This window comes from Manihot esculenta, chromosome 6 (assembly GCF_001659605.2).
Source record: "Manihot esculenta cultivar AM560-2 chromosome 6, M.esculenta_v8, whole genome shotgun sequence".
NCBI classification, from domain to species: Eukaryota; Viridiplantae; Streptophyta; class Magnoliopsida; order Malpighiales; family Euphorbiaceae; genus Manihot; species Manihot esculenta.
In genome coordinates, this window is record NC_035166.2 from 25,240,062 (window position 1) to 25,302,127 (window position 62,066).

The 62,066-nt window shown below is 35.0% G+C and overlaps 8 protein-coding genes and 1 pseudogene across 14 annotated transcripts; 7 read left to right on the forward strand and 2 right to left on the reverse strand.

Annotated features, from left to right (window-relative positions):
• The first annotated feature begins 4,649 nt into the window (after nucleotides 1-4,649).
• Nucleotides 4,650-6,094, forward strand: LOC110616755 (HVA22-like protein e). The gene is made up of 5 exons (XM_021759235.2): nucleotides 4,650-4,892; nucleotides 4,999-5,025; nucleotides 5,138-5,260; nucleotides 5,370-5,583; nucleotides 5,829-6,094. The coding sequence occupies exons 1-5, from the start codon at nucleotides 4,846-4,848 to the stop codon at nucleotides 5,847-5,849; spliced, it is 432 nt and encodes a 143-aa protein (XP_021614927.1). The 5' UTR covers nucleotides 4,650-4,845; the 3' UTR covers nucleotides 5,850-6,094.
• Nucleotides 6,095-7,927: 1,833 nt separating this feature from the next.
• Nucleotides 7,928-10,446, forward strand: LOC110617032 (11-beta-hydroxysteroid dehydrogenase A). The gene is made up of 6 exons (XM_021759618.2): nucleotides 7,928-8,450; nucleotides 8,560-8,752; nucleotides 8,853-8,938; nucleotides 9,043-9,174; nucleotides 9,275-9,439; nucleotides 9,538-10,446. Exons 1-6 carry the CDS (start codon nucleotides 8,139-8,141, stop codon nucleotides 9,826-9,828), a joined length of 1,179 nt encoding a protein of 392 aa, XP_021615310.1. The 5' UTR covers nucleotides 7,928-8,138; the 3' UTR covers nucleotides 9,829-10,446.
• Nucleotides 10,447-13,985: 3,539 nt separating this feature from the next.
• LOC110617033 (11-beta-hydroxysteroid dehydrogenase-like 4A) lies at nucleotides 13,986-15,531 on the forward strand. 2 transcript variants are annotated; one of them, XM_021759619.2, is made up of 6 exons: nucleotides 13,987-14,238; nucleotides 14,341-14,533; nucleotides 14,624-14,709; nucleotides 14,770-14,901; nucleotides 14,978-15,103; nucleotides 15,179-15,531. In XM_021759619.2, the coding sequence occupies exons 1-6, from the start codon at nucleotides 14,056-14,058 to the stop codon at nucleotides 15,413-15,415; spliced, it is 957 nt and encodes a 318-aa protein (XP_021615311.1). In that variant the 5' UTR covers nucleotides 13,987-14,055; the 3' UTR covers nucleotides 15,416-15,531. The 2 variants fall into 2 exon arrangements, with proteins under 2 accessions (XP_043813449.1, XP_021615311.1); XM_043957514.1 differs by lacking the exon at nucleotides 14,770-14,901 and having other exon boundaries at nucleotides 13,986-14,238.
• A 5,428-nt stretch (nucleotides 15,532-20,959) lies between these two features.
• LOC110617034 (11-beta-hydroxysteroid dehydrogenase-like 4A) lies at nucleotides 20,960-22,763 on the forward strand. Its single transcript, XM_021759620.2, has 6 exons — nucleotides 20,960-21,194; nucleotides 21,295-21,487; nucleotides 21,604-21,695; nucleotides 21,965-22,096; nucleotides 22,173-22,298; nucleotides 22,374-22,763. Exons 1-6 carry the CDS (start codon nucleotides 21,012-21,014, stop codon nucleotides 22,593-22,595), a joined length of 948 nt encoding a protein of 315 aa, XP_021615312.1. The 5' UTR covers nucleotides 20,960-21,011; the 3' UTR covers nucleotides 22,596-22,763.
• A 440-nt stretch (nucleotides 22,764-23,203) lies between these two features.
• On the forward strand, nucleotides 23,204-24,448 carry LOC110617035 (annotated as a pseudogene).
• Nucleotides 24,449-25,563: 1,115 nt separating this feature from the next.
• Nucleotides 25,564-27,314, forward strand: LOC110617039 (11-beta-hydroxysteroid dehydrogenase A). Its single transcript, XM_043957795.1, has 6 exons — nucleotides 25,564-25,766; nucleotides 25,903-26,095; nucleotides 26,327-26,412; nucleotides 26,574-26,705; nucleotides 26,811-26,954; nucleotides 27,057-27,314. Exons 1-6 carry the CDS (start codon nucleotides 25,584-25,586, stop codon nucleotides 27,312-27,314), a joined length of 996 nt encoding a protein of 331 aa, XP_043813730.1. The 5' UTR covers nucleotides 25,564-25,583.
• Nucleotides 27,315-27,420: 106 nt separating this feature from the next.
• Nucleotides 27,421-32,785, reverse strand: LOC110617028 (recQ-mediated genome instability protein 1). Its single transcript, XM_021759609.2, has 8 exons — nucleotides 32,101-32,785; nucleotides 31,700-31,870; nucleotides 31,098-31,243; nucleotides 29,815-30,092; nucleotides 28,862-29,196; nucleotides 28,574-28,684; nucleotides 28,360-28,488; nucleotides 27,421-28,235 (listed from the first exon to the last, which is right to left on the reverse strand). Exons 1-8 carry the CDS (start codon nucleotides 32,620-32,622, stop codon nucleotides 28,071-28,073), a joined length of 1,857 nt encoding a protein of 618 aa, XP_021615301.1. The 5' UTR covers nucleotides 32,623-32,785; the 3' UTR covers nucleotides 27,421-28,070.
• Nucleotides 32,786-39,169: 6,384 nt separating this feature from the next.
• LOC110617031 (ACT domain-containing protein ACR6) lies at nucleotides 39,170-43,821 on the forward strand. 3 transcript variants are annotated; one of them, XM_043957513.1, is made up of 7 exons: nucleotides 39,170-39,380; nucleotides 39,535-41,036; nucleotides 41,530-41,575; nucleotides 41,696-41,810; nucleotides 41,892-41,959; nucleotides 42,151-42,747; nucleotides 42,891-43,821. In XM_043957513.1, exons 2-7 carry the CDS (start codon nucleotides 40,984-40,986, stop codon nucleotides 43,407-43,409), a joined length of 1,398 nt encoding a protein of 465 aa, XP_043813448.1. In that variant the 5' UTR covers nucleotides 39,170-39,380; nucleotides 39,535-40,983; the 3' UTR covers nucleotides 43,410-43,821. The 3 variants fall into 3 exon arrangements, with proteins under 3 accessions (XP_043813448.1, XP_021615308.1, XP_021615309.1); XM_021759617.2 differs by lacking the exon at nucleotides 39,170-39,380 and having other exon boundaries at nucleotides 39,403-41,036; nucleotides 42,891-42,995; nucleotides 43,068-43,821; XM_021759616.2 differs by lacking the exon at nucleotides 39,170-39,380 and having other exon boundaries at nucleotides 39,401-41,036.
• Nucleotides 43,822-43,961: 140 nt separating this feature from the next.
• Nucleotides 43,962-48,383, reverse strand: LOC110617030 (SWI/SNF complex subunit SWI3A). 4 transcript variants are annotated; one of them, XM_021759614.2, is made up of 7 exons: nucleotides 48,203-48,381; nucleotides 47,588-48,120; nucleotides 46,427-46,921; nucleotides 45,037-45,206; nucleotides 44,897-44,946; nucleotides 44,473-44,651; nucleotides 43,962-44,364 (listed from the first exon to the last, which is right to left on the reverse strand). In XM_021759614.2, exons 1-7 carry the CDS (start codon nucleotides 48,288-48,290, stop codon nucleotides 44,164-44,166), a joined length of 1,716 nt encoding a protein of 571 aa, XP_021615306.1. In that variant the 5' UTR covers nucleotides 48,291-48,381; the 3' UTR covers nucleotides 43,962-44,163. The 4 variants fall into 4 exon arrangements, with proteins under 4 accessions (XP_021615306.1, XP_021615307.1, XP_043813447.1 ...); XM_021759615.2 differs by having other exon boundaries at nucleotides 44,473-44,636; nucleotides 48,203-48,380; XM_043957512.1 differs by lacking the exons at nucleotides 43,962-44,364; nucleotides 44,897-44,946 and having other exon boundaries at nucleotides 44,473-44,636; nucleotides 48,203-48,383.
• Nucleotides 48,384-62,066: the final 13,683 nt, after the last annotated feature.

Here is a 62,066-nt window from a genome sequence, read left to right on the forward strand (position 1 = left end):
ATCTGCTTTTTCTCCATTCGCATAAAATGATAAAATAATGAGTGGGTGCCATAAAAATAAGGTCAATAGTTTTAGGAGGAAATATATTAAAAAAATATTATTAGAGTTTGCATTTCAAAATTCATCAATATGGTTCAAAATTAAAACCAAATCAAATCAATTGAAAAATTAAATTAAACAATTAATTAGGCTGAGTTGCTTGCTACAACAAATATTAAACTTAGGGATATGGAATGGGATTTAATGTTTTTATATTATTAATTTTATTTAATATAATATTAATTGTAGTTATCTCGAAATTCTATGAACTGGACGGAAAGAGTCTATTTAACGACACTTATTGATGTTACTTTTGAAATATATGGCATCTTTTTGTGACAGTTTGGAATTTGGATGGTGTAAATCATATGAATAATGCAAATGGGATGACGGTGAAATTGATAAATAAAAATGACAAAATGAAAATGAGATAGAGAGTGATAGCCTCCACAGATTTTTACAATATAATCTTTGTATTAATAATTATTTTCTATAGCATTGATCCAACATAGCAAATGGAAGTATATATAATGAGAATGAAGAATAACTTGTGAATCCTGACAACACTAAATTAAATTGCTAGTGTAAGTGGGTTTGGGTGGAATGATTGGAGAGAGATTTTTTTTTTTTTTTTACCACCATGAGAAGTAGCTAACCATGAGGATTATATTAGCACATGCCCATGTCCTGTGTTTTTGTTTATTGAAAGCAGCATGTCGAGAGTTGTGCATACAATGTTTAATACACAACTTAATCATGGGTTCAGATACATTAGAAATAGACCACTAACACTGCATATTAACACCCTTTTTCAAAAGCTATTGTGAGCGGCTCTGCCTCAGATTCGACGCCATCACATGCCAATTCCATCATTCCAGCTAGAGATTTTTTGTTTCTGTTGTTGGGGTTCAAGTATCCCAACATATATTTTATTATATAACTCTGGAGTCTCATCTCAAGTGTATCAACTAAGTTGAAGACGCAGGCTCCAATAGAGCTATGAGTTCCACCCGTTAAACCTTTGATTTGTGTATATTTTAAGAAAAATATAAAATTAATAGAAATTGTAGTCGTGTCAAAATTTGGCAAGTGAAATTGATTGATCAGCGGAAATAGATTGGAGAAGTTGGTAAGGGAAATGATGAATGGAGATAAAAAGCATGAATTGGAAGGCTGGTGGTTGCGGTGGATTCATCAGAATGTGGTGATTGTCCCTTCCCAAACCCATTTGCTCACAATGACGTGCCATATTTGTAAAGTTATTTTTGATATATTGTGATGTAATTATTTTTTTTATTGAGATTTAATTTTAAAAATTATTATATTATATTGGATATATATTAAATATAATATAAATTTATTGAAAATGGATACAAATTAAACTAATTAATATCTGTCAGTTTTTAGAAAGACGGTACTCTCCTTTTCTAATACAATCGTATACTTGTTACTGCAAATGTGATTATAAAATACGAGAGGAGTCTCGAAATCGCTGATATCTGTCCACAACCAACACTTCCTTTGTGCTATCTTTTTCATATGACAATAAATAAGTTCACAAGTGGTCCAGAAACAGAGAAGTCACTTTGTAATATTACAATATTAAGAAAAAGGTTTATGTTAGCCTTTGTATATATTTTTCATTAAGCTCTAAATAACTTTAATTTCATTTTTTTTATCAAATAAACCTTATATATATATTTTTTTTTATGGAGGGTGGAGGTAGAAATGGAGATGTGGAGGATTCTATACTAAATTCGGCTGACAAGAGCTCACAGACGAAGCGTTGTTATGAATATCATCTTTTTTTTTTTTATAATTTTCTATGAAAAAAATTATCACCTTGTCGTTTAGATTAGTCTTAGAGAATGGTGATGGCTGATGAGTCTTCATCATACCACTTTCAGAATACGAATACGCCGCAAATATGCTTCCTTCTTTTCTATGCTCTCTCCAGATTTCATCTTCGCTTGCGTGTCAAACTCATGCTGATATACATACACGTACACATACCTATATCTAGTGTCTTCCACACTTCACTCATACGTCACGAATACTTTAAGTCCTGCACCATCACGCAACAAATCCAGAAGATTTTCTCCCTTCATGTGGCCTGGCCATGTTCCCGTGTAGAAAAAACTGCCACTTCAGCTCACCGGTGACGTCGACTGAATATTCAGTGGTACGCTTAGTTGGCGTGTGACGTGGTTTTTGTCTGTAAGAGAACATGACGATGATTGATGGATAGAAGGGCCCCATGTGATGGGCTCCTTCATATTTATAGTTGTGCAGTGAAGGTCCTTGCCTTTATCTTTTACTATTTTCATGCTTTCTCGGGTGCTTGTCTAGTTTGGGTCAAATACTCTTTCTCTGGGCTTCTGAGATAATTTGGTAAAATCAGTTATTTTAATCTTAATAAAGGAACGAATGAAAAAATGTATTAAGAAAAATAAAATAAATAGAAAAGGAAAAAAAATAAAGAGGATAGGAGGGCACAGCTACGGGGAAGTAACATTATCAGATTTATGGGAAAATGGTCAGCGTGACTGTGACTGAGACCGTGACGGCCACTAAAAGTGAGGCCGTGGTCCTCACGTGCTCCCACTATTTCGTATTTTGTCTTGTCTGTGAACCCAACATCAAGAGGCTCACTAATTAATATAGTATAAAGAATATATTCTTTTAGAATATAGTATGTGAAATTAATTTATTAACCAAACATTTTGTTTATTTAGTACGAAACGGTGTTGGACTAAATTAATAACCATCCAATCCATTTCAAAATGTAAATAAATTGTAACTTCCCATTGTAAAACATTTGAAAAACATAGTTTCATAATCAATGTGCTAATTTTTAAAAATATAACCAAGACTTAAAAGCAACTTTTAATATTTTCTTAGTGACAAAAGTTCTATTTTTTTCTTCAAATTAAAAATAATAATTTTTGTAGTAAGATTATTCGTACCTTTTGGAACTAATATAGAATAAATAATCTCTCGCACAATACAACACGACAATAGAAGGGCGTTCCTTGTTTTGGAGTTGACATCAAAGCTTTTGCTGTTAATTTGGACCTCAACTAAGTACTGGGCTGCCAATACGCTCAATACAAAATACTGGGCTTCGCGACTGCATCACTAGGCTTAAGGCTCACTCCAAATATGTTTTTTTTTTTCTTTTTCTTTTTCTGCAGGCTGTCCTTTGCTGCCATGAATTGTTGCAATCGATCCGTTTAATTAATAACTTTGAAGCCCGCCGGCAAAATTGAAGCCCAACCCAATTGTATGTCTACCCGATATAGTGTGGCAGTTCCGCGACTCAAGGGTGCTGAAAGGTCTCAAGATCCCAATGAACAGCTTTCCTGGGCGGGAAATGAGATGGATTCAGTATTGAGAGAAGGTGGAGATTCTGTTCCAGCTAAACTTCCCATTGTTTGGTCAGGATTTGTCATGGTGCAATAGGCGCAGCGTGACATTCTAGCAGCATATAGTCTAGCTACTTCACAAAGGGGAAAAACTAGAAAGGAAAAAATCAATAGAGGATGAAAGATTAGCCGCTCAACCGTCGATTGATGGTTCGGAGAGAATTGGAGAGGCCTTGCCCTTGGCTGGGGTATATATTTTGAGCATAATCACACTCATCAAGAACAATTTTTTAAATTAAAGATAAAACTTCATTAATGAGCAAGGGAGCATAAGAGGTGTAGAAGTCCAAAGATAAAAAGAATTATAAGTCTAAAATTCAATTGTTAAAAAAAAAGCCTACAAACTTAAATCCATGAACTTAACATAGAAAATCCTACCAACTAAATAATAAAATTCAGCCTATATCTCTCTTTCCAACAGAGTTTTTGAAGGTGTCATTTAAATCAGTTCCTTGCGAGCAAAAATCCTGCAAAACTGATCACAAAAAGCTTATAGAAAACATTGAAATACATGCAATGATCACTCAATTAGCTAAAAAATTCCTTCATTCATGCTCAAATCTACCGAGGCCAAAAGTAAAAGAAAGACTCCTTAAAAGAAGAAAAGACAAAATAAAATTCTCCATCTACACACAATATTGAGAGAGAAATTAGCCTCTATCATTGAAGTTAAATTTCTTATGTCAGATCAAAGTGTAATTGAGAATGCAACTGTTATGGTCTCCTGCCTACGCTCCTTTGTAGTTAGTGTTGGAAATTATGATGAGGCTTATTCAAAATTATAATAAAATGTAGTTATAATTTTTATAATATATTATTTTTTTATTAATTGGATTACATATGCACCTGAATCTATAAAAAAATTTTCCGCCTCACAGGTACTTCTTGATCCACACGCCCAGATCCAATAGAAAAGCCGAACGTTGTCTTTATAACACATGGACCATCCACTGGATGGCACGTATCACCGACCTTCACATGAAACGTGAACACGTGGCTTCTGCTTGGGGAAAGGAACAAACCTCATTAATTTTCTATTATTACTATCTTCAAACGGTGATTAAAGCAAGAATTATTAAGGCAGTCACCCTCCACCTTCATTATATCCATTCATCACGACCCATTTGGACGGTGCTAAATCTACTCCGACACGTCTAAGGCAGAATCCGATACTGGCTCCACCTTTGCCACGTTTCATCAGGCGTCCAATATAAGTATCCCCCGCCCTTCACAATCAATCATCTTCTGAATTCCTCTCCACTCATCCTTAATACCTCCAAAGTCCGAACCATTTTCCCATCTCTTTTGTCAGTTCTTGACCTGTTTTGTGTCCGTTTCATTTACAAGTTACAACCCACAGAGAAGCAGGAAGAGTGAAAATATGAGTCGTTTGTGGACGTTGCTTACTCATGTTCATGCAGTTTCTGGGTAATCAATTCGTGGCACAAGATGGTTTTTCCTTTTCTAATTAATTAGATGTTGCTGTTCCTGGTTTTGTCTAATTATTTCTCTATTCGTTTAATCATATGTACAGGCCAGTGTTGATGTTGCTATACCCCCTGTAAGGATTTCTCAATCCCTGTTTAACCTTGCCTGGCTGTGTTGTTTAGTTATGTATACGCACAAATGATCGAACAGTTTGTGTAATATTTTGTGGTTGTATTGTTGAACAGATATGCATCTGTGATGGCCATAGAGAGCCCCTCCAAATTGGATGATGAACAGTGGCTTGCTTATTGGATCATCTACTCTTTTCTTACTCTCACAGAGATGATCCTCCAATCCATCCTAGAATGGTAGTTAACAAGAATAGACAGCTAATTTGATCAAGTGGGGTTTTTTTCTTTTGGAAAAGGAAAAAAAAAACTCTATTGATTGATTGTGCTTTTGTGGTTGAACTTGTAGGATACCTATCTGGTACACATTGAAGTTAGCGTTGGTGGCATGGCTAGTTCTACCGCAGTTCAGAGGGGCAGCTTTTATATACGAGAGATTTGTGAGGGAAAATATAAAGAAATATACAGGAGCAAGAGATCATCAGCATCATTCCCATCAAAGTTCCCCCAACGGCAGTGGCAAGGCCAAAAAGAAATTTGTTCAATTCATAACCCCAAAGAAAGTAAGTTGACAAATCTATACTAGATTCTTATCGTTATTCTCAAGCATGCCTGCTTAAATTAATAATTAAGCTCATGCCTTATAGAAGACGCAATCAAACACCACCACAACCACTCCTTTTGAGGTTTAATCTTCAACTTTATGAAAAGAATAAAGAAATCGCTCATGCCAACAACTTTTTAAAGAAGGAAATTAAACCCTTTTGATTTTTAGATAATGAATTTTTTTGTTGTTGTGTGTGGACAGGGAGAGCAGGAGCCTTACTGATGAGGAAGAAGTGATGAAGAAGGGTTTTTTGGTGGTGTGGATTTAGATTCAATTAGCACAGTTGTGAAGTTATGCTTTGTTCTTTACTTTAAATTGCTGATTGTAAATCTGTCAATGGTGATGTCATAGCGGTAGTAGGAAGGATGGCAGATGTTTTACCTAACCTTACTTGACTGTAACGCGTTCATATCATTTTCTTCTGTAACCGTCTTTTTCAAGTCAATACAAGCGCAGTTTCCACTCCTTATTTTAGCAGTAGGCAATGACAATGCTTCGACCAAAGCTACGTGCGACTGCAAAAGTAATAATTTTATATACAGAAAACGTAAAAGAGTTTGCCTCTTAAACCAATTAATAAAACTAATATCATCAATTAAATAATCAAATTCAGATTGAGGATATCTATAAGAGGCCAAGGTAGAAGAGAATTTAAAATCCAAGAGCTAAGAACCAATCTCATCGGGGTCATTTTTGTATTTGGCGAGAATTGTTATACGGTGGTGACAGTACCATGAATTTAATTTTTTCATATAGACTTGATTTTTTTTTGTAAAAATAGTTGATTAAACGATCTTTCCGAGTTAATTAGAGAAATTATTTCTATTTAAGAGAATCTTATTCAAAATAAAATAAAAATCTCAGTCAAAGATAAGAAGCATACTATTGTTATTGGGACCGTTATAAACTATTGAGATTTTTCCGCGAAGAATGAAAAAAAAAAAAAAAAAGTCTGTGAGTGTCACTTTATACATCTTAGCTGAGCCACTCTAATTTGTATTTTACTCTTCTGCTTCTTGTCTGAAAATGTTTTTGTCTAAAAACGGTATCTTTGTTTGGTATAAATTTTTTTAGGAAAAAAAAATTATTTATTTCAAATTAAATTAAATGTAATAGAATTCAAACTCTTTTATATTAGATAAATTATAAAATTTAAATTAATTTAATTTATTCATCATTCTTATTATTTTTAAACAACACATAAATATTTACTCTTATAAATAACAATCATTTTTATCACATTCATTAAAAAATTATTATTAATATTTTAAAAATATTATCTGCATTTTACATAATTTCTTTATCAATGAAAATATAAAATTATTTTTTATATTAATAATTACTATTAAATAAAAATAATTTTTATAAAAAGTAATTATTAATTAAAAATAAAAAAATTTTAATAGTTAATTAAATAATTTTAATATAAATAAAATTATTTCTTACAAAATTCTAATAATTTTAGCAAGATTTACTTTTAATTCAAAATCAATTCTTACAAGAATTTAATAATTGAATTTTTATATTATTAATTTTATTAAATATAAAAATTTATAAAAAAAATTTAACATTCCAAATCAGGATATAAGAAGAGTTAAACGGGAGAAATATTTTCCGTCATACATGATAAAGTCTTAGGCTGAAAAACATAAAACTCTACCAATCAAGCCCAATAATTTAAAAGCCCATCCCCTTCTAAGAGCCTTAGCCCAGCTAACAGGACGGGAACAACCACCAAAAATGGCATACAACTTTCCACGGACGGCTGAAGAAGAAAACGCCCGTCTTTATAGCCACCCGAACGGCGGAAACCCAACCAGCTAAAATACAATTAGAAATAGTAAAAATAGTAACTGAGTTAAGGATATTTTCGGATATCTAATACTCAATTCTAATATAACGAATTTAAATAATTATAATTAAATTTAAATTTTAAAAAAATAATTTTATGAAGAATTTAAATAAATTATTTATTAATTGAATTTATTTATATAAATAATTAATTTAATATAAAAATATATATTTTATAATAATATTTATAAAATTTTATATATTTTTATTTAAAAATAAAAATTTAAATATTTTTTAAAATATTATTTTTTAAATAAAAATTATTAATAAAAAATATTTTTTATATAAATTGTTAATTAAAATATATAAAAATAAACAGATTTAAATTTTATTTAAATAATAATAATTGAATTTAAAAATAAATTTAAATAATTTATATTAATTTTTAATTAAACTTAAAATAAATTTATTAATACGAATCTATTTATCTAAGTCTGCAATAAAAAAAATTAAAAAGAAGAAATATTTTTATCATTATTTCATAAAAAAAGCAATATTTTACTTTGGATGGTTGTGCATTCTCTCTGATGCAATATCTTATTTTCACTTTGGATAAAAACAAAAAAAATGGGAAGCGGCAAAACAAAAGCAAAAGCCAGGATAGATCATACATGTCTAGCGTCATCCCTGACTCACTAAACTAGGTGTCGTGTCTGAGCCATGCACTGGTGCCACACTACCACTTTCCCTCCTTCTCTGGTTCAGCCACTTATAACTTATTCTCATCGGTTAATCGCCTACCTACAAATAATTTGGTGCTTTCATGTTGCACTCCTTGTTGATCTTATCATGGATCTCATCCACAAGTTCCTGAATTTAGTTGCCCCTCCGTTTACCTTCTTTTCCTTATGTTTTGTCTTGCCTCCTTTGCTTCTTTACAGGTCTTTCCTCTGGGTTTTTAACTCTATTTTCAGCGAGGATGTTGTGGGCAAGGTCATTCTGATAACTGGTGCAGCTTCTGGCATAGGCGAGGTAATTTAATTACCTAGCTATCTCAAAATAATTGATGAAGGTTAAATATTTTTCATAAGATTACTCAATTCAGCAGCTTCCATTTCTTAATATATTTTGTGTTTTGCAGCATTTGGCTTACCAGTATGCTAAGAAAGGAGCCCGCTTAGCACTTGTAGCCCGCAGAGAGCAACTTCTCGAAGAAGTTGCAAATAGAGCAGGAGAGTTGGGCTCTCCCCATGTTCTCATGATTATCGCCGACGTTCAGAAGGTCGATGATTGTAGCCGACTTGTCGAAGAAACTATTGGTCATTTTGGGAGGTGTAAGTGGATTAATTTTTGCAGCTTATCTGAATTTCTAGTGATAATAATTGATATGCGGAGAGTTTCTTCGGAATTGTAAGAGACTATATGGTTATGCAGTGGATCACCTTGTCAATTGTGCTGGTATCATGTCCATGTCCATGCTAGAAGAAATAAATGATATCTCCAGTTTTAGGACCGTTATGGTAAGCTTCCATTTATGAATCTTTGGTTACTTTGTATTCCCATTTTAAGTGGTAGATGAAACCATCAGCAATGGTATAGGCTAAATAATTTGCGTATGCTGCAGGATACCAACTTCTGGGGTTCAGCCTATACGACTCGATTTGCGATTCCCTACCTACGAGACTCTGGAGGCAAAATTATAGTTCTTTCCTCCTCTGCTTCATGGTTGCCAGCGCCAAGATTGAGCATCTACAATGTATATGATAGTATGATACTATTTTTTGCGACGCATATTATTCCCTGAATCTTAATTTGGTGTACTGGTAAATTTCGCCTACTTGATGATGAACATTCAGGCAAGCAAAGCGGCACTGTTAATATTTTTCGAGACATTGAGGGTTGAATTGGGCTCAGACGTCCATGTACTAATTGTGACACCTGGATTCATAGAGTCTGAAATGATTCAAGGCAAAGTCCTGACTTCTGAAGGCAGAATGGACGTGGATCAAGACATGAGAGATGTAAGCTCATTCCCATCTGTTATATCAGCCAGCCAAAGATAACTGAAGCTAATCTGTCCTTACTAATTTGTATAAATATGGTAAATTTTGTTGAATAGATTCTAGTGAGTGCCACCCCAATTAGAACAGTAAGTGGATGTGCCAAAGCTATAGTAAACAGTGCTTGCCGAGGAGACAAATATCTAACAGATCCAGCTTGGTTCAGGATGACCTGGTTATGGAAGGTTTTTTGCCCTGATGTGCTTGAATGGTGCTATCGACTTCTTCAGCTGACTAGGCCAGGGGAACCGGCAGCGGGAGCGCCTAGCAAGAAAGTTCTTGATATGACGGGTGGTAAGAAAGTTCTCTACCCTGAAACCGTCCAAACACCAGAACTCAAGAAAGAATGAGATCAAAGGCAACCCTATGCATGTGTACTGAAGCTCCAGGTTCTAGCTCAAACATGTGTTTTGTATATTATAGTACATAATGTTGTGTGTGACGTGGCTACCGAGAATATCATTTTGAGGATGTAAAGAACCCAAGTAGCTGTGAAATTCGTAGATGGGTTTTGTGAATTAAGAATATAGTTTTGAGAGTTGGAAGCACAAGGGAGATGACCCTGGACAATTTACATTTCGTGATTCCAATAAAGAAAAATTGCCTATCACAAAACTGAGAATAGAACTCGGGCTTGACCCATCACCAAAACACAAGACGAAGCCCAAATTCCTCTTCAATCCATCAAAATGTCCAAGAGGCAATGGGCTCATTCAGAATAAAAATAGTAAAGATGGACTTCACAAATCTGATTCTGATAATAACAAATTGAATAGAGCATTATCAACGCTCGTCGCCCATAAATTCTGCCTTTCAGTGACATAGAAAGGTCATCAACATTTGACGGAGAATATGATGTTTTAACAAAAACAGGGAAATGAGAGAATCGAGTATGAGGAGCACAGGAAAATCCATACCAAGAAATTGCTTAAGAGATGTACCTGTCGATGACACTAAAGAAGATGATGCAGACGGACTTAAATTAGAGATTTTTTTTTTCCCTTAATCAGCTTCATCAATTGGGTGGATAACACGTGCAAAGATAAAGAGAATCATCATAAGATGCTTTTCCACAATTACTCAACTGGTCTATTCAGTGGACTAAGCCAATTATCCATATTTGGAAAGATGCTATTTGTATTACTTTCTATATATCGATTTTGATATTAACATGTAACGATAATTATATATATTCAATTATTTTCCATAATATATATAATTTAGATGTATGTACTATTATTTATTATAAAAAAATCAAAATATATCATAAAAATTATGTGTTGGATGGGTAATATTAATGGTATTAATAATAATAAAGGGAAAATTATTTTTTAGTCCCTGAGATTTAACGTAATTGATATTTCTGTCCCTCTATTTTGGCGACCCAACACTTAAGTCTTTCACTTTTTTTTCTGTCAAAATTCGTAATCCTTCCGTCCAAAATAGCAGTTTGAGGCACATGAATTGACAAAATTAACCCTCACTAAAAATTCCGCTATTTCAAAATTATAAAACTCAAACCCAAATGCCTCTTCTTCTTCTTTTTCTTCTTTTTCTTCCTACCATTTCTGCAACTTCTTCTTCTTCTTCTTCTTACCCTTTCTGCAACTTCTTGTTCTTCTTTCTTCTTCTTCTTCCTACCCTTTCTGCAACTTATTCTTCTTATTCTTCTTCTTCTTATTCTTCTTATTCTTATTCCTACCCTTTCTGCAACTGGAGAAAACATAAAAGAGAAAAAAAATAGGGATTTCACATTGAGAAAATGGTATTTTTGAAAAAAATTATCACCTCTCACCTTTGACTTTTTGACCAAACGGTTTAAATGGATGGAAGGACTACGAATTTGGACGGAAAAGAAAGTGAGGGACTTAAGTGTTGGGTCGCCAAAATAGAAGGACAAAAGTGTTAATTACGCTAAATTTTAGGAATTAAAAAATAATTTTCTCTAGATATTTTTGGATGTAGATAATTATTTTATTTTATTTTATTTTATTTTTTATCAAAAGGCGAAAGTAATTCATTTTATAATTTGCAAACATGTATGGTCGCATTCATTTCTAGTTCAACAACTTCTGGAGAGAAGTTGCCATCATAATAATAAATAGTGTACTCTCTCGTCTCCTGGCGTTAGGTCAGTTTCGATTTGGAATCCGCCATTCCATTTATTTTTAGATTGAACGGTAGTCTATCCAATTTAAAGAGTTCAAGACGGTTTTTTTTAGTGGTTATAACTTTAATTTTTTAAAACTTTAATTTTTTAAAATTTTAATTTTTAATTAAATTTAAATTAGAAACTGTCAATTTGATATAAAAAATTAAATATAAAGTTTAAATATTATTAAATATATCATTAATATAGTTAGAATTAATAAATTTTATTTGATATTTTATTACTATTTACTTGTTTATATTATTTTATTAAAAACTAAATAATATTCCCATCCTTTTTATTTATTTAAGTATGTTTTTAGAAGTTGATTTATGCAAAATTATTTATTTTCTTGAAAAAAATTAAAAGTATTAATTAATTTATTTTTAATTTCAATGTTATCTCTACTAAATACAATAATTAATTTTTTTAGAAAATGTGAATAGAGGGATTTCCCATAATACTTTTAGACTTTCAAATTATTTACAACCACCTTTAATTATTTAATATAGATGCAAATTTTATTACTTAAATTAATTTATACTTAGTTAAGAAAACATTATAAGATATATATAAAAAATATAATAATATTAAATTTTTAAATAAATATATAAATTAGATGATAATTTTATTATTTAAATTGATTTTAGAGTTTAAAAAATCTAAAAGAAATACCTAAATCAATAAAAATATAACTAGATTAATATCAAATTAGGATTATTAAAATAATATGTTGAAATATTAGATAATTATTAAAATAGCAAATTCACATTTTTAAGTAGAAATTAATATAAAAAGTTAAATTTTATTAGTGAAAATTAAAAATGTTTTTGAAATAAAAAAATTTAAAATAAATTTGCTATTATTTAATATTTTAATTTAAATTTAATGATAAAATATGATAAATTTTGTCCATTATAATATTTATAATTTATAAATTAAATTAAACCAATCATATCTTACTATCAAATCTACTCTTTCATTATCTTTATATATATATTTATTGTAATATTACATTTCCATCTTTTATTTTATTTTAAAAAATTATTTTTCTGTAATTTATATTTTTTTAAGATTTACGATTACAAATAAAAAATTTTTATATTGATTAAACTAATTATATATATATATATAGTATTTTAATATTATAATTTTAATAAAAGTTTACAATATAATTATTACAATAAAAACATTAAAGTATTTTTTATAATATAATTTTATTATATATTTAAAAATTAATGTTAATATCTATAATTTATATATATATAAGTAGAAAAAGAGGGGAGTAATATAATTATCAAAAATACCTTTTATAATCTATACTATTTACAATTATATATTTTATTATTTAAATTAATTTCAGAAATTTACATAAATTTAAAATTCTTAATCCTACTAATACTTAAATACATTTGATTTATTTTTTAGGAATTTAAAATAATTTTTTCTAAGAAATTAACTAAAAGCTGAAAATAATTTTTTTAAAAAAAAGGTATTTATGCTTTTAAATAAATTTATCAATTTATTTTTAAAAAATAACTACAATATAAAAAATGATTTCCATGAATGAGTTTAATATTTTAAAAAAATTAGTGAATACATCGTTAAAAATCAAAGTATTTTTAACTTTATTGTTAACCTTTTTTTTCTAAAGCCTTTATTTTATTAATTATTAAAAAACATATTGTTGTTAATTTGAAAATTTTTAATTAATTAGATTGTCCCATTAAATTTATTTCTATTAAATTTATAGATTTCATGTTGATTTGAATCTATAAAATTTTTAAAATAAAATTTCATTGGATTTCTCTCTTTTAATATAATTGTTTCACCCATTGATATATTTCAAAATTTTTCTTTAAAAAAATTCGAAATTTATATTGTGATTTATTAATTACTATTTTTCAATATTATAGAAATATTTAACACTCTCTTCTACATGGTAGACTTTCATATGATATAATTGAATTTTTATAAATTTAAATGCATATATATTTTGTATAACTATATTGGTATGATAAACTAATAATGAAATATATTTTTTGTTTTTTTATCTTATTGATATTATTTATATATATATATATATTATTCAATAATATATTTTTTTCTTCTTAAATTTTTTATTTGGGTAGGATTTTTTTATTTATAATAAGTGAAAAGTATAATAATGACCAAATAATTAAAATAAGCATAGGTAAGTCAAGAGGTGGATGGATGTTGGAACAACCATGGAAAGTAGTATTTATTTCTGCTTTTATGTATTTTGAAAAAGTACGGTTTAAATTAATAATTTTATTTTGTATTTTCAGATTTAATATGCTATGAAGTACATTTGCATAAATACGAGAGTATATATTAACCAAACATTATATAAATGTAAGGTAAGAAAATACTCCCACTGAAATTCATACCCACATAAGGAAAGTTGATGGATTTGGTTCATAAATTGTTGAACGTTCTACTTCCTCTGATAAGCACCTTCGTGCTTCTGTGTTTCTTACCGATCTATCTTGTATTCAAGTTTCTTAGTTACATAAAAAGACATATATACAGCGAAGATGTGTCTGGAAAAGTGGTGCTTATCACCGGAGCTGCCTCAGGAATCGGTGAGGTGAGGTTTCATAGCTGTTTACACAAATTAATCCATCCTCATGCTAGACATTAATTTTTGGCAAATGGGCTTTTTTTTTTTTTTTTTTATATCGATTCAAAGCAAATAAGCTATGAGTACGCCAAAAGAGGAGCTTGTTTAGTCTTGGTTGACGTTAGAGAGGATGGTCTTGAAGCAGTTGTTAAAAAGGCAAAAAATTTTGGCTCCCCAGATGTTATAGCAATCGCCGCAGATGTTTCTAAGGTGGAAGATGCTGAGAGATTTGTTAATGCAGCAGTGGAGCATTTTGGTAGATGTATGTGCTCTTTCTCTTAGCCTTGGCTCTCGGTTCTTTCTTCCTAAATTCTTCTGACTCCATATTCCTCTTTAAAATTCTGTGCAAAAGTGGATCATCTGGTGAATAATGCTGGAGTTGGAGATCCAGACGAATTAAGGAAGAACAACAATATCTTACAACCTCGTCGAGTTATGGTAATCTATCAGTTGCTAAAATTAGTTTGAATAAAATCTTAATTATCATCTTATGTGCAGGACATAAATTTTTGGGGTACAATTTACGGCACCCATTTTGCCCTCCCACATCTGAAAAAGAGCAAAGGCAAGATCATCGTAGTTGCTTCAATTGTGGGATGGTACCCCATTGCAACATGGGGTTTCTACGGGGCAAGTCATTCGATCAGCACCCATCAAATCCCATAGTTTTGCTTTGATTTATTATAACAATTTCTTCTGATTTCAGGCAAGTAAAGCAGCACTGATAAACTTCTACGAGTCCCTGAGAAGTGAAATTGGTCATAAAGTCCGCATTACGATCGTAACACCTGGCCTAATAAAGACACGAATGACTGAGAATCTTGCGGAAAAGGTTCTTTTCTTGATAAATAATCCTATTCTTATACAAATGTATGAATCTTGAAAATTACCAATTTTGTGAATGTAGGGATATGATTTAAGTTTTCTTCCATCAACGTCTAAACAAGCATGTGCAAAGGCAATAGTGAAAAGTGGTTGCCGTGGAGATAAGTATTTGACGGAGCCATCGTGGATTAGGGCCCTGTATCCATGGAAGGTTCTTTGTCCTGAGGTGACGGAATTTTGCAATCGCTTTGTCATTATCAAATGGAAATTGGCTTGGAAAAAAAGCTTAACCCGATCTCCTCAACCCAAAATAGACTAAGCCATTTCTGTTTTTTGTGTTGTGGGTTTGAAGCATTCGGCTTACGAGAATGCTACGGTACGGGCTCGTGTTCAGCCCTGTTAATAAGTAAAATAATTCCGTCTTCTGTTAGGAAATTTTGTTTCAGGTTTTTCATAATTCACTTTCAGTACAATTTTTGCAGGTAAGAGCTAATTAACAATTAATTACACTTAGTTGAGGAATAGCAATTCTAGGCTGTGATTTAGCACTTTATTAAAAAAAATAATGATAATCAAACCAAACCAGACTGAATTAAAATTAGAGGCAGGTATTTAAATTATTTTTAAATTAAATAGTGAAATCAAATTATTAAATTATTGAAATATATAAAAAAAAATTGTTGATTCAATTTTAGTTAAATTCATTTATTTTTCAATCTCAACAAATACATCACTTCTTAATTCTTAAAGAACACAGGAATAAATTACACTCAATAATTAAAATTTATACAAGAAATAAAAATTACATAGATAGACTTCACAAATTTATATCTAAAATATTATAAATATATTCGGTGACTTGTATAAGTGTAAGATGAAAGAGCTCTATAATCATAAGTTTATTTTTTTTTAGTCAAAGATTTCAGAATTTAAATTTTGCATATAAAATATTTTTAAAATTTGAGAAAATTTTACTTTTATAATAGATTTGCTCAGCATAAATTAAATTAATTCGATAGTATATAAAAAAAAATGAAGATGACTGGTGTGGGAAAGGGATGTAAAGAAAAGAAGCTGTAATGTGGAGAGCAGCCAGCTTGGTAGATAAGGAGTACAGGAGACCATAGGGGAAGAGGATTGAGCACCATGGCGCAACAAGGAGATGAATAGAACATCGATATATTATCAATTCTGGACTCTGCTAAATATGTGTATTGAATGGCTTCAAGCAAGCAAGATATCCTAGATAAGCTTATAATAAATTCAGAAATGACACGAGGCATGCTACTATTAAAGGTGAGGCCTGAACAGATCGTGGAGTATTTGAGTGAAAAATCAATATGTACTAAATTTTTTTTGTTATTTTGATAAATTAGAAATTAAAATCCCTGTAAATTAGTTAGGATTATATATAACAATATTTGAGTAATAAAAAATTTTTATAAAAAAAGAAAATATAATAGTAATTTGATTTATAGAAGGATTATACTAAATACAGCTAACCAATTTACTTATCATTCTCCCATAAACTGACGAGAGAAACAATTTTCAGTTTGAACTTCAAATCTAGAAAACAATTCTTGGACAGTAATTTGGTTAGTATATTGACCGGCTGATCTGAATAACATGTAAGAAACACAAAAGTTCTTCTTGTGAACTTGATCACGAACAAAGTGAAAGTCAAGTTTAAGATGTTTAGAACGGGTATGGAAAAAGGATTAGCTACGAGATATGTAGCTGAAATATTATCACACTAAATGCGTAGAATGGAGGAAAATGATTGCTTAAGTTCATGAAAAAGGCACCGTAGCTAATACACTTCGGATGTTACTGTTGACAAGGCACAATATTCAAAATCAGTGCTAGAGCTAGTAACAATTTATTATTTTTTAAAATACTAAAAAACTAAATTTACTCTATAAAAGACAACATAAACTAAAGTGCTTTTGCAATCGATTTGATAGTTTCCCCAATCTGCATTAGAGTGGATACAGTAAAAGACCATGATTAGCTGTATTACAGAAATATTGAAAAATTCATTTAACTGTCTACCAGTAATTTACAAATGGTGAATATATAAACTGTGATGTCTTATTTACTGCTATGGTAATATCAGGACATGTTAAAACTAAATATTGAAGCGTGCTTATCAATATAATTTGGAGTCTTTAAAATTGTGTAAAAGTCCTTGTACAATAGTGTTAGCGAAGAAGAAGAATTATTCACAGAAGTAGATCGGTGCATATTGACACAGCTCAGAAATTTTGCTGATACTTATTGAAAAACAAAAATAGCAACATTGTTGAAATTTTAACTAATATCCATAATTTTTATGGGTGGTTTATCCTTTTCATGTATTATGAGTAACAATTATTTATATTATTATTATAAGTTATTTAATATAATAAAAAAATAATATTACTGTAAAATTTTTTACTTAATTTTAATATTTGTTGTATTAAATTAAAAATACATGTTTTAGTTATTATTTCTTTTTACTACTTTTATTATCTCTTTTTGAAAGTTATTTTATCTAAAATTATTTATCATTTTAAAATGATTTAATGACTATTGATTAATTTTTTTAATATTATCTTTTATTTTTACTAAACAAAATAACTGTTTCCTTAATTTTTTAAAACTAATATCATAATTTCTCTTCCTCTCCTTTTCAATTATTTCACTTTTTTTAGTAGTATATTAATGGAAAAAATTATTAACATTGAATAATTAAGTAAAATTAATAACGAGTAATTTAAGTAAATTAAAGAGTTTCTTGTTATAATTAAATTAATTTAATTATTACATAAAAATATTAGACGATAAATAAAAATGGATGGAATTCCTTAATTTACTTATTGTAAAATATTTTCAAAGGTAGGCAATTCATGATTTTGAAATATTTCTGCATCCATTATGTTCATTTATAGTTTAGCTAACTATGAAGAGAAGTAGCCATGTGACAATAAATTGTATAGGAGCACCACTCTTGTGTCATGCAAGCATGAATGATTTTGTATTTTTTTTTATTTGTTATAAATTAAAAAATTATTAATATAATTAAAATAATAATTTTCATTTAAACTTTTATTAATATTTATTTATTTATATTATTTTATTAAAAATTAATTAATAATATATGATATTATGAGATAGCAAAAAAATAAAACTTTTAAGTGTGTATGAGTTTAATTTAGAGGGATTATGTTTTCTTTTTTTTATTCTTTTTTTTTTTAATTCTCTAATGACGTATAACTGTGATCGCTATGTCTCTGTCATGCATATTGTCATGTAGAGTCATACATGTCTGTCCATTCTCATCATGCGGCCATTTAATTTTTTTTGAATGTGCGTTCTAATAAGACCATGATATAACTGAGTCTACTTTTCTATTTTCCGTCACATCAAACGAGCTAGACTTGTTTTTGTTAAGTCCGAATTCTCGATCAGTCTTACCTGCCTTAAATACGGGTAGAATGGTGCCTTAAATACGGGTAGAATGGTGTGCTGATGCATCGACCTAATTAGTAGATTTTAATAAGTTATGGGCCTGTCTCATATCAAAGAGCCAACTATTATTAATATATATTATTAAATTAATTTTAAAATTAATAACTTTTTTGAATTTTTGAATGCGTATAAGATAAGAGTATAGGAGTAATAATTAATAGCATAGTTGGAAAGGTAGTTGGTAGTTGGCAGTTGGAACAGCCATGTAAAAGCAGAAACACAGAGCATTTGCTCTACCACAAACATTTAAAAACGTCCCTAAAATTATGATGTACCCACTTATCAAAATATATTGAGAATTTTTTATTAATTTAAAATCCGTTTATTTTACCTGAAAATATTTTTAAGAAAATATATTTTATATTTTTTTATATTTAAAATATTTTAATTTTTAAATTAAATAATAAAAAATAAGTTTTTTTATTTTTTTATTTTTAGTAAATAAATGAAGTCTAAATTTATTTCTAGCTTTATTTATATTCATAAATAACTCAATTATATATATATAAAAATTACTATTTAAATTTTTGAAAAAATTTGATCTTAATTTTGAAAAATAAACTAAAATGTTTGATTTTAATATTTTAAAAATTTTACTAATTAGTCTTTTTTTTTTAATTTTAGCTATTAAGTGTTTTACTATTTAATTTATGTTATTTAAAAATGATGATCTGAGATCTAGAAAATAGGGTTTTACAATGGGTTCTGTAAAACTGGAAAAGTTTAAACCTAGAGGAGAGTATTTCTCATTTTATATGTTTCCTTTTGTCTGCTAGTGACGTGTAACAGAACGTGTATCATTGAACCACCTGTCCCTGCTACGTTGATACGAACGTACGAGGGAATTAGATCTCTATCCCATGCGTAATGGCCCCCTGATTCTTCCGGACGCGCGTACGGGTGGTCCCATGTGAAAGATGGGCTGATCTTCTTCTTGAATCCGGGCCAGGCCGGAAGACAGGGTGTGGACTAAGTCCAGAGAGGATTTGTTCATCTGGCCCAAAGAGCTAAGCCGGCCTATCCGGAGAGATTGGTGGGAGTTTAGTCTTCAAGGCTGGCGGACTGGCGGGTTGGGCTTGGATCATAAGGAAGACTTGAGGGCCTCTATGTACTGGGCTGATACCATGGGCTTAGCCCCAGGCCGGAGAAATCTAGCGGTCATGAAAAAAAAAAATTATTAATTTATGTTTTACAAATCTTTATTAATTAACTTTCCATATTAAAAGTATTTTAAATTTTTTTATAATATTTAATGGTTAAAATTAATAAAGAAATTAATTAATAAATTTTGTAAAAGGTAAGGAATATTTTAATATATTTTTTAAAATAAAAAAGCTAATGAATTTTTTTATAATATAGAGATTAAATAGTAAATTTTGGTAAAAAATTTTCAATTATCTTAATTAAGCAAAGCTGAAAAGAAGACTTGATTGTATTTGGTTTTGTTATTTGCTTTAGACATTATAATAAGGAAAAATTATTTTTTAGTCCTTGAAATTTAACGTAATTAATATTTTCGTCTCTCTATTTTGGCGATCCAACACTTAATTCCCTCACTTTCTCTTCTCTCCAAATTCGTAGTCCTTCTGTCCAAAATAGCAGTTTGAAATACGTGAATTGACAAAATTGACCCTCACTAAAAATCCCGCTATTTCAAAATTACGAAACTCAAACCCAATGCCTCTTAACCGTAGATTCTTCTTCTTCTTTTTCTTCTTCTTCTTCTTCTTCTTCTTCACTATAACCCTATCCTTTCTGTAACTTCTTCTTCTTCTTCGCTATAACTCCTACCTTTCTGCAATTCTCAAATAATATTTCAAGGAGGAGAAAGATGGAAAAGGAAAAAAAAAAAAGAAAAATCAACAATGTTAAAAGGAAATAGAGAAAATATGAGGGAGAACAAAGATGAAAAATAGAAAAAAAAAAATCAACAATGTCAAAAAAATATAGAGAAAATATAAGGGAGAAAAAATATGAAAAAGAGAAAAAAAAAAAAGAAGAAGAAAAATCAACACTGTCAAAAGGAAATAGAGAAAATATGAGGGAGAAGAAAGATAAAAATGAGAAAAAAAAAGAGGAGAATTAACAATGGATAAAAGGAAATGGAGAAGATATGAAAAAGAAGAAAAATAAGGATTTGACGTTGAGAGGAGGGTATTTTTGGAAAAAATTATCACCCTCACCTTTGAATCTTTGATCAAACGGCTTAAATGGACAGAAGGACTATGAATTTGGACGGAAGAGAAAGTGAGGGATTTAAGTGTTGGGTCGCCAAAATAGAGGGACAAAAATATTAATTACGTTAAATCTCATGGACTAAAAAGTAATTTTTTCTTATAATAAATGTAAGCATAGAAGGTGCTGCCACCACCGAAATTCACAAACGCGCGCATAAGCAAAGTTTGATGGATTTGGTTCACAAGTTGTTGAACATTTTACTTCCTCCCATAAGCACCATCCTGCTCCTTTGTTTCTCACCAATCTACCTTATATTCAAGTTTCTTTATTACATAAAAAGACATTTATCAAGTGAAAATGTGGCTGGAAAAGTGGTGCTCATCACTGGAGCAGCCTCAGGAATTGGCGAGGTATGGTTTTATAGATACTTACACAAATTAATCTATCCTCATATTAGAGTGAATTTATTGGTAAATGGTAGCTTTTTATTTGGTATATCAATTTAAATAGCAAATCAGTTATGAGTATGCTAAGAGAGGAGCTTGCTTAGCCTTGGTTGATATAAGAGAGGATCGTCTTGGAGCAGTTGTTGGAAAGGCCAAAAATGTTGGCTCCCCAGATGTTGTAGCCATAGTTGCAGATGTTTCTAAGGTGGAAGATTCTGAGAGATTTGTTAACGCAGCAGTGGACCATTTTGGTAGATGTGCGTGCTCTTGCTTTTCTCCTTTTTTTCTCTTTTTTTTTTATTTTATTTTGTTTTGTTTGTCCGACTCCATATATTTCATTTGAAATTTTGTGCGCGGTGGGCTGGTGCAAAAGTGGATCATCTGGTGAACATTGCTGGAGTTGCAGAACCAGTTCAATTAAAGGACATGATGAAGAACAATAGTTCACAGCCTCATCCAATGATGGTAATGATCAGTTAGCGAAAATAGAGAAGATGCTATTCCAATCCCTTTGTTTGAACTTAGTTTATATATATAATATCAAATTACATGATTTTTTTTAATGATAATTCATAAAGTTTAATATTGGAATAAGCCTTACAGACACTATATATACTCAATAATTCACAAATCCCATAGACACACTTTCTCAAAATTTTGAATAAAATTTTATGAATTTTTAAAATTTTAATTCGACTAATTTATATGGTTGAGTGTTGAAAATTAATGTACAGGACATAAACTTTTGGGGTACAATTTATAGTACCCATTTTGCCCTCCCACATCTAACGAAGAGCAAAGGAAAGGTCATAGTGATGGCTTCAATTCTGGGATTGTACCCTGCTCCGAAGGCGGGCTTCTATGGTGTAAGCCATACAATTAAACGTACCCATCAATTTCCTACAGTTTTGCTTTGTTTTATTATGACAATTTTAACTTCAGGCAAGCAAAGCAGCACTAATAAACTTCTTCGAGTCTCTAAGAAGTGAAATTGGTGGAGATGTTGGCATCACAATCGTAAATCCTGGTGTAATTAAGACGGAAATGAGTGAAAGCCTTGAGAAAAAGGTAAATATCTTAATAGATAATCGTACTCGTGCACATATAGATGAACCTTGAAATTTACGAATTATGTAAATGTAGGGAGTAGATGTGCTTGTTCCATTAGAGTCTAAAGAAGCATGTGCAAAGGCAATAGTGAAAAGTGGCTGCCGTGGAGACAAGTATTTGGCGGAGCCGTCGTGGATTAGGGTGTTGTATTGGTGGAAGGTTCTTTATCCTGAGGTGGTAGAATTTTGCAATTACTGGGCCTTTTTTCGAAGGCAAGCAACTTCAATTCAATCTCCTCAATCCAAGATAGCCTGAGCCTGCCCACTAAAGAAGATAGAATCTCTACTTTGTCCAATAATAATTTCATGAGAGATAATTGTCTCCGGCATTGGCTTAATGCGCCGGTGTAGAACTTCGGCGATGTAAATTGTTACTGAAGAAGTTTACATCAGTTATCAATATTTATAATTCAGTTGAGCTTTAGTTTGTGTTGATTTCTCAATTAAAAATAAGAGAAAAGAAAGAACTGAAGAAAGATAGTTTATGTCTTGCATGGGAATAGAAGAAAATGAAGAAAAATTTTCAAATCAGCATGGTGAGGAGGAAAATACCAACCCCAATTTCAAAGAGTTCTCAGAAGAGAAAAATATACAATTTAAGGGAAATTATTAGACATTCTGAAATATCATCTAAATTCTAGAAAACAAATGATCATAGACCAAAACAATTACATTTACTTGATTGATTTTTGTTTTTTGGCAACAGGTCCATAAATCCAAGAGTAAAAAAGAAACAAGCGTCATTTTTATATTAAAAAATTACTCGTTAATCTTTGTATATAGAAAAATTCTTTAATTTTTAAAAAATATATTAAAACATTTTTTATATTTTAAAATTATATTAATTAATATAAATGACATATATTCATCGAAAATGTGTCTGGAAAAGTGGTGCTCATCACCGGAGCAGCCTCAGGAATTGGTGAGTTGAGGTTTTATAGCTTCTTGCACAAACTATTCCATCCTGATCAGGTAGAAATTAATTTAGTTGTCCATTTAAAGCAAATTAGTTATGAATACGCTAAGAGAGGTTCTTGTTTAGTCTTGGTTGACATAAGAGAGGATCGTCTTGGAGCAGTTGTTGATAACGCGAAAAATCTTGGCTCCCCAGATGTTATAACGGTAGTTCCAGATGTTCCTAAGGTGGAAGATTCTGAGAGATTTGTTAATGCAGCTGTGGACCATTTTGGTAGATGTATGTGCTCTTGCTGTTGGCCCACTTATTTTTCTCTGATTTTTGAACTCCATATTCATTTGGGATTCTATGAATGTTAGGGCTCGGGCACAAGTGGATCATCTGGTGAACAATGCTGGAATTGGAGGATTAGGCCTCCAACTAAAGGACATGATGAACAACATCTTGCAACCTCACCGAACTATGGTAATGATCAGTTACCAAATTACAGAAGATACTCCTCGATCCCCTTTTCTGAATTCAACTCTATTGAGTTGTTAAACTAATGTGTAGGACACAAACTTTGGGTTACAATTTATGGAACCCATTTCGCCCTCCCACATCTAACGAAGAGCAAAGGCAAGATCATCGTCATTGCTTCAATTGCGGGACTGTGCCCTGCTCCAAGGATGGGTTTCTATGGTGTAAGCCATTTAATGAAATTAATGTTCTTTAATTTTCTGCAGTGTTTGCTTTGATCAATCATGGCAACTAGTTTTGAATTTAGTCAAGCAAAGCAGCAGTAATAAACTTCTATGAGTCCCCGAGAAGTGAAATTGGTCAGGATGTTAGCATTACAATAGTAACTCCTGGCCTGATAAAGTCGGAAATGTCTGAAAACCTTGAAAAAAAGGTACATATCTAGATGGATAAAATCCTATTCTTTGTGCATGTACAGAGGAACCTTGAAAATTATGAGTTGTGTAAATGTAGGGAAAAGTAGATTTGATTATTCCATTGGAGTCCAAAGAAGCATGAAAAGTGGTTGCTGTGGAGACAAGTATTTGGTGGAGCCATCATGGATTAGGGTGTTGTATTGGTGGAAGGTTGCTTATTCTGAGGTGGTGGAATTTTGCAATCACTGGGCCATTTGCAGAAGGCGAGAGACTTCAAGGAACAGCTCAAATCAATCTTCACAGCACAAGATAGACTGAGCCACCCCACTGAAGAAGAGGGACAATTAACTATATTAATAGAACAAGTGGAGGAAAAAATGTTCCAGAGGAATAGCCCCAGCATTTTTGCCAGGAATGAAGAAAGTGAAATGTTTGATGATAAATCTGTGGAGCATAAAACATTATTACGACTCTGCCACAATCCACACATGAGCATAAAATTAACCTCATTAGCATGTTGGAGAACAGAATGCATCCATACTATAAACGATGGAGGTGAACTCCACAGAGAACATTGAAAAAACATATGCAACACTAATATGGCGAGGCTGGAGATTAGATTTAACAGCTTAAGTTCTCATCACTGCTCGCCAAACCATAATTTTCACTTTACGAGGTACAACAACATCCGCCACACACAAGCAGAAAGTGGTTGTACAGCTGAAAAATAATTATAAAATTGGTAAGAATGAATAGCAGTTTCTCTTAAATTTAAAAAATAATAATAAATTCTCTCTTCATTTTTTTCATAAAAACTATACCACCTTTGACAAATCTTTATACAGAAAACTAGATCTATACTCCAAATCCCATTCATTTCCAAGTTCCATATGCAAAGCAAAATAAATAAATAACAATCCAGATCCAATTTTTTACAATCAATCGGAAAAAAAAAAAAAAAAAAAAAAAAATCAAAGGTCGCCTTCGAATAGGAATAATTGGTATCGGCTGTATTCATTGTAGAACTACCCGTCAATATCATCGTGTTGTTATTATGGGGAAAAAAAATTGATGGAACCGATGGAGAGGATAGCGAGTTTAAGAATGAATAAAATAAAATTAATTAATAAGAATAATTTAATCTTTTATGGTATGGTTTTTAATAGTAAAAATAAGGAAAATTGGATGTAAGGATTAAATATTAAAAAAATGAAAAAATAAAAAATATTTTAACAAGTTTTACATAAAATGCAGGAAGAATAATAATAATAATAATAATGGGAAATTATAATCGCAAATTTTTTTTTTTTAAAAAAAAGGAAATTTGTGATTAAAGTAAGTGACCTTGCGAGATACGTGTTATACACTCTCCATGCAGATCTGGTACGTGGCGAACCAGAAATGAGTCTATTTATTTAGTATGAGCCCAGAACTTGAGAGAATACACAAAGCTATGGATTTGGTCAACAAGTTGATGGACATTTTGTTTGCTCCTCTAGCTATACTAGCGCTCCTCTTTTTCCTACCACCTTATCTCTTTTTCAAGTATCTTCTTTCAACTTTGAGCTCCATATTCAGTGAAGATGTTGCAGGAAAAGTAGTCCTTATCACTGGAGCATCCTCCGGCATCGGCGAGGTTAATATTTTTTAATTAAATTACACCCCAACTATGTATACTATTTGTTCCCTGTTCCCTAAAGCATTTGTTTAATCTCTTCTTGAGATATCCCACTTATCCTAGGATGTCTGTTTTTTGTACTGTGGGTTTGAAGCATTTGGCTTACGAGTATGCTGCGAGAGGTGCCCGTTTAGCCCTTGTTGCGAGAAGAGAGAGCCGTCTCCGGAGTGTTGCAGCCCTGGCTGAGGAGATGGGCTCCCCTGATGCTATTATTATTCCTGGAGATGTTACTGAGCTTCAAGATTGTCAAAGTTTTGTTAATGCGACGGTGAAGCACTTTGGTCGATGTAAATGGCTACTCACCAAGTTCACATCTTTTATCTTATCAATATTATGATTTAGGTTTAGTTTGGCTTTATGTTTCAATTTAAAAAAGGGGGAAAGAATATGAAGAACGATAATATATGCATAGAAATTCATTGATCCCCCCCCTCTTTCTCTTCTTTTGACTTGAAGATGTTTCCCTTCCTATCGCTATGTATTCTTGCTAACTCTTGATAGGCCTTCTTTGATAACAGTGGATCATCTAGTGGCCAACGCTGGGGTTACTTCCACGACCATGTTCGATGACATATCCAATATCACCAATCTTGCTCCAGTCATGGTAATCAATGTTCAATGCAAAAATTTTACTTCCGTCTAGCTGGGGTCAGCACTATTACGAAGGAAACAGTTATAATATTAATTGTAAACCATCCAATTAACAGGAGAATATGGTTTTAACGTAGAAGTATGTTTCGATTAAGATGTTATGTTATGGTATAGGACATAAACTTCTGGGGTTCAGTATATGGCTCTTATTTTGCAATTCCGCATTTGAAAAGGAGCAAAGGGAAGATCATAGTAATTGCTTCGTGTGCCTCATGGCTACCTGCCCCAAGAATGAGCTTTTATAATGTAAGATATCCCTTCATCTTTCATGCCGATGTACATGTGTATGCTTCTATATCTTACATATACTCTCAGAATTATTGATGAATTATGTTTTGACAATGGTTATAGGCAAGTAAAGCAGCATTGGTTAGCATGTACGAGACACTGAGGATAGAGTTGGGACCAGAAATTGGAATAACAATTGTTACTCCTGGATTGATCAAGTCAGAAATGACCGGAGGAAAATTCCTGAATCAGCTAGGCCAATTGGCAGTGGATGAGGAAATTAGAGATGTAAGCTTCTAATAGCATTTTACATGCATATGAGTGGGCCTTCTTCGAATTGTGCCTGTAACCTAGAAATTTTGCTGTTAGGTCCAAATAAATGTCATGCCTCTAGAGTCCACTCGAGAGTGTGCCAAAGCAATTGTGAAAGGTGCATGCCGCGGAGAGAAATACTTGACAGAGCCAGCTTGGTACCGTGCAGTATTCTTTTGGAAGGTTTTCTGCCCTGAAGTGATGGAGTGGCTGAACCGTTTGTTTTTAATACCCGGGCCTGGCCGGTCAGAACGAGATACAATTAGCAAGAAGATCGTCGATCTGTTTACTTGGATGAAGGAATTATGGATATAGTGGAGTTTGCCTGTGATTATGCACCGTATGGGTAACGGAAGCTCCAGCATCACGCAGATTTAAATTACAACAGGATGTTTTGCACAAGGCAACATTGGAATGTCTATTGTTCTTGAAGAACAAGTCGGCTTAAATATGACGTATTTGTATTTGTGGGTAGGTAATAATACTAATAATACAAAACATTGTTGAACAAATCATTGGACAAAAAAACAGCCACAACCCATTATAAGGGGAGAAAAAGGGAGAGAATATACAATGCTGCAAATATATGCAGGCTGGATGAACGCTTAGATGATGGCTTCTCCAGATCTCGCTTTTATTACCTAGGCTGGTCTCCCCTATCTAGATCTTGTTGGCTTCGCATTTGCTCAGACAAAAAAAGCAGAAATAAAAGTTTACTTTTATGTTCAAGGGACACGCTGCCGTTAGGGGTTTGCCTCTTTTCATTACCAAACGAGATGGACAGTTAACCGTCCTTCTACGGATGGTGCCTGGCCCGGATAAGAAGTATCTCCGACCTTTCTTGCGCAAGAGCCACGTAACCGAAGACCAGGCATTGACTGTATGTTTTCTCTGATAACTTCGATTTCATGCCTTGCCGCTACGCCTGCTTGAGAGTAATCATAACCCCTGAATCCCAACAACAAAGCTCAGAGATTTCCTCTTTCAATCGGAAACAACAGCAAACGTTTCGTCATGACCAACAGTTCTAACTTCCGACCGAGGAAAAAAGCATTAGTGCAGAGGAGGAATTCATGGTGACAATTCAATTGGATCCTGCGGCGGTATGTGACCAGGAGCAGAAGAAGACTTCAGCCTTCTCATAAGCAACCAGGCATCAGAATCAGAACAGCCCCGGTTCATCTCAAGGGCAAGGGGAAGAGAAGAGGTTCCATTCATCTCTATACGCAATGTTCCCTAGAACAAAGCATTCACAGGTGATGAAGATAAGAAGCCCATTCATGAAAGGACTTAAGATGCTCAATCAATATGACTAATTTTTCTCAAATCAATCAAAGTTCACAACAAAGTCATCTATTACCTCAAAGTTCACTAAGAACATTTGGAACTGTCTCAACGTTTCCTTCATATCACCAACTCTCTTTGCATCTGGCGACGAAAGAGCGGCAGTGACCTCCTCAGGAGAATGACCTATTCCCTTCTGCACCACCTGGAGATTAAAAACGACCGATTAATATGTTAAAATTTAGCGTAATCAAAGGAGATCTATAGGTGAACATGCAACTCATACTCACATCGTGATCAATTAGGATCTCAGAAATGAGGCTGCCATCATCAACATACACACAAAGCTCATATTTTGTCCTCCGCTTGTATTGGAATCCCTTTACACCAGTCAGAAAGCACTACAAAGTTTCCATTACGATATCAGAAATAAATAGTTTAACATTTTCTTCAACAAGAATCAATCAAGTAGGATTTAAAAATTTTGAAGGTGTATGTAAACACACGCACACGTACATATATTTATATGGTGGTTATGTGTATGTAAAACGTGCAAAAATGAGACAAATTATATACACCTTAACTTTTCCTTGGACAAAAGGTGCTTTTTCTTTCATTGCAGCCCACTTAGCAGACAAACTAGCCAGATATGTAAAAGGTATCTCTCGGTCTCCAGATAAAATGAGGGGGTGTTCAAGCTCATCAACCATATGGACATCCTCATGATTCGAAATGTCATTAGGAAGCTGATCTGAAACAGCATTCTCCCTGTTAAAGAAAGCATCAGTATGCATCTCCTCGACATCAGAAACAACAGTAGACGATGAATTAGGTAGAGTGTTCCCTGAGCTCATTGGAGTAGCAAATTCTTCTGTAGACCTTCGACTGCTTCCAGGGGCAACCATAGCACCACCTAGAAGACAGCAACTACATTAAAATTTTCTTTCTTTTCAAGTTAGAAAGGAACATTACTGATTAATATCAACAAAGTCTATTGATATATATTCTAATAAATTTCAGCGCCCACAGTTTCATAGTTTGATATAATGATTAACAATACAACACAGGTCATCAACTGGTAGGTAATGCGCTAAAAGTATAGCTTTTGGCAATTATATCCAAAAACATGGAATGACACGGCAAATATAGCTAAAGGCATGTGCCAACAAAATACGTTGCTCAGAAAAATGTGTTAATCTGTCACTTCCAGGACACATGAGCTAGAACATCTTATGCTAAGATTTCATGTAATAGCAGTTTTTTAAGAACGGAAATTGATGTGCTAATAGCAAAAACAATCTGAAGGACTGACTTATTGAGTGTTGACATCTTCCTATACAGAAAGGGAAAGAGAAAATTATACAAGCCTTGGAAGTGTTTATTTACTTCCCATTTCCAACTAAAATATCAACATTCTTCCTAGTCATGGCATGTAGATCATACATGTTAAAAATTCAACTTTATCACGCAAAAGAAAACACCTTACACAACTAAAATTGCACAAAGAACAAGGAAAAGGAAGCAATATAACCTTGGTTTGCCTGAAAGGGAGTTGCACCTTGCAATGTGGGACTATTATTGGATCTAAGAACATCAGAACCATTGGCTGGTCCATGAACACTAACAGAAGTGGTGTCATCAAGAACATTAACATAACCATTGCTGTGATTGAGAACAGAAAAAGAGCTATTGGTATTTCCATGGACATCGACAGAACTATTGGTATTTCCAGGAATATTAACAGCATTACGGTTCCATGCAGCCAGAGTTGCTCTTGTTGCTAAAGAAGGCACCACTCCTGTCCTTGATCTGTAGCACAACAGAATAACAGAAGAAACACAATAATATTATATCAATTGAGAAGTTGCATTTGAAGTGATCCCTAAGGACTAAACTCTTCTAACAATTCGATCAAAAGAGTACAATGAAAAATAACCCATGGATAATAGAAGCTTATCATTCAAAACAGAAAACACCACAGAGTTGTTCCATAATTGCAAAACTCTTGACATAATTTGATCATTAATTCAACCTCACAGATTATCCTCTTTGGAGAAACCTCCAGTCACATACAAATTTGCATTTCAACAAAACACTGTGAAATCATGCATGAAACTCTAGAGTATTTTAGATCACAGTCATTCTCTCAAAGCTTAACCATATAAAAAAGTTGATATATGCAACTGCAAAGTCTAAGATGTCAAACATCTAATATCTGAAAACAAAAATCTGATTAGGTGTTAGCTTTGACTTACAATTCAGTCAAACTACTCATATATAGAAAGTCAAATCATATTTGATATAAGAGTGTTTTGTTTGACCTACAAGTTAAAACACCATTTAAAATAAGTTTCACAAATAAGATAACCTCGCTTATGATATCAAGTTATTTAAAATTACTCTTTTACCAAGTAAAAGACTTTAATATCCCAATATCTTTTTCTTAAAAAAAAAAATCAATACTATTCTTGTTTTAACAAACTCTCAATTACTTTAAAAAATACCACAAATCCTTTTTGATTATTTTGATGGATTAAATTACTTAAAGCACCTATTAACGAAACATTTAAACTATTTTATGTATTTTTGGATTCAGTTATTAAGTTCAGAAGTTAATTTTAAGTCACAAGTCATAAGTAGCCAAATCAAATACTCTCTTAGAAACCACAACCAACAAGATAGGACAAACATATGGACAGATCAACGAAATGTATATGCACAGATAAGTAGCAAAATCTAAAGTAATGCAACATGAAGGATAACAGGGTATAGACATTAGGCAGGCAAATTCTATTTAAGACACTTCAAATATACCTTCTCCCCCTTGGTGGTTTATTTACTTCATTGACAAGAAGTTGGCGAGCTGCTTCCAACTCTTCAACTATCCCTCCAAGAACTTCTAAAGCTTCAGGGACTAGCATTAGAAGCCCACGCCGTATATGCACATTACTGATTATGACCTACAAGAAAAAGGGACAACACTTCTAACTTTTTCTGTTCAAAGCTGACATTTATGCATGAAAGACAACACATTAAATCATAGTAATTGAAATTGATTTTTATTTTCTTTCCAACTGGCCATTTAAGCACCTCACATGGGCATCAACAATGACAATCCTTCCATAATTAAAAGAGTAAAAGACCAACAAAATCTATAACAAAACTTGGCAATTTAGAAGCCACACAATGTGCGTTACTAAATGACCATCTTTATAAACTCCACATGAACAAGGCACTCTCAATCACAAGGAGAACACACAATTTGAACAAAATCCTGCAGATGAATTACCTCCTAAAGAAAACCACAATTTCAAACTTATCAGTTTGTCACCTAACATTTGCAATAACTAGCATTCCCTGTTGGCAACAAGAAAATCCAATTATATAAACCATTGGTAGTCAGTAGGAAGGGGGACCTTCAATCCTGCAGAGGCTAGGACTTGGAGATCCTTGATAGGCCTGTATTCCATGCCAAAAACACGTTGAACTCCATCTGTCATGGACAGTTTGAGGCACCTCTTAACCCCAGAAGGAGCGTCTTGATACCTGCCTTTGAGGGGACAACTAATATTAACAATCTCATCAACCTGGAAACAAGGGACTAAATGTGAGCATAAATTTCTATTATGAAAAAGCTTGTTATCCCTTATTAAAAGTTAAGGCAAGCGAAAAGAGGGAAATATCACAACAAAATACATAAATTCATATAAAAGGAACAAATAAAAGATAGCACAATTTTAAATAAATTCCTAGAGTATCAAAAAAAAAAAAGTTCCATGATAAAACATAAAGCATAGGCGACCATATTGAACTACACCTGCAACACGAATGGCCCTGGAAGATGAACAAGATGCATAGAATCCACATTTGGGGGAAGCACACCACCGCCGCAATAATTCATATCTGAAAACAAAAACTGCTGGAAGCAAAGCTTGGCCTTGGCAGCAACATCGAGGTCCCGAACAGAGCTGCCAAGTCCACGAAGACAAGAATCCAACCACTCTCTCTTTAACTTCAATCCCATCCTTAAGAGAAAATCCCCAACCGGACAACCGGAGATCCCCGGAGGCACAGGTGTCGATCGTTGGAGCGACTGATTAGGGACCGGATCCGACGGAGGGGAAGGAGGCGTGAGATTCTCGGAAACGTCAACAAAATCATCGTCGTCTGAGATAGGGACTGGTTCTTGTATGTTAGGGTTTGGGTCTGGAGGCAAGTGATTGGCAGCAGGCTCAATCTGTGAACGAACTTCATTATCATGGTCTTGGTCTTGCAGTTGATCTTCTTGATTATCGTCTTCATCGGAATAGGAGCGAAGCATAAGCCGTCTCCTGGGCATTTCTTCTGTGGAAGCGTCGGAGGCGTTTGGGGCATTTCCCTCCACTTCTGTATAATTTCAAGTTGAGGAGGGAAAGAGCTCGCTATGAAATTACTAATGGCCCCTCTTAAGCCCAAACACAATATTATTTCCATGTTTTTTTTTTCGTTGAAAAGGAGAACATCGACACAAAGAAAAATCACAAGCGAACACGCGAACAATGTTGGCTAGCAAAGCATTTAAAATATAAATGCTATAGAGAAATTTTTGTGCCAAGCGACTTAGCAGGTCTACAGCTTATTAGCCTCTCTAAAAATATATCTACTCAAACTCTCTAAAATTTGAATTGGATTAATTGTATTTCAATTTAGCGTTGGTGGTCTCCTATTAAGGATAATCTCAATAAAAATTAATAACCAAATTATTAGGTACATGCTTTCTACCGGCTGAATCCTTTATGAATGGCCAAATCTTAGCAGCAAAAGCAGTAGCTCTACCAAAAAAGGTTAACGGCGTCGAAATTATTAAAAAATAAATTTTTATTTAAAATAAAATTTGTGATAATAATAAGCAAAGTCAATTCCATAAATAAATTAATTTTATTAAACGAACAAGAAATATAAATAAAATAAAATAGGAAAAGTTTTGAACGTGGAAGAGTGAAAATAAATAAAATTAATTTAAATAAATAAATAATTAAATTTAAGAAAAATAATTAAGATGAGAAATATTTAGTTAAAAAAATAATCTTACAAAATTAATTATTAATAAATTAGTTATAAATATCGAAAACGATTCAAATATTTGATTATTTTTTAGATTTTAAACCAGTTTTAGAGACACTCGTTAACTAATTCTAAATATTGTACAACCATAGAAAAAATTCCTGAAATTTAATCTAATTACAATATTAAGATTTAGAATGATCTATTCTAACTAACAAACGCGAGCAAACGCTCAGTTAAATTATATTATTTCTTAGGAGGGTTTTTACAACCGAGTTCACCACTTATTTCAGATTAAATTAAACAATTACGAATTTAATCAATTTAAAGGGTAATATATTATTTTAATATATGTGCAACAGATCCTTATTGTAATAATTAATAGAATAATAATAAACACTAGTAACAGAAACAATATAAATATCAAGAATAATTAAAGAAATAATAGAATCACATAAATCTCGCAATCAATTGAGCTAAAACCTTGATTATTTTTTAACCGAAACCTTAATTATTATTCAACTAAAAGAAAAAACTTAATTACGTATATTCACCACAATGAGAATAGTGTTTTCAGTCTCCTAAACTAAATAAAAATGAGAGACGAGAGATGAGATAAAATGCTAGATATATCATAATGTCTTTTTTTTAATAGTATTAAGAGTCCTAACCTAACATAAATATAAGTAGTTAAAATCAAAATTGAGTACATCTTGGCATACGAGAGTTATTTATTTGTTTCTCGAATTTGAAACTGGACTTTGTTCGTCAAGTATGTTATACCATAATATAATCCATAACACAGTTCGTGTGGGAATTAGTGTTTAAATATGACTCTGCTTCTTACCTTTCTATAAATTTGATTGTGTCCACGCTTGATTTGAAAATGTAAAGTTCAAATTGAATTTTTTTTTCTCTTGTTATTTTTCAATTCTTATTTAATCTATCAAGATAACAAAACCTGTTTTAAACAAAATCAAACTCAATATCTAAGTGTTTTGAAATATTAAAACCATATAAATGTGCATATTATTAGAGACCTGAAAACCCTCATCCACTCACCATGAGAATCTTGAATGAGGCCTACGCCGAAGGCCATTCTATTCATCATCCTCCAGGATCTGTCAACATTTAATTTGAAGATATCAGTGTCTAGTGGCTTCTATTTATCGTCTAGAATGCTCCTGATGCTTAGAATATCATATCTGGAAACTTGATAGCATCCAGATAAGCTGGGCGCCTAATAGCATCCGGATCCCTTGGTTTGCCATTAAAGATGGCTTCAGTTTTATATTTCCATATGAGCCAGTAGAGCATTCCAAAGGCCGATAGCCAGCTTATCCTGTGTTTACGCATTCTCTTATCCTTAAGATTGTGAAAGACCCATGCTTTTTTACCTGTGTATGACTGAAGAAATCCAAGCGCCCTGCAATAAAAGGAAAAAAATTAATCCAAATATTTTGAACACTCTCACAGTCACATAACTCATGAAGATGAGTTTCAACTTCCCCATCACAAAAAGGATACTTGCTCTCCATGCTGAGATGTCGTCTCGCTCGCTCAAAGTTGGTCATAATAGAGCAAGTCTGGCTGTTGGTGGCTATTGAAAAGAGCGTAGAAGCTGGCAAGAAAGGCTCTAGTCGCTCCTAAAATCATCCTTGCTTAACATCATGTAAGTTGGCCACAGTGTCAGTCAGAAGGACTTCTGGAATGGTTCTAGTCGCCATGTCCACAAGCTTGTGGCCATCGGATGGCCAGCAATCTGTCCAAAACTTTATTTTCATCCCATTGCCAAGGGACCAATATAAACTTTCTCTCAAAGAGCTCCACACTGCATGTATTCCATGTCAAAGATTAGAGTATTGTTTGTTAACAACATGATCAGGGAAATGTCCAATGAAAATTTTGTATTTGGACCCTAAGATTCTGACCTACAGCACATTCGATGTTTGAACAACCCCTAAAGCAATCTTTAGCATGAAAGCATTATTAACCAGTCTAGTTTTTCGAAAACCAAGCTCATCCAACCTAGTTTTTCGAAAACCAAGCTCATCCAGCTCCTTAGGTTTTGTCACAAGCTCCCAAGGGATTAAATAGGTTTTCTTGGGGTTCTCTGAGCTTCCCCAAATAAATTTGCGGCAAATTTTATCAATTTTCTTACACACCAAAGAAGGAAGATAATCTGCACGGCGTAAACAGATATTGCAGACAGAACTGGCTAAGCAAGAGTAATGCGACCTGCAATAGCTAATTTATTAGCTTCCCATGTTGAGAGCCTACTTCGAACTTTATAAATAATATACGGAAAACTGAGCTTACTTGTTCTTCATAAATTAAGGACATTCCAAGATACTTCCCTAAGTTATTAGTGCATTGAACACCCAAGATTCTAGCTACCTCGTGCTTGAGGTTAACATTAATGTTTTTAGAGAAGAGCACCTTGGTTTTCTGTCGAGCTCTGACAGAAGTGTTCCAGCACATCATTAATAATAGTAGCTTGAGATCGGCTCGCCTTGCTGAAAACGATAAGATCATCTGTAAATAGAAGATGTGTTAAATTCAGGCCATTCTTGTTCAGTTGAACAAATTTCCATTTGTTGATAGAAAGAACATTGTCAAATCCATGAGTCAGCCTTTCCATACAGTAGATACTTAGCATGCAACCATTTTCACCCCTCACTTCCATTTGCTGATTCCCCAATTTGTTTGCCCTCCCATAGATTTTTATTTCAAATATATAATAATTTATAATTATATGACTCAATATGTAGTTGCTTCATTTGAATGGATCTACATTTTAAATAAATTTGAACTTAAATGAAATAATTAATGTGGATTAATTCAAGATGTTTCCTAATTAAAATTTTAACATAAAAAGAAAAATCTAAGGTATGATTTAATAATTGAAAAGCGGTAATTAATAGAAAACGATCTTCAACTACTAGCTAGAGCCTAGTTGAGTCCACAAATTTTTGTCTCGACTACTCATCTTTTATTTTTTTTTTATCCAGTTGGAAACTAGCTTTCTATATAATTTTAAAACTTTTACTAACAAAAGTCTTTATCATCAAAGCACATATCCCAATTTCATTTACCTTATTAATCGAACAAAACTCTTTTTAACTCATTTTGATACAGACTGAATGGGTTGGATATAATTTAAATAAATTAGAAATTAATGCTGACTTTTTATAGATCTATCGTCTTCTCGATATTTCTCCAAGGTTATTAATGCATGTGCAATAAATGAGATTGATGTGACACGCACAATACATACATATAGTATTTGCTAGCCGACTCCGCATTATTAGTCAATTGTCCATTATCAATGAACCGCCTGACATATCAAAAAAATATCTCTGTCACATTCAATTCGATAGGACATGATCCAAAAAATATCAGAATGATCAGAAATATATACCACTGATCTAATATAAATTCTGAACATTCTAAAATTTTCACTGAATTCACCATCTTTACCCTCTTCAAGAAACCTTATCCTCTCCAAACTCAATATTTAATTTATTAACTCTCATTCATGTATTACATTTAGTCTTCGTTCAACCAATCCAACCAATCCCAGTTTATTGATTTTCGATTGGAATGTTTATTGATTTTCGGTTGGAATGGAATCATTATCCAAATATCCTCAACTGGTGACCCCTCCTCAATTCATAAGTTTATTTTTGTTAATCATTAAAAATTTAATTAATAAAGTAATGATTAATGATACATTTGATATCCATTTTCTTTACATTAAAAAAATTGTAAGAAGTCCAAGTAGATTATTTTTAATTGATTTATATCTTTTGGAGCGAGCGAGGCTCATATCTACTTGTTATAGCAGGGGTTGGCTCTGTGAAGGTCCCGTTTTTTTATGGATTTCTCCGGTGGCAATTTTCCTCATCATCGTTATCGATTGTTGCCTTATTATTTTCTTTTGTTTTTGTTTGTTTGGTTTGTTTTCTTTAGATCTGGTTTTTGTATGTTGAGGATTTTGGTTTAGATCTGTTGGCTTTGGAGGTAATTTTGCAGTTTTACTCTACGATTTCTTTAGTATATTCGGTGATATAGAGATCCAGAGATTTCTTGCTAATCTTTGATTTCTTGGTTCCCTTATAGCAAAGAGATTGCATCGCCACCTGAGATGTGCTTATTATGAGATCTCTCTGATTTGGTCCTTTTGATCTTCTATCGACTTGCTTCTTTCAGGATGGAAGGCATTTTCTAGAAGCTGTTTTTTAGGGTTGCTGTCGCCGTGAGTGGTTGGTCGGTGTCAGTTCATGAATTTTGTCGCATTCAGGTGTTTTCTAGAGGTTCAGATTGGATTTACGAATTTAGACTTGAAACTGGTAGAATTTTGGACTGGGCTGATTATTGATTTTCAGTGAAATTATATGGACTACTTTTCTGTATCTTACGCACTGTGGAGCTTGTTAAATGTTACTCCTATAGCATTGGTATATATATATAATCTCTTTTAAGCGCTTATGTGCCACGTATTAGTTATAGAGTGAAAATGTGTTTGGCGGCTCAAATCAATTAAGCATGTTAGTAATATATTACTTATAAAAAAAATTTGGACAATTCACCCTACTTAAATTAGATTTTTAAGATATGTTATTTATTTTCCTATCCTAGCCTCATTAATTAATATTGGATGTCTCCTAAGTATTCATGCTCAAAGGGTTAGTCATGATATAAAGAGCATTATTTACACAATAAACAATTTATTACTTATGGTGGATTTAAAATATAAGTAAATTGATCTTATTTAATTTTTATTTAGAACTCATCCATTATTTTATTGTTGTATTTTGAATGCAACATAATGAATTTAAATAAATTTTTCTCCCACTGTATATTATTGATAAGTTTGAGATTTAATTGATCAAGAAGATGAACCCGTAGATAGAGTTTGATTTACAAGAAATTTTTTACTGGATGGTTAAAAATGGATAGGGTATAGGTCTTATTTTTAGGTTTCTTTTTCATAGGGTTCAAAGCTTTTAAGATCATGAGCTTTTTTAAAAATTCATCCTCTATCATAATTAGTTCAAGATTATTAATATCTAATTATTCTGATGCATTCTGACGAATTCTATCGGATATAATGGTGGAGTGTTGTGACAGAAATATAAGGTAACTCATTTATAATAGACAGTCGGCTAATAAATATTAACCCATTTTCGCAATATCCTACCATCACTCGCGGTTTATATGTGGAATGATGATTTTGAAAATCTGCGTATTTTAACGAGGTCGGTTTAGTCACTTTGTACGTGAGTGAGGTAAGAAATGTAAGAGATCAAACTTATATTCTTAGCCCTTCCACAAAATAATTGAATCAGATGGGACCTACTAGTATGGACCATGCCCTTCTTTCTTATACACTCGTCACAATCTCAAGCTCTATCATTATTATATTATCAACTATTTAACCTCATTGAGATTAGATTGTTATAATAATTTTCTTGGGTGAAGGTTAAAAGAAGGGAAATGGACATAGAGAACAATAGAATATGTAGATGATTGGTGCTGCTAACAAATGGACCATTTGTGGAAACCAAAGGAGGGAACAGATTAGGTTGGTGCCTTTATTATTTTTAGCACTGCTCATGACCCATCCAGTACGCATTTCATTTGTCGGCAAAAAGATTATGGTTTATTATTGCTACCAACAACAGTACCAGTAGTTAGCTGGGATTTCCGCGACAATTACAACTAATAAACCTCATTAGCATCTTAAAAGTTGGCTACAGGATTTGTGTGTGCAGTTTTTAAAAGAAACAATCCTGGCTTCTTATTAATTAAATGCTGCTTTGCTTAAGTGGCCTGATACATGTCAGTGAAGCCATGGATGCCTTTTAGAAATGAAAACCAGAACTATCCACTGGTAAATGAAGCTGAAAATCGAACATTTACACGTGTAAAAACTAGCAAATACCTTTACTTTCTGTTGATATCTGATTGGTTGGGATTCACTAATCTTGGAAAAAGCAGCCAATGTAGTGTTTTGGTGGATGCACCAATAAGCGCAGAACACTAAACACTGTAATGGAGTCTTATCCTTCTCTTCTTCAATCACAACATATCTTATTGCTATTTTTGTTGATTTTATAAAATGGGTTTTTCATGTTAATGAGCGAATCATTCTAGATTTCTCTTCTCTATATAAATACGCGTAGGATGTCCTGTTTCTTTGCAGGACACAAACTTCGAGATATTTGGCAAGTTATCAATGGAAGGCAAAAGAGGAATGGCAGTGGTGACTTTGGTTGCGCTAGTTCTGGGATTAATGATTTTGGGAGCAAATCATGCAGAGGGTGCATTTAGCATCCAACTCAATCCATGCACGCTTGCCCAGTGCATTGCTGAATGCAAAAAAGCTCTGCAGGAGAAGTATCTCAGTGCAACCTGCGCGACAGGATCTCAGGGAAAGTTCTGCATCTGCCTAGGGTAATAAATTCAGACAACTGATGTCAGTACCAAGCATAAGTGTGTATACGTCGGTCTGTGTGTTTTAGGTTTTGCTAAAATATTACCTCAAAAATTTGAGGTTACCTTGCCCCATCTTGTTAACTATGTATCCAGTGATATGTATCATGTATGATGTGTTGTTTTATGTCTATGTGGAGATGGTGGCTGCCAGGCCACCAAATCAACTACAAATGTGTGCCATTTATGAATTTAGATGTAAACCTGATAATCAGAGAACACTTGCCAACTAAAATAATGTCCTTTGAACAGTAGAAGGATCTAAAACAAAAATCAATTTCATTAGGTTGCCAGTTTTTATAAGTTGAGCTGTTGCTGAACGGAGGATGGGTACAGCCGTACAAGTTTGGTGAGTGTGTAATGATAATGACAAGCCAATTCCATAGGCAATCAAACAAGAAAACCATCTTCTTCAGATGTAAGTCTCCCATCAGCAATCACCACATAGACTTCACAATCCCTATTTACTGGGGTTTATCACTCGTTATAACACGTGATCAAACAGCTGGACAAATGACGTGGACGAACCAAGATGGCTCATTAAATTTAATTTTCAGAAGATTTTTTAAAGCAACCTTCGAATTTTAGAGTATACAGAATGTTAAAATCGTAATCACCCAGAATCAGTTGCAGCATCATAGTCTTCATTTGTAAGCTTTCGTACGTTAAAATCCTAGCAATTGCTTAGGAGATTGATAATCTCATTCGAATCAGTAATCACAACTGGGTAATTACAAAAATGAAACTTCCTCTAAAAATTACTATGCTGTTGTGTGTGCGGCTCAAATACAGGAGCCTCCAAATGAAGAAAATGATAGTTGGATGAGGAAAATGAGAAATTTCACCTACAAAACAAGACCTTTACGGGACAGGACAGCTTTAATTACTCTATAGGTAACGTCTTAACTGTTATATCCATCCCCTCCAATACAAAAACATCACTGGCATTGTACGTTAGCTAGCTTGCGGGTAAATTAACCGCCTCTCTTTCCCGTTTCTTCTGTTCTGTTATAAATAGTTATACCACTTCCTTAATTTTCACCTTTTCTTCTTCGTCCATATTAGTTACTGATACTTTTAGCAGGTTTCTGTGAGTTGGGTTGATTGCTTTTCAAATTTTAATTTTAGTTCGGTTCTGTGGAGGTCCCTGGACCCAGAAATGGATGATGGTGATGAGTATGCAAAGCTTATCAGGAGAATGAACTCTCCCAGGTTTTTCATTTCTCTCTCAAATGTCAATTATTAGTAATCACTGGTTTTTCTTTATCCCCCTTCCTTTCTTGGACACAACTTATAACTTTTGACAACTCATAGGAGATCTAAATAGGCCTTGCTTGATGTTTTCTTTTGCCTTATTGTTTGTCTCTTCTGCTCTTTTTCTGTATCATCTTTATAGCTTGCCGGCATTTTTGGAGGTTTTGCATTATATCCTTGAAAGATATCATCTTTGATTACATCTTGTTTTAGTTGTTTACCATTATCGGTCCCTGTTCTGTTTTACACAGCTACTTGCAGTGAAGCTTGGTCATTTAGTAATTGGTTTAACCAGTTAATCTTTATTAATTGTTTCTATGATTTGCCATGTCAAGGCGCTGTGTTCTTATTAGCACAAGTTGTATGACAAAATTTCTCTACGAAGTACCTTGTTTTTGCTGTTTCTTTAAATTCATTTCTCGTTGAATGAAATATGCTTTTGTGGTTGCAGAGTTGTGATTGACAATGATGCTAGTGAGCACGCCACAATCATAAAGGTACACCTTCAATTAATATTCTTGAATTATCAGGTTTAACTCAGCTAGCTTTCCAACTTTAAATTGTATTTCTGATGTTTGTCCTGTAAAAGATTTTAACTGGGTCGTTTTCTTGTTCAGGTGGATACTGTCAATAGGCATGGTACTCTCCTTGAAGTTGTTCAAGTCCTCACAGACCTAAACCTTGTGATAACAAAAGCTTACATATCACGTGATGGAGTGTGGTTCATGGATGGTAAGTTAAATTGTTTATTGAGATATCTTGAAGAAATGATCACTTTGTTCCTTTTACCTGACCTTGTATTTCAAAATTCAGTGTTATATGTGACTGGCAATGATGGGAGCAAAGTTGAAGATGAAAGCGTTCTGAATTACATACAGAAGGTATTTGATATGTATTTGGCTTTTCCTCTGTTCATTACTGAAAAAGAATTAATATTCAATTGCACTTCTTCACTGCCCAAATTATGAGGGAAAATAAGGAAATTTTAGTTTATTTCAAATAAAGCCAGGTAGATAATTTTGTAATAGAAAAATGATCCTCACAGCATTTCTGTCTTGATCAATTCTTGCAGGTCCTTGAAGCTGATGCAAACGTGTTTAATTCAATAGGGAGCTCTATTGGGGTGCTGCATTCTTCTAAAGAGCATACCTCTATTGAACTATCTGGCGGGGACAGGCCTGGTTTGTTGTCAGAAGTATCTGCAGTACTTGCAGATATGGGATGTAACGTGGTAAATGCCGAGATTTGGACACACAATGCTAGAGTAGCAGCTGTAATGCACATTACAGAACAGTCAACTGGGACTGCTATCGAAGACCCAAAGCGGCTTTCTCTGATCAAGAAGCTGCTTCGTAATGTCCTAAAAGGTAACGGGAATTTTAGGAGCCCAAGAATATGCATTTCTTCCCCTGAGGAAACCCACACAGGGAGAAGACTGCACCAGATGATGTTTGCCGCTAGGGACTTTGAAAAGCTTGAAGGTGTGAAGGAAAACAGCCTAGGACCCTATGTTAATGTGTCGGATTGCGCTGACAGAGATTACACAGTTGTTACAGTAAGGTGCATAGACCGTCCAAAGCTATTATTTGACACTGTTTTCGCTCTAACAGACATGCAGTATGAGGTGTTCCATGGAACGTTTATCACTGGTAGAAAGGAAGCTTACCAGGTACTTGTTTAATCCCATCCCATATTTACAATGCAAATTCCTTAGCATCTAAAAAGAGACTGCTTCGTAAATGCTGACCTAGCAAAAACATAATACTTAGTTTATCATCTTTAAGACGTTGGTTTTATTTTAAACTCTTGCAGGAGTACTATATCAGGCATGTGGATGGACTCCCTATAAGTTCGGAAGCTGAACGACAAAGGGTTACTGAGTGTCTTGAGGCAGCAATTAAGAGGCGAGCATCAGAGGTATTACTTCAGGTTTTTTATTTTTGCCATGTCTTTCAAACAATGATCAGTCGCTCCCATATTCTCTTGCAGGGACTAGAACTAGAGATGTGCACAGATGACCGCTTTGGACTTCTTTCTGATATTACGAGGATACTTCGGGAAAGCGGCGTGAGCATTAGAAGAGCTGAAATTTCCACCGAGGATGGAAAAGCAAAAGATACTTTCTTTGTCACAGATGTTTCTGGGAACCCTGTTGACCCCAAAATTGTCCGCTTGATTCAGCAACAAGTAGGACATACTGTTTTACGTGTAAGAGGAAAAGCAAATGTGCCTCCTGAATCTCCCAAGGAGACGCCTAGAAGCTCCCTTTTTGGGACCCTTTTCAGATGTCGAAGTTTCCAAAATTTTGGACTTATTAAATCTTACACATAGTTTGCCAGTTTCACACGACACAAATTGGCTGAAATAGACTGAAAAACAACGGAAAAGACTTCATCTCATGTCGTGCAGTTTAAGATTAGCTTATGATTGTATTTAGAAATTACTTGGAAGGTTCTGGTCATTGCACTTGGCGCTTATACCGTTCATGAAGAGAGATTATTTGGGTAAATACATATGGAGGGAATAGAGATTGTACACAAATGTATTTTTCAACGCAAAGGAGAAGATAAATGTTTTCCTGAGATAACTAGAATCAGTCTGCTCAATATGTTGAAGGTAATATACAGTGAACAAATTTTTGTACCCTATCTATCAATTTTGATCATCTTCCGAGGATCTGAAGACAATTTTCCTCCGTCACTCTTCGTTTTTACCGTTTTCACAGAACAAAACACACTTAATGCAATGCGCATCCCAATTCCAAATCATCGCAATACAAACAAGAAGAAACTCTAATCTTGTTATGGCAGATTTTGTTACTTTCAAGGAATGAACAAAGGACTAAAACTGTAACTGAAAGAAATTCAAGTATTGCACAAGAGCAGCAAAATGCAATGAACTGCATTAGAATTAGAATTAGCATCGCAGGGGGATGTAAGTAATTAGTTCGCACACTTGAATGCAGCTACTGTGAGTTGAGAAGTTTCATACACTAGAAAATTAGACTACATTGCACAACGGCGTTCCAGAAAATTGATGCTAAACCTAGTCCACATTTCCATTTCTTTACAACACTATCACTACCTCAAAGTAAACTATCACTCAAAAAAGATTTCACAGAAGTTTGATCCCTCCATTTAGGCATGCCAGCAGTAATTGCCCTCTGTAAAACATCAATCCGCTCCTCAATCAATGACTCCTTCAAATCCTCCAATTCAGCATATTCCTCCTCCATTATGAGCTCCAAATTGTCAAAACGCTTGATTTTGTAATGCAATTTCTTCAACTATAATTGCATCCACGCAAAGAACGAAAATTAGGCACCCGTTGCCTCAAAAAAGACTTTTGTAGTTGAATCTACAATTACAGAAACAGAAGTAGCAAAATGACCCACCTGTGTTTCAATTATGGTTGTCACCAAATTTTCAATTTCTCGGTCTTCCTTATCAGCCAATAGTTTGGCATGAGCTGCAGCTGCCCCTAGAGCTGTTGCAACTGCAGTTCTAAGTCGCAAAGTTAAAGGTATATCATTCTGTCCTGTATATGTCTCCTGAGTTTCTGAAAAAGAAAAACCTGCATGGTTAACACACATGCAGTAAAACAAAGGGAAAGAACTGAGAAACATTAAAGAAGCTATTAATAGAATCACATACAACTAATATAGTTGATACAAGAAAAGATTCGGCACCAAACTTTACCAAACAAAATATCATAGTATCATGCAGGCATATATGGTAAACTAGAATAGATAAACTCCACTATTCCCTTATTTATCCCCTGGATGTCATCCAGTCCATTTGCACAATTGCATTTACTACCTGATTGAGTGGAGCTCTCCTTTATCTCTGAGTCTTCGACGTGGTGAGGTCTAACAGAGAAAAGGACATTTAGGAAAATATTATGGGCTAACCAATATACTTGTGAACATCAACAGATAAAAATTATTCAGATAGATCACCTTTCTGGCTTGGAATGAACAGTGGGAGACCATAATCCATTAGTTGGAAAAGTATCCTTGCCATCAAAAATCTCCTTTGGACATGAGGTTTCATCACAAAGTGCTGCAACAGCAGCCTCAGCTGCAGCAGCTGCAATATCGGGCCCAGTTATGGTTGAGATAAGAGCTACCTAATAGGAAGACTGCGAGTTAGATCTTCAATAAACATAAGATAACTCTGTAAGATGGAAAATCTGTATCATAAAACACATCCTAATTTATATTTGATAAGCCTATATCTGCACTAGGATCTGTACCATCCATCAAACTCTTATCCAAAACACCTAAAGTTACAATTTGATTCTGTAGTGATTTGTCCAATCATGCACCTGCGACTGCAGTACATCACACCAATGTTGAGAGAGGGTAAATGACCCATTAGAGAACTTACCACCACCAAATTGCAGCCATCACCCCAGTTCTTCTCTATCTCAATTCTCAAGAGCTACCAAATTACAGTGCTTGCCCCATCTCTAATGTCTAGTTGAAATTTTTGGTTTCATTCACATGTTACAATGCCAAAATCTATATCAAAACACTTGACCCATGCATTATGCAGCACTTTGACATTAATTACATTTTCAGGAATTTCAACAAATGGTTTAAAGGCCTCATCTGATCGTGATGATCCCTTATCATCAGCATGATGATGTAACAGCAAGCTCAGAAAAAATTAGAAGTCTGGGCATTTGAAGAGTCTTTATGAGCAATAGATATAAACTAGAAACATGCCTCAGTTCAGCAACAATGGCAGTCCTATCATCATACAAGGTCATCTAACATTTAATTCATTTAGTGCTTCCAACACCAATAAGAAGTTGAATCTTTTCACGACTTCTCAGACCAAATCTGGGAAAACTCTCCTTAAAATAAAGTTCTTAGTCACATTAGAAATGGAAAAGAAAAGGTTTGAATTAATAAAAATGTGAAGAGATAAGAGGTCTTTGACAAAAATGAGAATGGTGTGCTCTTAAATGAGGTCTAGGAATCACACACATAGAATTGCCTATGACCATATTGCATACTATATCACATTATTATCATCTATATCTGTTAGGATGGGTAAACAACAAGGCAAAGAGACCCTACCTGAACTGATCAGCATTTTTTTAAGTCTAAAAATTAGAACTACACAAACAAGAAACTAAGGAAGAATATATTAAATAAATAGTTCATTTTAAACAAGTAACCCTGAAACTCGTCGAATGAAGGAAACAAATCCATATAGCCAACCCCAATTAATTTGGGATTAAGGCTGTTGAGCATAGCCCACTCATTTCATTTATAATATGCAAAGGAAAGGCATATCAATTCCTTCAAAGATTATGGTACTTGTAAGAATCATTCATACCTGTTTCATCAAAGAACTACCAGCATCTGAAAGCAAAGTGGTTCGTTTTCTTTTCATTGGAGGACCTTCATCCACAGCATCTCCATTCTGTTCATTCATATTTGTCTGCTCATGCACTAAATCCTCATTCTTTATTGCGTCTTGATTTTCAGATGAAGATAATGGAACTTGTTTTGAGTTGTTTACGCTCCCAAATAGTCCATTCACATTACCATTTCTATGTGCAGAACTCAGCATGAGATCCCCAAATGGCAGCTCAATTAGTTTAGTAATGCAATCAAGTTTAGTCTTGGTTTGAACATCTTGAGCGACAAGATCCCAGTCATCCCCATGTTTCAGAACGGATTCTAAAAGAAGTAAAGTCTCTGCCTCAGTCCAAACAGCTTCATTTGTGCTGCTGCTATCAACATTGTCATTCAACTTGAAATCATCCTTGGACTTGTTTTCTCTGTACCTTCCATCTTTGAAGCATTTCCCACAAAGTACATAATGGCCCTGCGATGTGATTCACCACAAGGAAACAAATATGACTCCTCAAGAAAAGAAAAGAAAAGAAAAGGAAAGAGACATGCTTCCAAACATACACTTGCCAAAATGAAAGAAGCCACATGGAAAGAGTGGTTCACAAATGAAGTAAATTATTTTCAGAACATACGAAACTTAAATAAAACTTTTACTACGTAGGTTCAGTTACACAACTATGCCATAAGCACAAGCAAATAGCCTGTGATTAGTGTCGAACAAATAAATCAGGGGATCGAAACCTTTTTTTTTTCTTATGAAAAGCTGAGATTGGCACCCTAAAAGTACCTACATAAAGCAGTAAGCTAATATTCTCCCTAACCAGCACATCTTGAGAGGTTAGTTCTATTACCTTAAAATAAACAAGGGTAAAGACTACAAAATTGCCAGGTCCTAATATAAAGAATCACCTACTCAGATTAAGTGAAAAAAAAAATTGTTTCACCAAGCTACCTACTAAATCTTAACAACTTGAATGCACTCGGATTGTATAATCAGCAACAAAACAAGAATAATAATAACATAAAAGAGACAAACTTTCAGATAACCAGAAAAAAATAACCTAAGTTAAATGGCATAAGATGAAATGCTAATTCATCAAGACTATCTAAAATTAAAAATGAAAATAATTTATAATACCTTAATATACTCATACAACCCTGAATCACAAGTTTCACCACAATTCCCACATAGAAGCTCCTTTTGCTTCCCCAGCTCACCAAAAACATTCGAATAGGAAGTCAAAGGCGGCAATTTCAATGCATGCTCAACAATATCCTCATTACCAGTCGCACTTTGCGGTACCGAAAGTGGCTTAAGAGAATTCGGCATAGCCACGACCCGAACGCCATTCGGAGGCCCGTCCTCAACCCTAAACTTACCCGTTTCCTCCCTCTCTAAATCATCGTCGCCAGTCGAATTCGCACTGAAATTTATCAACCCCCACTTGTCCAAGAATTGGAACACCTTATGGAGCAAAGTAACGTCGCCAACAAGAGACTTGCGAACCTCCGTGAAAGTAAGCCTTCTAGATGGATCTTCACGGTACTTGTTGATGATAAAGTCCCTATATTCTTTATAGATTTTTGGAGTTCTTGTGATTGAGCTTCCATCGAAGAAGTCTCTCAGCCCAGCTCTTTCAGTTTCGTGGATATCGTCCCACGCAAACCAGCCTGAAACGAAAAAAACAAAAAACTAAGGTTTTCTGAGAAACTTTTGTCTAATGAAACAAACAGGAGAGAAGAAGCGACTTACTCGAGTAGCTAGGGATGGTGTAGAGATCGAGCTCTTGTTCGCTTGGCCGGGTCGGTCTAGGATCCGAGTCGTGATGCTTTGCCTCCATAATCAACCTGACGGGCAACCGCCGACCTTAGTCCCGGTCCAGTAATTTGTTGGATGTAATATTGTAAAGGCGAACTGGTTGGTCTAGTCTCACAAGGCACGTGCATGTTTGAATCACTTACCAATCAAGAAATAACTAGTTGCTTGTCTTCCTTTAACAAAAAATAATTTTTACCTGTCATTGCTGAATTTTAAGATTTTATCTCATCTCTCTCACTTAATTCTAATTTATTTCAATAAAATTATTTCATTTTAATCTTATTTAGAAAAAAGTTAGATTTTTCATGTTATTAAACGCTTTTATTTATCCTCTGCCTCTTTTTGCATTTTTTATTTTTAATTGATTGATAATTATTTATTAATAAAATTATTTTATTTTATTAAATTTACTATTAAAATCTATAATCAATTAAATATGATATATTCACTATTTAATTTGATTATTTATCTTTGAATTTGCAAGTTCAAAAATATTCTATTTATATAAAATAATAGTTTTAAAAAATTGTAATTAAGAAATTAATTATTAATATGTCTATTGGGATTTTAAATATATATGTAAAAAAATAAAGATGTACCAAACTCCTTTTATTAATAAAATTATAAAAATATTTCATAAATTATTTTTTAAATATTGAATTTTTTTCAATAAAAATAAGTCTTTAATCATTAACGAAAAATAAATTAAAATCTTAAAATTAATTTTTATTTAAGTTTAATTTATATTGATTATTTTAATAATTTAAAATAATAACAGTGGAATCATAAAATAAATATAAAATAGTAAACAAATTATTAGTAAATTTATTAAATTTAAAGTTTTAAGATAAAATAATTTTATTAATAATTATTTTTTAATTTTTTTGAGTATGAAAATTGGAGTGATTGATTGAATATTCAAAATGATTGTTTTAATTAAAAATAGTAAATTTTTATTATTATGTAGTTAATTATCTAAAAAATTATAATAACTATATTAATAATTAGACCCTTATTTTTAAATAATTATAGTTTAAAAAATTTTATGTTGTAAAAAATTTGAAATTTAAATTCACAATTAAATAGCAAATATATTACATAATTGATTTATATAATTTAATAATATATTTATTAAAAGCAAATTAATACTGACAATAAATTATTATCAATAAGATAAATAATGTATAAGAGGGAAAGAGAGAATGAATAAAGTAGTAGTTAACTTGAAAATCTAATATAACAAGTTACAATGACTTTTGTTTTAAAATTAAATCTTAAGTTTATTTATTTTATTAAAATAAATTAAAATTAAGTTTCGGATATAAAACAAACTAAAATTTAAAATCTATTTATTTTATTAAAATAAATTAAAATTGAACGTTCGGATATGAAATAAACTTTGTTACTAATATCACCCAAAGGAAGGGCTTACAGTTTCAATTTTTGCCCTGATGATCTGAGATCCAATAGAATAGGGTTTTATAAGAGTTTTTGTATTAGAGAATAAAGTTTAAATATTATGAGGAGGGGACTCCCCTTTTATCCATTTCGTCTTGCTTGCTGGTGACGTGTAAAGGTCTCTCCAGGATTGAGCCACGCGTCTCTGCCATACAGATTCGGGTGTACGAGGGTATCAGGCGCCTGCCCCATGCGTAACGGCCTCTGATTCTCCCTGCGCGTACGTTCAAACAGATCTGCCAGGCTGTCTGGTGAGTGTCATTCTGGATACTGGATCGGGCCGAGAATTGGGCCAGAGAGGAGAGGGTCTGTTTTGTGCGGACTGAGTCAATCTGGGTGAGGAGGCTTGGTCGAGCCCGGCCTTGGAAGTTGGATGAGCCGGACCTACTTTGGGTGCCAAGTACGTGGGCCTTTACTTTGTGGGTTTTAGGTTGTGGACAAGGTCCTGGACCGTCATCATGCCCTATTATAAATAATATTTTACTCCTACGCTGCTTAAAATATTCAAATAAGTCCAAAATAACTTTGTTTTACTCATTTAACCTTTGTATTTCTAATTTAGAATGAAATCCATCTCAATTGATTTTATGTAGCTTTTTAAAATGCAATTTGCATACTAAAAGAAAACTTTTTTTTATTAAAAATAGAGTGTTCGTTTATTTATTATTACAGTATAATTAAATAAAAATAAAATAACAAACATTAACTACATTATATCAATTGTTATTAACAAATATTATATGAAAAATGTTAGTATTTAAAGTCATGTCATTAGTATACGAATTCAAAGGAACAATTTAAGTATGCGTTAAAAATATATTTTATAATTTTTTTTTACACCAAAAAAAATTACATTTAACAAAGTTTAAAAAAAAGAAAAGAGAAAAAAGAAAAATCATACAGAAGAAAATCGATAGTAGCGCACAATCGACAATATTAGTATTGTAGGTATTGGGTTTGATCTAAGGGCGATCTCTTTTTTTGTTTTTCCAGAAGTTGTATTTGCTTTGTTTCACTTTCATTTTGAGTTTCACTTTCATTTTGAGTGGTTCTCTGACTATGACTCGCTTACCATCTATCAGTTTGGCCTTCGTTTTTTTGGATTTGTTATATGTGTTGTTGGGTTTGTTTCGATTGCTTTTATTTATTTATTATTTATTTTTTTTCAAAAGCAGAATTTGCATATTTGAGGAATCTTGTTGATCTGTTGAGGGTATGGTTATGTTGACGATAATACTAGGCGTAAATGTTGTTATCATTTGGTGGTGGTTCACTTCGAAATTATTTTTTTAAAAGGTTGTGAATGCATTTAGATTATTTTTTTGAATTTGAATTTGTTTTTCCTGATTTTAAATAATTTAATTTAATTTAATTTATTGATTATGATTTCGCCTTTACATGGCAGCAATTTATATATTTACTAATGTATTTTAGTGCATTAAAAAAACAAAAAAAAGTCTAAAATGATATATAAGAAAATTCAAATAAAATGAATCCAACCACACTTTACCCATAAATAACAAAAAACTTAAAACCAGAAGCCCAATCAAAAGCTGGTCCAACACCAAACCCATAAAATAATTCATTTTGTTTTATCAAAAGATTAAAATTTATCAAGATGATTATTAATAATATAAAAGTGAGCTTATAAAATAATAAATGCATTGTTTATTATGTAAAAATTAACGTGTCTGTAAATATCATTTTTGTGAAAAATATTTTAAGATAAAATAATTTATTTTTTTATTAGTTAATTAAAATGATAAAATGGTGTTAGTAAAATTAAAAATATTTTTTCTTATAAATAAATTAATTTTATTGTAAATCTGACAAACATTTTTTGAATGTTTTTCAGCAAAACAAATGAAAAGTGGTGGGTCAGTTTTGAAGAGCATGCTGCAACTTGGCATCATCAGGCATTGCCCAGTTTAAAGAATTGGGCTGCAAAACCAAAGGCCCGGCTAATCCTAGAGAAATAATATAATGGAGTTTTACTTTTAAATTACTTAACTCGAGTTAAGATGTTCAAAAATTATTTATTATTTATTACTTCATTAAAATGTTAAATAGATTTTTTAAAATTTAATTTTAATATTTTATTGCTAACTATATTTTAGAAAAATATTTTTATCACAAGCTTTGATAATAATGCAATCAAAGCTTTTTTTAAAAAAATAAAATAGCATGCTTTAATTCTATAGATTTAAAATTAATATTCTCCATCTCTAATAGTTATTAATGTTTACAATTTTAATTAGTTATTAATTATATTTGATGATCTGAGATCCAGAGAAATAGGGTTTTTACAATCGACTCTGTAAAAACCTAAAAGAGAGTATTCCTCCTTTTATAGGTTTCTTTTTATCCGCTAGTGACGCGCCAAAAGAACGAGTACCAGTAGACCATCTGTCCTTTCTTTATTATAAATGAAGTACTTAGATTGCTTGCTCCGTAACTTTTCTCGAGGGATATGCTGTATTGCTTTCTCCTTCTTGCCCCTTTAATCGTTCAGAGCTAGAGTTCATTCAGTCAACTGAACTTTTGATTTACTTTTTCCCGAGATGGACTGGTCGTACTCGTGAGCTCTGTCGTAATGATGGACAAGGTTGATCTTTCTGCCTTTAGCCTTGTTTTGACAGGAACTGGAGCTGAGATTTTATCTGTTTCGTGCCATTAAATTTTCCTCGGGTTGCCCCCTTTACTGCCTCAATGTTTATTATATGAAGATTGAGGGAGTAAATCTCTATATTTCAATTATACTTGCACAATTTTGGTTTAGGCGATTTTACTCCGCTATTTTATTTGTGAGCTCGGATGTCTGGTCTCTCTCGGGGTGGTTCTTTGTCAGTCGGTGCAACTTAGTTTGTATGCTCCACTGGGAGGGGAGTTCGGCCTTTGTCGGTTTCCCTCTTCTTGGGTTATTTTTGCTAAATGTCTGTTTGTGGCAAACTGGTTCGAGCTCTGTTTTCTGTTGTTCCCTCCACATTTAGCTTCCTTCTGTCCGAGGGTTCCCTATTGCAGTTTTATCCGAGCTGGGGACTCGGTCCTTGGTTCTTTGCTTAGGCTTTTATGCCTATAGCCCATGATGCTTCTTATGCCCCGGAGTGTTTTTCGGCCTCTTTGCTGTTTGGACTTCTCGAGGTCGGTGCCGCATATGATGTTCCTCGGCTGAACTTTTTTGCTCTTCCGAGCTCATTTTTTTAGGAGGTCGGAGTCTGGTTCTTTTTTGGTAGCTTAAAACTCAGCTTTCTCATGAGATCAGAACTGTATTTTATGAGTTGTTCCGGCGCATGATATTGGGAATTTTCGCTCCGGGAGGTTATTAAAACCTTCGTCGACCGTTCTCGTTTTTCCGGGAGTTCTAGGGGATCCCAGTTTTCTTTGTTTTCCCGGGAGATCTTGGGGATCCCGGTCTTCTTTGTTGTCCCGGGAGATCTTGGAGATCCCGGTCTTCTTTGTTGTCCCGGGAGATCTTGGAGATCCCGGTCTTCTTTGTTGTCCCAGGAGATCTTGGGGATCCCGGTCTTCTTTGTTTTCCCGGGAGATCTTGGGGATCCCGGTCTTCTAATTTTATTTTTTTTTTTAAGTTTGAAAGTAGCAATGTGAATTTATAGTAAAAGAAAGAGATTGGATCATAACAGCGTCTATTTTATTGCTTTGTTTTGAAATACAATCTATCTTTTGTACTTAATAACATTTCAAGGAAAATACCTTTTAAGATGCTGAATATTCCAGGCGTGAGGTTCAGGGTTTCCTTGCATATCCTCAATTCGATATACTCCTGGTTTGACCACTTTAGCTATTCTGAATGGGCCTTCCCAGGTCGGTGCTAGCTTTCCTATTGCCGCTCTTTTTCCCGTAGCCTCTAGATTTCTTAGGGCCAAATCTCCTACCTTCAGGTTTCTTTCTCTAACCCTTTGATTATAGTAATGGGCAGCTCTTTGCTGATACGCGGCAGTTCGAACTTGAGCTTCCTCCCTGACTTCCTCAAGAGCATCCAGGTTGCTTCTTAACTTGTCTTCGTTGGTGCTTTCACTGCTGAACTGAACTCGATGTGTAGGAACTTGTAGCTCGACTGGGACTAAGGCCTCAGTACCGAATGCGAGTGCAAAAGGCGTTTCCTTAGTGGATGTTCTGGGGGTAGTTCGCAGTGCCCACAGGATGCTGTTGAGCTCTTCTGCCCAATTTGCTTTTGCCCCATCCAGTCGTTTTTTCAATCATTGGAGGATGGCCCGGTTGGTAACCTCTGTCTGGCCGTTGGTTTGAGGATGAGCCACTGAGGAAAATTTATGCCATATTTCCATGTTTGTCGTAAACGCTCGGAAAGTGCTGCAATCAAACTGCCTGCCATTATCTGAGATAAGCACCCTTGGTATGCCAAATCTGCAGATAATATGCCCCCATACGAAATCTATCATCTGTCGAGCTGTGATCGTGGGTACTGCTGCTGCCTCCGGCCATTTTGAGAAGTATTCCACAGCCACCACCACGAACTTTTTCTGCCCCGTGGTTTTGGGAAAAGGTCCCAGGATGTCTATTCCCCATTGTGAGAACGGCCATGGACTGGATATGCTGGACTGAGGAATGGCCGGGACATTGATGGCATTGGCGAACCTCTAACATACATCGCACCTGCTGACGAACTCTTTTGCTTCTTTTTTTACAGTGGGCCAGTAATATCCTTGCCTGAATATCTTATTGGCCAATGTTCCTGCTCCTTCATGAACTCCGCACGTCCCTCTATGTATTTCCTCCATCACCTTTATTGCCTCTTCCGGGCTCACGCACCGGAGCCACGGGCTGGATTTTCCTCTTCGGTATAGGGTCCCCCTTACCGCCTGGTAATTAGCCGCTCGGGCTGCTATCTTTCTTGCTTCATTCTTGCTTTCGGGGAGCTTTCCTTTCTCTAAATATTCCAGGTATGGGGTCATCCAAGTCTGGGTTTGTTCCGCTTGCAATACCATGTTTATTTTACTAAAAGCAGGCGTATTGACGTGTTGTATGTATACCTCATCAGGGAGCTGTTCTAATTCTTCTTTGGTTAACCGACTAAGCAAGTCTGCTTCTTCATTTTCCTCTCGCGGTATTCTTTGAAATTTGACAATAACTCCTCGATCCATGAGCTTGGCCTCTATCGCTTTCACCTTTGCTAGGTAATTCTGCATGGTTGGATCCCTGGCGGCCTGATATGCCCCAGTTACTTGATTGATTACTAGTTGTGAGTCACTATTCACCTCGAGGTCAGTTGCCCCCACTTCTATTGCGACCAGCATTCCGTTTATTAGGGCTTCATACTCTGCTACATTATTGGAGGCTTTGAATCCCAAACGTAGGGCGTAGCAAACCTTGAATTCCCCGGGCCCCTTAAGCATTACTCCAGTGCCGCTACCTCCAGCGCTTGAAGCCCCATCTATATATAACTTCCAATTGAAGTTCTGGGAGAGTTCTTCCTTTCTTTCCTCCCTCGACGCTCCTGAGGATGATTCTCCTTGTTTCTCATCGAATGTGCACTCCGCTATGAAATCAGCGAGGGCCTGAGACTTTATAGCTGTCCGAGGTCGATACTCTAGGCAGTAAGGACTGATCTCCACAGACCAAGCTAACATCCGACCTGAAGTCTTCGGTCTATGTAAGATCTTCTTCAGGGGTTGATCTGTCATGACAACTCCTTGGTGGCTTTCCAAGTAAACCCTGAACTTCCGGACTACTAGCAGTAGAGCATACGCTATCTTTTCAATATTCAGATATCTGACCTCGGCATCTTTAAGCACCTTGCTGACATAGAAAACAGGCTTTTGCTCTCCTTCTTCCACCCTTACCAGTACGGCGCTAACTACCTGTTCAGAGGCTGCCAGGTATATCAGAAGTTCTTCACCTTCTATGGGACTACTAAGCACATGAGGGGAGCTGAGATAACTTTTGAGTTCTTTGAAGGCTTCACGATAATCTTCTGTCCATTCGAAGTTTGGCACTTTCCTTAACTTTCTGAAGAACGGTAGACACTTTTCTGCCGACCGTGACATGAATCGATTGAGTGCCACTACTCTTCCGGTCAGTTTCTGGACGTCCTTTACACAGGTTGGTTCTGACATATTCAATATGGCTTCTACTTTTTCCGGGTTGGGCTCGATGCCTTTCCCACTCACCATGTATCCCAGGAATTTTCCTCCTCTGATGAAGAAAGCGCACTTTGCGGGATTCAGCTTCATTCTGTACTGATCTAATACCCCAAATACCTCCTTCAAATCCGCCATATGCTGTTGGAAAGTTAGGCTTTTTACCACCATATCATCCACATACACTTCGACGTTTCTGCCAATTTAATTCTTGAAGATTTTATTCATCAGTCTTTGGTAGGTTGCCCCAGCATTTTTCAGCCCGAAAGGCATAGCTCTGTAACAGTAAGTCCCATCTTCGGTTATGAATGAGGTCTTCTCTTCATCCGACCTGTACATTGGGATTTGATGATAACCAGACATTGCATCCAAAGACGACATGTAATCAAAACCGGCCGTAGAGTCGACCATTTATTAATATCAGGGAGGAGATAACAATCTTTAGGGCAGGCCTTATTCAGATCAGTAAAGTCTATGCACATCCTGTAACGACCTCAAAATGGACCGTCACCGGCGCTAGGATTCAGGTCGGCTTAAGGCTGCCAGAACCCGTAGCAAGCCTGCTAGACTCTCTGTGTACCTGTAAATCTCATACATGATCATACATTTTCTATGAAAAATAAAAACTCTGATCTCTGTACCAAGGCTTAACCTGTGCATGCACAATCTCTGTACCCTATACTCTGTACCCCTAACTAGAGCTTGCTCTAGATGGGTTGTATCATACCTGTTAAGCCTGGTTTTTCACATACTCTGTAAAAACATATACATATACAGTTCATGTACACAACAAAAGATTCACAACACAAACCACTAAGTCAAGCACATATCTAACTGAATACACAACTAGTACATCTCTTTCATATTACATGTCCACTTTAAGCTATTACAAACTCTTCTCTCTTCCTGTACTCTTCTGGACTTCCCCTGTATACTGTACACTGAACCTGCAAGACTGGGGTTAAGGGAGTGGGATGAGCTCTATAGCCCAGTGAGTAGAACAATAAAACAATTCATTAAAATATGATCTGATGGAATGCATCATAACACAGACAATCCACATCAAGAGTAAACCTGTAATATCCGGCTCGAGTCCGGCCTCAGAATTCCTGTAGGTCGGTGGAATCTCGAGTGTTGGAACCCTCGAGACAAAACCCGTCACCACATAGTCCCAGGAAACCGTGCCAGGCCGTAGACTGGGGTCCTGGTCTTCCTGTACCATATATGTATATGTGTATATAACACCTGTACTTACCATTTGCCAGTATAGATCATTTACCTATACCCGCCAGGCCGTAGAATGGGGTCCTGGACTTCCTGTCTGGAACCACTGGATCATTCAGCATTTACCCACACCAACAATAAAGCTATGCAATGCAACATCTTTGTGGATTCTAATGCAATCAACCTATTGCATAAATATGATGCATGAAATATGCTAAAAGCGGTTAATGTCTCAATTAAAACGAGTATCAGTTTAGTTCCACTCACCTCTGGCTCTGGACTGACTCTGCAGGTTCTGTAACCTCTGGAGCAGTACTCACTGCTGCTCTCTCTGGTTCCTCTGGTCTGTGTACGCACATAAAGACTCAAATGAGGGACCAAACTAACTTAAGAATAACTCTACTAAACTCCCCAAGAATCCCCTTAAACTCACTCTAACTTCCAAACAAAGCATGCAAAAGAAAAGCTGAACAGGATACTTTCGGCGGTAGGTTCGGCGGCCGAAAGTCCTTTCCAGAGACGAAACTCATGCACCTTCGGCGGCCGAATCTCAATCTTCGGCGGCCGAACCCTTTCGGGGGCAAGTTTCGGGGGCCAAAACACACTCCAGAGATGAAAGTCTCTAACCTTCGGCGGCACCTTCGGCGGCCGAATCCCCCAAACAGAGCCGAACATTCAAAACTCTCGGGGGCAAGCTGTGGCAGCCTAAGCCACCATGCAAGAGGTTCGGCGGCCGAATGAACCTTCGGCTGCCGAACCTGAGTTCATCCAGAACTCAGCTTCGACGGCAAACAAGCTCCTCCATCCCTTCAACCTCTCAAAACATGCATACTTCACCTCCTCTACTCACATATACTCATGTATATGTACAAAGGGGTCCAAAACTACCTAAAAACCCCAACAAACACATCAAACATAACACAAAAACATGCTTACAAGCAAAAACCATCAACAACATCCTTTTTCACCTAAGCATGCCTCTCTACCCAAACCTCCATAAAAACTTCTACAAAACATTAAAACAAGTTCAAGATCTTCACTTACCTCTTGTATACAAGAAGATGAACGATCTAAAACAAAGAAAATGGATCAACTCCTCTTCAAACTCACTAAACTCAAAACTTAGCTTTTTCACTTCAAAACCTTCAAAAACCTTAGAAAAACAATAAACCTTTGCATGAGCTGCTAAAAGGCTTGCAGATAAGTCATGGGAGACGTGGCCAAACTTCTGGCAATAACCTGGAGATAACACCTGTCCAAAATGCTGACTAAGGAATGCACAATTGCTGGCTGGCCAACTCAGCTTCGGCTGCCGAATCGCATGCAAAATCATGCAACATTCGGGGGCCGAATCTGAGCTTCGGAAGCCGAACATTGGGCACTTTCGGCAGCCGAACTTACCTTCGGCGGCCGAACTTGGCAAAAGTCTCCATAGACTTTTCTCTTCAAAACACATATCATTTCAACTTGAAAACCTTAAAACAAAACATAACACTTAAGAAAACATAAAGCCTACCCTTCGATAGAATTCCAACACCCAGGATTCCACCAGACGACAGGAATTCCGGTGCCGGATTCGAGCCGGGTATTACACATCCTATATTTGCCATTGGCTTTTTTGACTAATACAGGATTGGCTAACCATTGTGGGTACATAACTTCTCTAATAAAGCCTACCTCCTCTAACTTCTGTACTTCCTCCTTGGTGGCCTGCTGCTTCTCCCTTCCTACTACCCTCTTTTTCTGCTTTACCGGTCTGGCTTCAGGGAGGACATTCAATCTATGGGTCATCACCCCGGGGTCAATTTCGGGCATGTCCGAAGGCTTCCAAGCGAAACTCGATGCATGACCTCGAATCAAGGACATCACCTCGGCTTTCTGCTCCTTGGTGAGGCCGGCGTTGAGACTGAAGGCTTTGTCTATTTCCATTTATGACAAGGAGAAGGTCTCCAGCTCCCCCACCGGCTCTGTCCTGGCCTCTGTTTTCTCATCTCGGACCTCCAGGACTTCTGAATCCATCCTTTCCTCTGTTGAGCTCGGCTCCGCTACGGTAGCCAGGTACACTGCCCTTGCTTCCTCTTGACTTCCCCGAATTGTTCCCACCCCTGCTTCTGTGGGGAACTTCATTGCCAAGTATCTGATACTGGTGACAGCCTCAAAGTCAAATAACACAGGTCTTCCCAGGATCGCGTTGTAGCTCAGGGGGAGTTTAGCTACTAGAAACACTGCATAATGGGTGCGAGTCCTTGGGGCTTCTCCCAGAGTAAGGGCTAGCTTTACCTTTCCTTCCACCGTCACTGGCGTTCCTCCTATCCCTTTAATCGGGGCCTGGTCTCGGATTAATTGCTCTTCAGGAATACCCATCTGCTGGTAGACTCGGTAAGGCAGCAGATTCACTTTGCTCCCATCGTCCACTAGAACCTTCTTTACCTTATAGTTGTGGATGATGGCCTCGATGACGAGGGCATCATCATGGGGCATCGGAATGCCCTGAGCGTCTTCCGAGGAGAAAGAGATGGTTGTTGAAGAGTGTTCAACGACTTGCATGACCTCGACGCTACTGTTTCTTTCTTCTCTGCTCCTCTTTTTCCCCCTTCGGCTCATCCGACCCCCCGTGCCTCCTACAATCATATGGATGGTTCCGCTGGACCCATCATTTGCGGGGTTAGCTCCCGTTCTTCGTGGCGTTTGGACTGTCGGAGTCGGCGGAGGCCTCTGTCCTTCCGGCTTCTTCACGAAGTTCTTGAGGTGACCCCTCTTTATTAACCTCTCGATCTCGGCAATCAACTGAAAACAGTTATTGGTATCGTGGCTATGCGTGCGATGGTACTGACAGTACTTGTTAGGATTTCGTTGGTCTGCTTCAGCTCTTAGGGGCCTGGGCCACTGTAAGAACTCCTTATCTTGTACGGCTATGAGTACCTCGGCTCTTGAGGCGTTGAGTGGGGTCGGCTTCTCCGGGACCCAGGAGGGCCGTGATCTTTGTACTGGGTCCTGAGAAGGGAGGGGTCTTTGATCCCTGCGCTCCCAAGGCTGTTTATAGGGCTCAGGCCTTCTACCGTGCTTTCTCTCGTGTTTCTCTAACCTTTTTTCCTCCGGTGCTTTTCCTTTATCTGTCAGTCCCCTAGCAAACCTGCTTGTTACCAAGGCATCGTCCTGCCTTATGTACTTTTCGGCCCGCTTCATCAACTCAGCCAGTGAGGTTGGAGGCTTCCTGCTTAACGAGCCAAAGAACTCGGCGGAGGTTGTCCCCTTCTGCATGGCCTCTACTGCCCTTCCTTCGTCAAGTTCGGGGATCTGGAGGGCTTCTGTATTGAAACGGGCGACATATTCCCTGAGCGACTCTTCTCTCCTTTGCCTGATTGTTTCCAAGTAGCTCGTTTTCCTATCGGCGGGAACACCAGCAATGAAGCGGCTGATGAAACGAGTGGCCAAGTCTCCGAAACTGTTGATGCTCCCAGCCTCTAGGTTATTAAACCACGCTCTTGCTGGGCCTGATAACGTCGTTGGGAATACCTTGCACATTAAAGCATCTGAAAAAGTCTGTAGCTCCATGAAGGTCTTGTAGTTAAGGACATGTTCTCGGGGGTTCCCAGTTCCATCGTAGGCAGCCATAGGTGGCATCATAAACTTCTTAGGTACGGTCTCCTGCTGCACCCATTTCGAGAAAGGAGAAGAGGCAGGCATGAGAGTTTGGTTATGTTCCTTCGTTCTCAGCTCGACCAGAAGCTGCTCTTTCAGCCTTTGCAGCTTTTGGTCTACGCTATCATCCTCTTGCCTGGGTCTCTTTTCTAGGCGATATTCCTCCCCCTCTGCTTCACCTCCTGTTTCCCTGGTGGTTCCGGCAGAATAGCTGTCGACTTCGTCATTTTCTATCATCTCCCTCACCCTTCTCCCATGAATTCGAGCTTCCGGTTCTTCGTCTCCCCCGATTCTCCTCTCTCTTTCTCCAATATCACGGCTGTCGGTTTGAAGGTGGTTATGGGTTGGTCGGGGCTCATTTGAACGGGGTTCTTCTACCACCGGATGTGCGTTCACTGGGGTGCCAAGGCCCCTTTGCTGCATTATCTGCCCCAACCAGTGGGTGGTGCTTTGTAGCTGGAATGCGATAGTTTGGAGGTCCTGGTTGGACAAGGCCACTGCGGGCGCGTTCCCTGTCAAGCTTGGCGAAGGGTTGAAAGAAATGGGTGGTTGGTTATTGGTAGTCGTAGGACTAGAAAAAGAGAACTGCTGTCCTTCTTGGGCAGAGTTCAGGTCGTTGTGGGTGCTATTGTTTTCAGTGGGGTTAGCCATTGTGGATCTCAGTGGGTTTTGCAAGAATGGAAACTCCGGTGATAAAAAGATCAACCTCGTTTCCCACTGACGGCGCCAGTTGATGATTTGAGATCCAGAGAAATAGGGTTTTTACAATGGGATCTGTAAAACTTCCAAACTTAAACCTAAAAGAGAGTATTCCTCCTTTTATAGGTTTCTTTTTGTCCGCTAGTGACGCGCCAAAAGAACGAGTACTAGTAGACCATTTGTCCCTGCCACGCTGATACGGACGTACGTGGGAATCAAATCTCTGCCCCATGCGTAACGGCCTCTGATTCTCCCTGGACACGGATGGGCGGGTCTGCAAAATGAACGGATGGTACTTACTCCGGGTTCCTGGTTGGGCCGGCCAGGCTGGGCCGGGTGAAGGGAATAAGATTGGGCTGAAGAGGGGCTCCCCTACGGAACTGGAGAATGGGCCATCCCGGTTGAGGCGCGTCAGGAGAGAGCCCGACCTTACCATTTGAATGAATCAGACCTTATTCATACTAAGGGCTCGAAGATGTCTTGAGTAATGGGCCGATATCGTGGGTCTCGTCTCTGATTCGGACGAAAAAATCTCGCGGTCATCAATATTTATTAATTTAATTAGTTCTGAATACTCTTATAGTATGGATCAAGATTTTTTTTTCTCAATAATATTGGTGCAACGTTCAATGTAACAGCAAACTGGAGGCTATTTCAAT

Excerpts from the sequence above, each read along its gene's own strand:
- LOC110616755 (XM_021759235.2), top strand. The coding sequence starts at position 4,846 with ATGAGTCGTTTGTGGACGTTGCTTACTCATGTTCATGCAGTTTCTGG. Across the intron at positions 5,261-5,369 it reads CTCCAATCCATCCTAGAATG|GATACCTATCTGGTACACAT; the intron begins GTAGTTAACAAG and ends TTGAACTTGTAG. Across the intron at positions 5,584-5,828 it reads AATTCATAACCCCAAAGAAA|GGAGAGCAGGAGCCTTACTG; the intron begins GTAAGTTGACAA and ends GTGTGTGGACAG.
- LOC110617032 (XM_021759618.2), top strand. The coding sequence starts at position 8,139 with ATGCACTGGTGCCACACTACCACTTTCCCTCCTTCTCTGGTTCAGCCA. Across the intron at positions 8,451-8,559 it reads CAGCTTCTGGCATAGGCGAG|CATTTGGCTTACCAGTATGC; the intron begins GTAATTTAATTA and ends TGTGTTTTGCAG. Across the intron at positions 8,939-9,042 it reads CCAGTTTTAGGACCGTTATG|GATACCAACTTCTGGGGTTC; the intron begins GTAAGCTTCCAT and ends CGTATGCTGCAG.
- LOC110617033 (XM_021759619.2), top strand. The coding sequence starts at position 14,056 with ATGGATTTGGTTCATAAATTGTTGAACGTTCTACTTCCTCTGATAAGC. Across the intron at positions 14,239-14,340 it reads CTGCCTCAGGAATCGGTGAG|CAAATAAGCTATGAGTACGC; the intron begins GTGAGGTTTCAT and ends ATCGATTCAAAG. Across the intron at positions 14,902-14,977 it reads CAACATGGGGTTTCTACGGG|GCAAGTAAAGCAGCACTGAT; the intron begins GCAAGTCATTCG and ends TTCTGATTTCAG.
- LOC110617034 (XM_021759620.2), top strand. The coding sequence starts at position 21,012 with ATGGATTTGGTTCACAAGTTGTTGAACATTTTACTTCCTCCCATAAGC. Across the intron at positions 21,195-21,294 it reads CAGCCTCAGGAATTGGCGAG|CAAATCAGTTATGAGTATGC; the intron begins GTATGGTTTTAT and ends CAATTTAAATAG. Across the intron at positions 22,097-22,172 it reads CGAAGGCGGGCTTCTATGGT|GCAAGCAAAGCAGCACTAAT; the intron begins GTAAGCCATACA and ends TTTTAACTTCAG.
- LOC110617039 (XM_043957795.1), top strand. The coding sequence starts at position 25,584 with ATGGATTTGGTCAACAAGTTGATGGACATTTTGTTTGCTCCTCTAGCT. Across the intron at positions 26,096-26,326 it reads GGTGAAGCACTTTGGTCGAT|TGGATCATCTAGTGGCCAAC; the intron begins GTAAATGGCTAC and ends CTTTGATAACAG. Across the intron at positions 26,955-27,056 it reads ATCAGCTAGGCCAATTGGCA|GTCCAAATAAATGTCATGCC; the intron begins GTGGATGAGGAA and ends TTTTGCTGTTAG.
- LOC110617028 (XM_021759609.2), bottom strand. The coding sequence starts at position 32,622 with ATGCCCAGGAGACGGCTTATGCTTCGCTCCTATTCCGATGAAGACGAT. Across the intron at positions 28,685-28,861 it reads TTGTCCAAGGAAAAGTTAAG|TGCTTTCTGACTGGTGTAAA; the intron begins GTGTATATAATT and ends GAAACTTTGTAG. Across the intron at positions 28,489-28,573 it reads AGATCCTAATTGATCACGAT|GTGGTGCAGAAGGGAATAGG; the intron begins GTGAGTATGAGT and ends TTTAATCTCCAG.
- LOC110617031 (XM_043957513.1), top strand. The coding sequence starts at position 40,984 with ATGGATGATGGTGATGAGTATGCAAAGCTTATCAGGAGAATGAACTCT. Across the intron at positions 41,811-41,891 it reads TGGAGTGTGGTTCATGGATG|TGTTATATGTGACTGGCAAT; the intron begins GTAAGTTAAATT and ends TTCAAAATTCAG. Across the intron at positions 41,960-42,150 it reads TTCTGAATTACATACAGAAG|GTCCTTGAAGCTGATGCAAA; the intron begins GTATTTGATATG and ends CAATTCTTGCAG.
- LOC110617030 (XM_021759614.2), bottom strand. The coding sequence starts at position 48,290 with ATGGAGGCAAAGCATCACGACTCGGATCCTAGACCGACCCGGCCAAGC. Across the intron at positions 46,922-47,587 it reads GGTTGTATGAGTATATTAAG|GGCCATTATGTACTTTGTGG; the intron begins GTATTATAAATT and ends ATCACATCGCAG. Across the intron at positions 44,365-44,472 it reads CAACCATAATTGAAACACAG|TTGAAGAAATTGCATTACAA; the intron begins GTGGGTCATTTT and ends ATGCAATTATAG.